The sequence below is a fragment of the Protopterus annectens genome, chromosome 1.part0 (assembly GCF_019279795.1).
Source record: "Protopterus annectens isolate FY-2018-M chromosome 1.part0, PAN1.0, whole genome shotgun sequence".
In the NCBI taxonomy this organism is placed as follows: domain Eukaryota; kingdom Metazoa; phylum Chordata; order Ceratodontiformes; family Protopteridae; genus Protopterus; species Protopterus annectens.
The window spans coordinates 195,213,332-195,285,420 of NC_056725.1; positions in this window are offsets into that span (position 1 = coordinate 195,213,332).

A 72,089-nucleotide genomic window follows, 5' to 3' on the forward strand; every position below is an offset into this window, starting at 1 on the left:
TTTGAAGAAAATTTACATTTTTTGGATGGATATAGTTACCATCCACCGCATCTAATGAAATCTCTACCATATGGTGAATTCATAAGAGTTAAGAGATTGTGTAATAATACAGATGAAGTGGATATAGAATTAGAGAAGTGGATATAGAATTAGAGAAAACTTCACAGTTATTTGTTAGAAGGGGTTATGATGCAAAGGAAGTAACATTGTCTTTAAATAAGGTTAAAAAAGTAATGTATGGAAGGTAAATAAGAAATGTAATAATAATTTTTATAGGAATCAAAAATTTAAAGGTTTAGAAAAAAATTTATATGGTAATAACCTATGATTTGTTATCAGAAGAAATCAGTCAGGCAATTCAAATTTACTGGAACTCACTATTCAAATATAAGGATTTGATAGAAATTTTTCCAAAATATATTGTTTTTTCTTATAAGAGAGGTAGGAACCTTAAGGACATGTTGGTCCATGCTGGATTTTTTACACCCAAAATTTATTTAGGTATAGATGTGAAGTTAATGGAAACTTATCCATGTGGGAAATGTATTTCTTGCCAGTATGTATGTAAAACATTTGACTGTATAAATGGAATGAACTTTCAGCCTTCTGGTAAATTCTCATGTAATACGGAAGTAGTTATATATGCATTGAGATGTCCGTGTGGATTATTTTATATAGGGGAGAGTAAAAGTGCTTTTAAAGTAAGGTTACAAGAGCACGTAAGAGATATTAGAAATAAAAAAAATAGAAAGCCCCCTTGCAATGCATTTTAAAGATTATCATAACAGTGACCCAAAGGGTATGTTTGCTACTATCTTGGAACACATTGTCTTAGATAAAAATGATGAAATAGTTAAAAGGAGACTTTTATATAAGGAAACAGTTTTTATATTAAAATTTGATACTATGACACCCAGATGCATTCATGTAGAATGCAACTGGAGAGTTTTTTTGTAATTAATTGATAAATTGTTTAATTAACATTTTATGGTATAAATATTTGTTGTAATGAATTTGATAGTATTCTCCTTGAAGGCGAAAGCCGAGGTGCTAGAGAGAGACTATCCAATAAATAAGTGTTGGATCCTGTTTTCTGTCGTTACATTTGAAGAATATTTATTTTTTATTTTGGTTGTTATACTACAACAGACCCTGACAAACCTGCCTGTGCCTCAACACACCTATCCTCATCATCACTGTCTGTCTCAGTGACATCAGGTTCCCTGCTGTACTGAACCAGCCCCACCTCACCACCAGTGAGAGGAAAACAGGAAACACACTTAAGACCTGAACATGACTTCAGACCACATGCACACATGCACACATTCACACACAAAAACTACACTCCTCCCGAAAGCAGACACACACAACACCAGCAATCACAGAACATGCAAAATAGCATGCATAGCATAGCATTTATCAAATTATTGTGGACACATTTTTAGCACATGCATGATGAGTATTCACACAACATCATCAGTGGTGCATGGATAATTGATGGAATACCATTCGGCCACATACCCAATGTACGGTACTTATGGTGAGTGTAGATCATATTGTGGACATGTCAGTCTCATACATGACATGGCATGCTAAACAAAACTGCATATTTAAATACTACACATACCCAATATGTGTCATATGACCTAGCCACTCAATAGCATCACAAGACATATATGTGTCAGTTGTGCAAATGGTGATTGGTATGCATACTGTTTAGAGGTGTATATGTGTGCACACATGCATCATTATGGTGTGTAGCAATGACAGCTATGTGTAGTACTGTGGTTACAATAACTGGATGGGGTATAGTACCATCGGCCATCATCATGAAGCATCAGGTGGTAACTCAAGGCTACAAATGTTTCACAAACCAGCACTAATCATTTTGTGCCGTAACTGTGCTACCTTGGCTAAATTCACCATTTCACAACCAGTTGTTACTTGAGTTTGTAAGGAGGCCAATAAGGAGTATTCCCTGACATGAATGTGTAGTGTGTTGCAGAGTGTTTAAATGCCCCAGGATAGGCCTCTACCCCCTCAGGTATATTATGTGTAATGTGTGGATGAGATTTTGGATACTGGAGTGTGTCTTTACAGAGGGTTTGGGAATCCTTTATGTGTAGCATGTTAAAATGCTCTGTGTATGACATAGATGTGTATGTTATGTGCATGTTGAGTATCAACTGTGTCTATCCAATGGTCACTACAGTCTAGCCACATTTGTTTGAGATGGTCTGGGTATTGCACGTGTTTGAGGCAGCTAATCACATTAGTGAGATGTGCGTGCTCTTATACCAAACATGCACAGCATGCATTATGGGTAGGTGTGTTACATGTGTACATGGCCTACACCTTAACTATGACATGCACTTTTTATTTAAATTAATAAATGTAGAACACACTCACCAGCATCTGTCTGCTGCCTTGATGTCACCCCAGAGGGACCTACATAGAGATGAGACAGTTTGTCAGTGGCCACAACTGTGGCATTGCTACTGTGTGTTTGCAATCTTACAGTACAACAACAGTTTACATTCACAGGGCTACAGATTATGTTCCAAATGATTGGTATTGCACAACAACAGGCTCCACATCTTTGAACGACACACTCCACATCTCACATATGCGTGATCTACCAATACAGATAACAGTAGTCTACAGATATGCCATGTTACCTGCATGCTCCATGTGTGCTTGTTGGGTAGCTCCAACTTTCATCATGGTGTATGTCTGCTGCTGTTGTTGCTGGGCAGGTGCTACCAGGCTCATGAGCAGCTTCTCCACTCTGGTGAGGGGGGATGGATATTAACACCACCTCCTGTTGCAAGCTGTTGTCTATGCACATCAGTGTCATGCTGACGGACATGTCTGACAAGATCACTGCAGTGGTGACGTACCTGCTCATATGTCCGGTTATGCAGGTCTACCTCACTGACCCTGCTGACAACATCTTGCCACATTGCAGAACGCTTCTGCTGGTCCTGGCTAGTTCATGAGAACATGAGACGGTAGTGCTGAATCATACTGCTAGTAATGATATCATCTTCAGCACTACTGTAACTCGGGTTCCTGTGGTGGGCCATGATCTCTGGAAGACATGAATAAAAAATATGTCTGAGCAAGTCATATGGCACATTTAACATTATACAGTACAGATATCACTGAACTGCCATATATAGCAACCTATAAGCTAACCGAGAGTGAAACACTGTAACTGACACTTATCACTGCTCACCCCACAACTGCTTGAAAGTGCCTTGCTCACTCTCTATTGCATGAACCATGTTCTGCACAGCAACAAAATAAAATCACTATATAAGACTATACAAGAGCAACTGGCACACTGTATGCAACATGATGCACCACCTAGCCACAGCAGATATACATCAAGCTGATGTGTAAAGAAATATATCATCCATCACAATCAGTGTAAGGTCCAGTAAATGTATTGCTATTATACCACACAACTTGTTAATGCCAAATCCATGGCCAAAATATGTGCACAACTGGAAATATAGGTCACATACCGCTGTATTATACTAAGAATGTTGCTATATGCAGTTATATGTATTACCACACATATGTCAAAGGACATGTTACAGACATACCCACACACACATCAGACATAATTACAGGACACAAAGGTATGACAACCCAGATAAGCTTTCAATGTGTACTATACAGTACTGTGTGTCAGTACTTACACAACCTTAATCTTGAGAAATGTGATCTGTGATGAATACAGGGACCACATAAAACAGTGGATGTAAGCAATGTGGACATACACTATACCTTGCTGTACAGGCCCAGTGCTTCAATTAATACTACAGTGCACACAGGATTTGCATTTAACATCAGTACCAATCAATAATCATAGATGTAGTGCTTTAGCCTACAATGACACACCATAGTTAAAACCAAGGGATTTAATCACGCTGTATGCAATAACACTTTTTCTGCCTATTAACAGAATACACACGTTTTGCTAGGATCAAAGCAAGGACCCATAATACCATAACATAAACAGTTTTCCACTAAGCTATCCCACAGATACATATCTTTGATGTATTCACAAACATATTGACCACCACTGTCAGTTAACAGTGCAGAGAATCGATTTCAACAAGTAGATGTAGGTGTGTATGAGTATATATATATATATATATATATATATATATATATATATACATATACACATTCATTTGCCTACATATACATATATATGTAGGCACATATACATTTCACCTTTCATAGTGAGAATATCAATTATACAAAGTATGCAAGGTGTAAAGTAATATAATAAAATCGCACAGTCTTGGGATAAATACATTGAAGGTGTTCATAGCCCAGGTAGCTTTAACAGGCCTTACTGGCTTCAACATTGCAAACTGAACAAACCACCCACAGTGTTTAACCACCACATGTCATATACCAGCACTGTATGCTGTCTTGTTTGTCACACACTAAAACCTACATAGAAATATGCGCATACTTACCTTCCCCAACATATATATCTCCCCCCTTCGCAAACAGTTGCAATATGTCCCCTGCTCTATGCACATATACAGATGTGAATATATATGACATATATTTCTCTGTATGTGTGTGGCATACACACACAAGGTCCACACTGTTGTAAGTCCCTGGACCTCACAGCTGAACTGTTGGGCCTTGCTGCAACACAAACAGGTGTCACATATGAACACAGACTAACATTGGGGGGGGGGTATATATGGCAACATATGCTAGATAAGCATACTAGACTGCTACAGCAGTTGCCACTGCTAAGCTACACTTTAATATGACTGTCATGCATGTGTTGTTCTGTCACACCCATGTTTATATAATGTCAGTGGTAATCGCCCCAACAGCCATTGGCCACACTACTGCATAGAACACAGATAACATGGATCAGATCTTTGACATTTAATGCTGAGCTACACATTTCACAGGTATGTCCCACTGCCCAAAGGTACACACAGTATTGTCCATACCAGTAGTTAAGCAGAACATCTGTGCATAAAGAAGTACTGCTGCCACATATGAATGGTTCACATTATGTAGACTATTCTTCAATAAGATCTACTACATGCCAGTAAATACATATGTGTCACACACCTTTCCTTTGTATAATTTGGTAATATTTATTTTTCCTTTTCTCTCTCTCTCTTTCTCTTTCTGTCTCTCTCTCTCTCTCTCTCTCTCTGTCAGTCTCTGCAATCGAGTGATTGAGTTTGTTGGCAGAGCTTGCAGCCTGCTTTTGTAGGAATTTGCATATGAGCATGTGATGGCGTCTTCACCAATTAGTGGCCACCATTTGCTAATTGCATGCAGCCTGCTGTGTAGTAATTGCAGTAATCACTGTCATAGCAACCTAGTACTATAAATTGTTGACTCATGTAGGCGTGGCCCTTTCAGCTTTCCAAGATGGAGATCATCCTTGTTTGGTGTGGACATCTTTGTTTAAGACAGAAGGTCAGTATAGTTCTTATAGCAGAAGCCAGGGGTGTAGCCAGAGATTTACATTTTGTACTCAGACCTAATGTTGCTGCTTCCAGTACCCACTTGTCACTGTAGAAATGTACTCACCCTTCAAAATGCTACCCCCAAGATACATGGAAAGATGGGCTTTATTTTCAACTGTTAGAATTAACTGCCATACAAAGCTAGTTATAGAGATGTATTCCTTTGGCACAAGTATTGTTTGTGAACTGCTATACTGTGAATATTCCTTTACTCAGTTCTAAACAGTTTGTGCTTTTTTAGAGTTGACATTAGCACAAGCTGCTCAGAAAAACTGGACACATTTCAGTACTGTGAGTATGCTTACCTACATCCTTGGTAGACCCTGCACACACAGGTATAGTCTACATTTGGGTAGGGTTGCAGAAGTACAGAGAGCGTAAGTAGTATTGTGTGGATTTTATCTTGCTGGACTTATAGGGTTGCTGTGTACATGTTAGTTTATCAAGGCAAGTAATCTGTCTGCGTAACTCCCAACTGTTGACCTATCCACATGATAGTCAGAGAATAGCCTGTTATTTTTTGTCTGTGCACCACACAGGTCTTTTCAGCAATTGAGCAATTGCATTCTTACAGTTGTTTGCTACCAGTACATGGCTACATCCATTTGTATTTCAGTGTTGTATTCCTACATAAGGGTATGCTTCTGAAACTCCTTCCAAAGCTATTTGCACAGTGTATAACAGCAGAAAGGCTAATATGCCTCTGTGTTTCTGCCTCTGCCAGACCTCTCAATCAATCAGGTACATATTTGAACAGACTCAGGGAAAAGTCAAGAAAAAGTCAGGGACAATCAGGGACACCTTTAAAATATTAGTACCATTAAGATGAGACATTGAGAGAATCAGAGCATATGAATTAATACACCTTTTCTGAAGTAAAAGAAGTGTCTAACTCTTAATTATTGTCATTATTCATTAAGTGCAATTCACCACCTTTCTGGCCAAAGTCAGTAGTTTTAGGAGGGATTCAGAGGGCAGAGCTAAAATTTCCATCAAAATCAGGGACATCCCTGAAAATTAGGGACAGTTGGGAGGTATGGCCTCTCCTCTAAACAGATATGCCAGTGTTTGTCCTGCTGTGATACTGTGTGGGGTTGTAAAGTGATGGTGTAACATTATTTCCTGCTAGAATGGCTGCTTCTCTTATCACCTTCATGTAATGTAATCCCACAACAACTGTTGGTCAACATCCACAGAACAAGTTGTGTGATATGGTATTCCTAAATTTCCTTTACACTCACTCATTCTGATGCATGATATAATTATTTAAGCACCAACTTGATGCATATCTACCGTGGCTTAGTGGCACTTCATGTTGTGTAGTGTGTGCAAGGTCCGGGGTTCGAGACTTACCGATGTGTTTTATTTTGCTCCTGAGCAGAACAAGGGCCCCTCACATACGGAGTGACTAAGGCACTTTTAAGCAATTGTGAGTGGGTTTGCACGGGTTTGCGCATTGCTACGCATTACTTAGCCAAGCGCAAACAAGCACAAACCTGCTAACTACTGCTTAATAGTGCTTACTCCCGCTCAACCCATGCGCTAATTTCTTTGAAAGAAAAGAAAATGGAGAGATAGGAAAGTGATGAAAAAGGGCCACAAAGAGGGAAAGACAGTATGGAAAATAGCTCGGGATGTGCAGGACGGGTGTAGGGAAGGTACATAGCTGCCCATTTCTTCAACAGGAACAGCTGTGCATATGCAATAAATTTGGAGGTAGATATGACCCCTTCAACCCCTGAGAGAGGGGTGAGGACAACAAAGTATGTTGTAATGCCAATTAAATAACATTTCATGTGTCCAGTGGATATGTGCAAAATGGGCAGCTATATATGGGGCGTAATTTTTTTTTGGGAGCAGATTGCCTGTTTTTTTTTGTTTTTCAGGTGAGAGTGGAATGTGGGGTAGGGGAAGTATGTATATTTGGGGAGGTAGGTTGGGGAGGTAAACAGACATGATGAACAAGATGCATACTGGGGTGGTATATGACACATATGGTGGGTGAACACCTTTGACGGGAGGAATGTTTGGAAATCACAAGCCCATGAGCCCCCAGATGGAAACAGTGGGACTGAGGTCCCCACCCATGGGCAGTCACCACTGCACCTTCATGGCCCAGAAGGTGGCTGTGCTGGGGGCTGTGTTGGAGGGGCAGGCTGACCCGGGAGTTGCACCACTCGGGCCTCAAGCTGGCGTAGAAGTTCTGCAACAGTACATTCAATCTCTCTACGCACCACAGCCCGGACCATTCAAAGGGTGATAGGTGCTCCTCCACCCACACTTGCATGGGGGGTGGAGCCCCATCCTCTGTAGTGCTTCCACCTGGAGGTGGCACAGGGCCAACGGAGGAGGAGGTCCCAGGCTGGGCACCAGATCTGCCATGGCCAGCTGAGGTGGGACAGGTAGGTCTGCTGGCACCGGCCTTCCCATACGAACTATGTTTTGGATAGTTTAATAAAGATATGGGTTAGTAACAGTCAACAGCTTTCCCAATTAGTTATAACAGTATGCAGAAGTATTCCCATTAAACCAACACACCAGGTTTTCAACAGTTGAAAAGCAAGCATAACACATGCATATATAGAACATTAGTGGACATTACAACAGCATGCAGGTTGTATTGATGGTAACAGGCCACCAATACTGTGGTATTTTAACAGGGCACATGCATAGAAATAAATGCAAATATTTATAAACCAATAGGACATATGTCCCAACAAATGTTTTGAGATTAGACATATTGATTGAGGTGTGGAATTGCATTTTTATGCACATACAGTAGGGTGGGAAATGATAGCTCAATTAACAACTTATATATCCTTCTAGTTTTCACTACATTCCTATTAACTGCAGTTATATGTCCCTTACATGTATTATTACACTGCCCAATGTCCTTATATTGTGCAATTAGATTTTGCTAGATCATTATATACATGAGCTGTATCTTACATACAAACTGTCCAAGATGCAGATGTTACTGTAACATATTTTGAGAGTTGCTCACACACACTACTGCTAAGATGGTACGCTGACAGATCTACATTCATATAATTATCTAGATATGCTCAGGTGAAAGTATCAGTTATAAGTTAACAGCTCCCTACATTTCTGGCAGCACACTGACATTTCTGGGGGAACACAATACCAAGCTACTCATGTGCCAGATTAACCTGTACATGCTGGCCATGAACTAACAGTTGAGGGCTGTACATATGCATACAAGATACTGGCACTCCCTTCATCCATGTTATATGGGCCTACCCATGTGTGGGTTGACACTGCTTAATACAACACTACTATTTGTAGAATGCAACAGTACAACAACATATCAAAGAAAATGACACAGATGCAGTCCATGAATCATACATTTATTAAAGGATTATTACACCTTTATTTATTGGGTTAAAAGACTTTTTCAAGGCTTTCTCATTTATTTTATATAACAGTACATGCAGAATAATTACTAACCTGCCTCATGATGCAGCCTTTGCAGCCTATCTTCATGGGCTTGCTGGTTCATAGCCTGGACACCTGCAGCTGTGAAGTAAATGCAGTGATATTGAGACATACCTATCCATAGTATAGACAAGCATACCAATTCTTAACTACTTAATACAATGGCTACTTACTCAGTACTGGGGCATTAGGCATCGCACGGGATTCCTGGATCCACTGGTCCAGTTAATCCTCCCTACGTCGCTTCAGGTCAGAATAATGGTGCCTGACCTGCTCACCAGTCCAAGGAACACCAGTGGCACTGGTGAGATCATGGGCAAGACTGCTCCAAGCCTCCGTTTTATATTGCGTACCCTGGTACTGGCCCTGCAGGAGTCTTTCCTCATGATTGTGAACAAGGAGCCAAACCACTACTTTGGACTCCTGGATGCCCCAGCGTTGCACTCTAAATTGAGTGCCTTCTCCAACACCAGCCATGCTGACTGCAGAAGGAAGCTACAACCAGTTATAGCAAGTATCCCCACCTCTGGAGCTTAAATATGACTCATTTCCTGCACTTATTTGTGATTGGCCAGTTTTGGAAAAACTCAGCTGTAGGCACACCTGCTTAGCTGATGTTGGCAATGTTTAAAATTCCTTTAATGGATATGTGTTTGTTGAAAGTGCATGTTTGTGAAATGCTGTCATGGCTTAGTGGTTAAGTACTGGAACTATAGTGCATAGTATCCTGAGTTCGAGCCCTGTCACTCCTTTTTATTTTTTTTGCTGGGCAGACCTGACTGGTTAAGGTACAGTAAAGGAGGTGTGAGCGTGTTTAACTGACTTTGCTCAACTTTTCTCGACTTTGCCCAACGTTACTCAATGTTGCTCGATGTTGCCTGACGTTGTCTGACGTTGCACTGGTTAGCGAGGTGTGCAGCTACGTGCAAATGCATTGTGGTTGTGCTGATTAGCATGGTGCGCAGCTTCATGCAATTGTATTTAAATATGCACAATAATGGTAAAATGTGCTTAGCAGTGCTTTATATTGCTTAAAATAGGGTACTCATGCCTCAGAATGCAAAACCATTTCACCTTCATATATATATATATATATATATATATATATATATATATATATATATATATATATAATTCATTCACTACTACATTTAACATTTCAATGCTTTTTACAACATTTATACATAAAAAATGTCAGGAAATATTTTTGTATACATATTTTCCACAGAAAATGGAACGTGCAGTAGTGGGACTTGAACTGGGAATGCCTCTTCTTTATGCGAAGGCTCTAAACACTATGCTATCGCTATTTTGCTTAATTCGCATATATTTTTCATATTATCCTCTTCTGGTGTCTAAGCTGCTAACTGTAGCTAAGCAATGGGCAAACCCACACAAACCCATGCAAATACAGGCAGCTATATTGGAAGAAAAAAAAAATCTATTTTTAGTTTTGTCAGTTGTTGAACATACAGGGGATTGTAGTGTTACATTGTGCACATGTGAGTGGACTCACTCATGTAACATGAAATTGCGGCATTTCTTCATTGCAGGGGCGTGGATTTTTGGACTGCTCGGCAGTCTGACATGCCCCCTACACTCATCCACGTTAAGTGTAAGCTTTAGAGTTGAGGCAGTGTGCCCTCATTAATATGCATAGCACGCTGCCATCATACTCTTACACTGGCGCTTCCATGTAAGACTAATCTAGTCTTACATGGAAGATTAGTAAATCCGGGGGGTAGTGTTTAAAAAATGCCTATCCCTGTATGCAAAGATGAAGGATAACGAGAAACTGGAGACATCATGGTATCATGCCAGGAATTATTGCCATGCTAAGAGTCTGAAATGTGATGGTGGCTATGTGTTATAATATCTCTCACAATACTACAGTCAGAAAAAGAATTGCGGTGACACAGCAGCAGAAGAAATCCATGCTTAGCGCTGATGATGTATGACAATGGAAACTTTATGTTTACCTTTGATCTTAGAGGTCATGATAAACAGGTGACAGAAAGGAAAACCTGTACTGTACTTGGTGGCAATGGTTTATAAGGGAAACAGTCTAAAAAAAAAACACACAATGCTCCCCATAGAGTTGCTCTCATTTCAGAAATCCAGGTCTGCACAGTATAGGCACATGAATAAAATGCTAATGATACTTTTAAAAGATAAGGACCACAGTTTGCCATTGGCTTTTTTTCTGGTCTTACTGCATTCCACTTCTGTTTACACTGAAATAAAATAAGTAGCTAGATGAATTACATGTAGATAGATAGATAGATAGATAGATAGATAGATAGATAGGCACATGTAAATAGATCACATGTTGAGACAAACAAAGTACAAGATGCTTAAATGAATATGGAATTGTGCATTGTGCATCGAGTGGAGTGCATATACAGAAATCTAGACCTTGCAAATAAGTTAACTTAAGAAGTGTGACAGACAAAAGAGATAGATTATAATAACCAGGCCATTATTAAGCTAAATTATACAGATAGATAGAAGTGCCACTTTTTCCAGTTGCTAAAACATTTTTTTGTTGAAACAAGTTATGTTCTTCAATTACTTGCAAACATAGCTGTATGATGTGGATCTTATACCTGTCATTTGCAATGCATTCTTGAGTCAGATATTTCTGTTAACAATAACAGAAAGAAAAAGTTCTGAGTCTATAAATGCAAAGGGTATTTCAAGCCCATGGTGATACTGGTAAAAACATTCACTTTCACAATGCCAAAATGCACTTCTAGGCACTGTGTGTTTGATGTATGTGTGTGTAAGTATGGACATATATGTGTGCATGTCAGTGTGTATCCACATATGCACAATCTCGTGTGTGTGTGTGTGTGTGTGTGTGTGTGTGTGTGTGTGTGTGTGTGTGTGTGTGTGTGTGTGTGTGTGTGTGTGTGTGTGTGTCTGTGTGTGAGTGTCTACATGGAGATTCAGTTCTGTACTGTGTTTGTAGTTTTGCTTATAGTTATTTTTTTCTTACTCTCCCCACAGCTGACAGTCATCTGCCACCCTCTCCTGTCCTAGCTTACCTGGTCTAGCTCACTCAATTCATCCTTCCCTGGGCTTTGGTTATCCCATGTTCAGAGATACTGTTACAGCATCACACTGTTATTGGGAAGTGTGCCCTAACCCACAACCACCCTGTGGCAGACCTATGAAAGCCGCCATCTCTACCTCTAGGAGGTGCATTTACCACAGTATACAACCTGCAGAGAGAACATCTCCAGAGTCTTCATGATGCTATTTCAGAATCCACCCCTCTCAATGATTGGAGAGCTTGTATCAGCCACTCATTACCACCCCCACCCCACACCTACCTGGTTGCTTCAGTGCCAGTGCTTCTACTTGAACAAGTGTCATCTGGGTTGCAGTAAGGGTCTTAGCCCTTTACACCACATTGACAGATTTTGCTTGTAGTTTTGTTGTCTGCATAATGCTAAGTAGTCCACCGATATCACAATATTGTCTCTGTAGATTGTTTATCTTTTACATTTATGAACTGCTTAGACCTGCATGAATTTGACACAGAGGCAGCATATACACCCAGAAGTGGCCTTAGGTCAACTGGTGCCCTAGGCAAAAGGGCTCCACGATGCCCCTCACCACACTACCTGGTGCCGCCATCCTTGTCTTCCTACACCAAATAAATACTGGAAAAGTGCCCCTGCTAGAGCGGCGCCCTAGGCGGCCCCCTAGTTGGCCTATGCCTAAGGCCAGCTATGTGTACACCTCTGTGTCTGCTGCTTGCTTTAAGCTATACTTGCATGTTATTCTACAGGTAGCACAACACTGGCTCATATCCCAACTGCTGCCACTGTGAAACTAGTGTTTCTTAGATGGGCACATGGTTATATTAACAATTATTATGTTTCTGCTGAAGTCATTCTATGCCCTAAAACCAAATGTCCTCTGTAGCTCGCATGTAAGTGTCTATCACATTTTTGCATACCTGCACCTAAGAGTACAGCACTGGGTACATCTCCAGACATGCATGAAATAACATCTGTGATTGTAGAGAGTGGTATTAACTCTGTAAACATCTTCATACATGTAGTCTGTTGTTTCAGGTGATGAGAGGAGATGTTTCAGGTGTACTCAGGAGATGCTTTGTTCTATGATTTAAAGGAGTCAGATAAGGACTTCATGTGGATCCTTCATGTTATAATTTTGGAGGCCACTGAGTGTTTGTATATTCATCAGTGGCTTCCAGCTGTAGATCATATCTTGCATTATCTTGGAGTCTGAAAAGATCAGACGGTTTAACTCAACTTTTGAAATATGCTTCATCACCATCTGTCAGTGTTTTCTTCTGCTGTTCTCTAAGTGTCTTTGCTATGCTGCCAGACATGAACTCCATAGTACTACATATCCTGACTACCTGGGTCAGTGCTGTATTGCATGCACCTGCATGTATGTGAACAAACCTGGCTGACATAAGACTGTCCCTGGGTTACAATTTAATGAAACCCTCCAGCATTGTGCAATGAGTATACAATCCCGAGTCTATAAAATGTGTCATATCCCTGAGTCTTTACTTACAATTCTGTTAACATACTAGCATCTTGTCTGCTCCTTAATGTCATCAAATGCTTTCTGGCTCTCATGGTATGCGTGTGATTTGTCATACATGGACCAGATAATATAGCTGCAATATTTCTCAGATTCATGAAGTAATGCACAGGTTTTAGTAAAAGAACACTTTTCAGTATATCATCACCTTTTCACTGATGTCTTCTTTCTAGCAATTTATTTAAAAGAATGCTTGCTTTCAAAGAGAGAACTTTCACCTTTTGAGACCCTTTATGTCCATTTGCCATGATGATGCTATTTTCTTAATGGATTTGCTGTGTTAGCTGTTTTATGTGTATACCACTTCTCCGTCACATCTTCTTCTACCTCCTTTCAGACGTTTTCCCTTTCTGTCTCTCTAACTCCTTCTTGCTCTATTTCTGTCTCATGTTTGTGATATATCTTGCATTATGGTACATTGCATTTTCTTGTAATACATTTCATCTGTTTCTTCAGTGCTCACATATTATTTCTTCAATGTAGGCGTCCTGGATAAATATATCTGATTTATTTTTGATTAGACACGTTCTCTCTGAATATGTAGCCAATATATTCCAGTGAGACAGGGAGAGATAAACAGAGAGACTGCCCATGGCTAAAAAGATGACTTTGTGTTCTCATTAGTAAATAGCCAAATGAATAAATAAATTAATTAATAAATACATAGACATACATTGTCAGCCTGGTACCTGCTATGGACAACATGCTAAAGGAAGTGTATTTTTTTCCACAGAATATAGCTTGCAATGTGTAATATTTTTTTGGTCCAGCATGTCTCTGCCATGTTCACAGAATCATAAATATTTGTAATGTGTTACTGCAAATTCAATGTCCTAACAGAGTGCTACACTAATTCCAAATATTTTTAGTGGTAAATCCTAGCCAAATTAATCTAAATTGTTCAGTGCAAATGAGCCTATTAAAAACAGACCAGGTAGCATATATTGTTATTTAGGTTGTATTGAAAAGGGCAATTGCTTTATAAATGGCATACTCCAAGATGTCATTCATATTTTATTGTCATTCTGCATTTGCAGGGGTGTGGCTAAAATGTTTTGTTTATTCAGAAAAAAATGCTACCAGACTATCAAACTGTTGATATTGCCCTTGCAGAAGATGTTTTGTAGTACTCATTTGATTCTTATGAGTGCCTCTCCTTAAACATGACAGTAAAGCTTTGATCACAGTGAAAGAGTCCATCTATTTGTGATGTGTTTGCCAAATTGATTTCTCTGATGGGCTGAATGAGTGACATCTATTTTTTAATCAGAGAAAAACACATTTCTGAAGGCAGTCAGTAACACTAGGAGTGCATTTCATATATTACTGAAATGATAGTCAAATGAAGCAAAGTCCCATTTATCTATGAATGTTAATGTCAACAAGTAACATTGATTCAAGAATTCAACACAACATAAGATGTGTGCTAAATAAAACTAGATGAAAATCCTGGACAGAACACAAACTGTGAGTTTTGCATTACGTTTCGCAGTGCAACAAAATAACAGCAGTAAAGCAAGAGGTATGATTCTAGTTATGCTTTAAACTTCATAGTGAAATGCACAGTTTTTTTCCTTTACCAGAAATAGAATGACTTCACTTAATGTTCCCAAAGTCATCATACATTATACATTGCTGAACAATAATAGCTTAGAAAATGAGGATATTGTAATATCTCATGAGTATGATGTGAAACTATTTTTTTTTCTTTTTAAATGGTGCAAAAAGCTTACAATTGGCAGTATTCTGATTACTGTATTTGGGATATGGAATAGCAGTTATTCCTTTTCTGGCTCATCTGATTAAACTTTGATAGAAGCAAAACAGAAGTTGAACTTATCACTCATGGAAGGTTAATGATGGAACATAAAAATCTATTAGTGAACTATATACATATCTGCATGGTTCAGCAATGCTATATCTTAAGAAGCTTTTGCAGTCCAGAGTACAGAAGAGAAGCCTTCCGCACCATACTATCACAACATGCATTTTTAGGTACCTAGCAATAATACATAGCAGTGAAAGAATGTCAAGAGACACCAGCATTTCAATCACATGGGCAATATTTATTTTTCACATAATGGAAGCTGTCTAGAAACTTCCGTCATCTCGAACAGACTGATTAAGGAGAGTATACAACACACTACAGTGCTCTAAAAATTGCTGAATTATGCAATTGTTTTAAAATGGCAATAGCTATGGTACACATTCACAATATATACATACTCTAGCAACTTCTTATTGTCATAGTAATGCTTTTTAATACCAGTTATGAGGTGCATACCAAAATGCAAATATCTGATTCCATTCCAAAGGGACTGCATTCCAACAGCCATCGCACGTCAGCTTTGAGATGTATTCATAGTCTGACATGATGTGTAAAAGACAAAAGTGCTTACTTCTTTCTGTACTTATTTTTTCATGCAAACTAATGGTATCAGAATTTTCTGTTGAGTATCAGCTCTGTTGATTGTCTGTTTATTTTTACATGAAAACAAATGTTATCAGAGTTTTCTACTGCATATCAGCCATGTTGATTTTATTTGATGTTGTTGATTTATACAGTCTTGTTTCTACACCATTTATGAGCCTTTTTCTGTTATATAATAGAGGACAGAGAGATAAAAACAAAGTTATTTATTTATTTACTTCTTGGTAATCAGGTTAGGTGGACAGATCCAGGGATCCATTTCAGCCATAACTTGGATTCAGAGGCAATCAACAGTTCAACCGAACTTAAGTTATACACTTGAAATATAGACTGACAAGTTTAAATAGCTGCAAACCTTTAGAAAGTTCATATACAGTTATTATAAAATGGAATGCTATGCAGTTTTTATACATGGGTTGCCAACTGTCTCACAAACCAGACACACACTATCAAAGTGGTTGACTCCACATCATCCAGCTGACTTGTTACTAGCTGAGTGCCAGAGGGGTCAGTGCTGGGCCCCCTACTGTTTGGTATATACTTCTCAGAGGTTCAGGTCAAAACTAAATGGTTGTGTCTGATGAAGATTGCAGATGACTGCAAACTAGGTGCAATCATTGAATTCCCAGATTATGTCAGAATACTCCAGGAGGGTCTCACACAGACCAACGACTGGTGTATTAGTCACAGTCTCAAAATGAATGCAAACAAATGCATCATCATTCCTTTCGGCACAAGCAATGTGCCATTACACTATCAAATCAAAAAAACAATACCCTAAGTACCCACGAAGTGGTAAGGGACCTGGGATCACAGGTTGACCATGACCATAACTTCGACCATCACATGACTACCATTGCAAAGAAAGGTTTCCTCATAGCTCACTTGATTAGTAAAGGCATAACCTTGAGAGTAAAAAAGTTATAACCCCCCCCATACTTGGCACTTATCCGGTCCATAATTGAGTATAACTCCCCATTCTGTATGTACCGTAATAAGCACCTGCAGCAATTAGAGAGACCTCAGAGGTTTCTAACAAAGAAGATCAAGGGTCTGCAGCATGTCCTATACACAGACAGATTAAAGTACTTGTCACTATACTCAGTGTCATATAGACTTCTTAGGGGAGACTTATGCCTGGCCTACAGAGAAACCCAAGACCCAAACTTAATGAACTTACTGCATATCCATAAATCAAATGGGTCTAGGGTTACCCATTCCAGGGACTTATATATGGCCTATGACTTAAATAGGACATGCTGGATGGACAGATTTATCTCCCAGTGACTGCCACAACTCTGGGACAGGCTACCAGTTCACGTGAAGCAGAGCACCTTTATGACACTGTTCAAGAGCAACCTGGATGGGTGGATGGGGCACTGTAAATTCTTACCAGGGATAGTGCCCACAACCCTCCTGGACATAAGCAGTCATTGTTAAATGCAATCTTGGGTATTAACTATTACTTCTATGGTAATACAGTGCATTGAAACAGCTAGGCTTAAAATGACCTCTGGGTTGATAGCCTAGTAATCTCCTATGATCCTATGATTTGTAATAAACTTGCAGGTTTATATAAGATTTTGTCAGTTTATATGAGTTGCAAATATCAGGCTCCATTTCTAACAGTCGTCATCATGGGATCCTGTAGACATGAATAAGGTATAATGCAAGAATATCTATACTAGGATGACCTTTCAGATGAATCATAACAACTCAGACTGTGAAGTGTGGGTGATTTTGGGATGCACCAGATCTGGTAGTAGATAGCTTCTCAGCATCCTGGTATAATTAAATACCTAGGGGATATGCAGTTGGCATAGGCTGGCCTTAATGATACTTTAACAGGCAACAACATACTGATAATGCAGTATTTTGGTGCTTAGATGTATTTTCATCAGCCCACCAAGCTATATATTAATAACATTAAACATCTGACCATTAGTGTGAAGTAATCTTATATAGACCTTACAGTGGCTCCTAGTGACTCATATGATGTGGAACAACAGAGATGAAAACATATGCTAGGTTTGACCATTCCATCCAAATGTAGTATGGAGTGTTGTCAGAACAGAAAAAAATGTACAAATCACAGGTTAAACTGGTTAAAAAACGGCAGCTGTCTCTGGGTCTCTGGTTAGGTTTAAAGAGAACGAAATTGCCCCATGTATAAAAGCTGGCAATGTCATGAAGCTAATGTTTTATATACAATATCATTGTGCCAAGCAGCCATGGACAAATAAAAAAAGCATACATCATGTCATTACATGTACTATGGGTACCTACCTTACCACCACTTAGAGGCACCACATTTTGAATCTTTGTAATTCACAGTAACGATAAGCCCCTTCAAGGCAACAATACTTTGCTGGGTATGATTGATATTTCTAAAACTATTTGCAATGATTTTCATTTTTTGGAGCTTAATAAGCTTTATTATCAAGCTTTTCTAACACCAGTTTAATAAGAATAATCAGAAAGAAAAAAATTAGGCATGTTTACACATGACTGTACCTAGTAAAAGTAAGGGGTCTACCTTAGCTGACATTCTTTTTTTTTTACATACACTGGTTTTCACATTACAAAAAGTACTATAGTATCTACAACTAATACAAGCACACAACAGATAAAAGCTACAGCAAGACTGCAACAGGAGAGAAAAATAAAATGTCCTCCATAAACATCAGTTGGCAGCTCATATCTGACATATATCCTCAATGTATATTTCAGGATGGAATACATCAAGCCTGTCAATAGTTTACAACAACATAGGTGACCTATAAAACAAAACTCCCATCAGCACCAACACCAAGCAAACATAAAAATAAAATACAGATAAATATTCCTGTAGCAATCTATGTGAAAACCTCACCAACTTCCCCAAATTGGTTGTTCATTGACTTCATCAAAAAAAGACCCTGATGCAATTTACTTGTCTTACACTCTAGGCAGAAAAGTAGAACATGAAATAAAATAACAAGACATAAAATCACATGTGAGGGAAGAAATTATAAAAGACAACATCAAATATAATGATGATTTGTAAAAGCTTCCTGTATAGCCAGAGAAAAATATTAAATGATCCTTCCAATACATGTAAAACTCAAGACCAGGGAATCAAGAACTTTTTTTTTACAAATAAGTATGAGAAGTTAATTTTAAAAAATCTTGAAGGTGAAAGACTTCTTAGATCACAAGTCAGTGGTCTTAAGTAGCCATACCTTTTTGAGGGGTCAAGCAACAACTGAAATAGGGACATCTGCCTGATACTTCTAAAAATCACTAGATAAGCAAAACTTATTATCAGTGAAAAAAAGCCATGCTTCTGGCCACCATTTATAATATGGTAATATTTTAGCTTCACAAACATCTCAGGCACTCACTAGAAATATACAGTTAGTCTCAGCTAATCCAAATCAGATGGGCTATTTATTCCCACACTGACACATTCTAAAACAAATAGATTCAGACCTTGACACGGCTGTCCTATGCACTTCCTGTCTCTTCACAGTCAAATGGGGATATCTGATTGTTGCTCCCACCTTGACATATTGAGCTTCACTGCAGTTGTATATAGTTGTCTATGTTTGACATATAAACTCCACCAATCATGCAGCTTGTAAGATCCAACAGTTTTTATCACTTTACATTTATAGAAACTGATGATGGTAGAATCTGTTCTGCAACACCCATAAATGAAGTGACAACAGCCAAGCATCTAGGTAACTGTTAAATGTAAACCATGCAGCTGACATAACTACTTCTGTTGACATCAAATTCCAAAGTCCCAAATAAACCCGTTATAATGTACTACCAATAAGTAACTATAACAAAGAACACAGGAAATAAAAACAGTACAAAGAAGGTGAGGAAGGACAGACAGTCATGAAAATGAGACAGCAACCTGAAATGTTTTATATAAATCGAGACATTTATAAATTCGCCAATATAAACTTCCTAGAGCTAATTCACACCCCAGCCAGGAGAGATAAAATCTTTGACTTGATCCTTACCAGTATGGACAGATTTATTCCTTACCAACTGTAACTTTCTTCTTGGTTTAATCAGATCACAAGTCAGTAACATTCACCGTAAGACTGAAACTTGAAGTGTCTTCCAATAGGTCTGCATTCACAGAATAAGCAAAGGCTAATCTACTAAAACTGAGTGACGAGCTGGCCAAATCCAAAAGTTCATTCCATCTTAATGACCACAGTGCTTAATGGAAATCCTTCACTGCTGAATTCTATCTATATGTAAATAGCAACATAGATGGATCTGCTCCCCTTAGAAATAAATGCAATGTCAAATTCAAAAATAAACCCCAGTGGTGAAACCTTAATATAAACAGGTTTTATGATAAAAGAAAAAAAAAACTCATTCATTGCAAAAAATTAATCCAACTCTGAAGATATCAAAAATGTTCTTATTACACCAAGAAATCTGGACTCTGATTGAATCAACCCAAGCAAGATAAGAGGTAAAAATATCTACCTAGGTAAAGGATAGCCAATGACTTTTTTAATTATGTTCAAAATCTCAGTGGCAATCCCCAACACTGTGCAAAACTAATAGAAAATGATATCATATACTCAGACCTAGACAGAATAGCCAGTCTACTAGCAAACAGATATACTCAGACCTAGACAGCATAGCCAATCTGCTAGCAAACAAATTTAGCTCAAACTTTACCCCCTGTCTCCCCCAGTATTCTCAAATCACATACCCACATCTATACTCTCCCTCAAATCCCCCAAGAACAAGTTCTTAAGGTACTATCTAAGGCCAAAAATACTCCATCTATTGGACCTGATAACATACCAGACTGTCTACTGGTAAGACTAAAATGACTTGTCTGATTCGGTACAAAAGCTATTCAAGATCAGCCTCAAAACAAGGTTGTACCAGATGAATGGATAACAGCTACAATCATTCTATTACACAAAGGCAAGGCTTCAATGGACTAAGATAATTACCAGACCCATAAGACTGACCAGTCTCATCTGTTAGACAATGCAAAAGATCATTATGGAATTAATAAGTAAGGATATAGGTAATGTAAAGACTCTCGACCCAACCTTCAGATTCATCAAGAGCAGGTCCTGCATACTTAACCTGATTTACTTCTTCAAGAAATTTACTGAAGCAATAGACAAGGCCAAAACAGTGCACAACACATATATATGGACCCTGCAAAGGCATTCCGTATCATCCCATATCATCACACACTTAGGTATAATAGGTAAACTTTCGGAGCTTAATGTCAATCTCTATATAACTCGTTGGGTAGCAAATTAGCTCACAAATAGAAACCAAGAAGTTAGGGTGGGCAGTTTTTCCTCCTCCAAAAGACATATCCCTAACAGTGAAACCTAGGGTTCAGTCTTTAGGCCACTCCACTTGGCATTTACTTCTTCAAGGTCAAAGCTAACATTAAGGGTTTGTGACTGACCAATTTTGCAGATGACTGCAAACTTGGTATTGTAATAAACTCCCCTGAGGACACCAACAGCCTTCAAGAGTGCCTTTCCCAAACAAATAGCTAGTGTCAAAACCAGGGACTAAAACTAAATGCAAAGAAGTGTATAATCATATCCTTTAGCAAACATAACAGCTTTTATAATTATCGCATTGAAAATACAATGATGAAAATAGACCCCAAACGTAGGGATCTTGGAATCTGAAAATACAGCCATGAAAATAGACCCCATAGTTAATGATCTTGGAATCTATGATGGCAATGAACTTTCCTTTGATCAAAGTCTATCCGCTGTTGTAAGTGTCTTTTGTCATTGCACAACTTATGGCTAAAGGTATTGTATACAGATCTAGGGATGTAATAATTCCACTGTACGTGGCACTCATTAGGCCGATCATTGAGTTTAATATCCCTTTCAGTAAGTACTTGTCCAAAACACTTGTCACAACTGGAATGACCACCACACTTTCTCACTAAGAAAACAAGGATGTAAATTGTAAAAACTATGCAGACCTCTCAAAGCTTTGGCCCTCTAATGAGAATTGACCTCTTCCTCATGCATGCAGCTTCAACAGTTTCACTTCTGTCAGACTTATTACACATTTAAAAGTCCATTGGTATCATAAACTCTCCATTGAAGGATCTTGATCTTTTTTGCAAAATAAATTGAACATGATGGAGGAATAGGGTTGTATCACAGGGCATACTGATTCTATAGAACAATCTTCCACTCCAACAAAATACTTTTCTTACTCTATATGAACATAACTTGGATCAATGGATGGTTAACTGCAAATTCCCTATTGGTTTAGCACCCCATCCCTCATGGATAGGAAAAGCATGCACGTCTCAACATAACCTTATTTAGACCATCTCTGGGTTATTCAAATACAAAACATAAAGGCTAAAAAGTACCATAGAATGTAAGGCTAGTTTATTTAAAATTCTCCACATCAATAGTCTAGTAAGGGTTATTTTGGGGATCCAAACCCTCCAGATGCACAGTAGCAAGCCCCAGCCAAACCCCACCTGACACATAGCATCACAGCCTCGTCTCTCAACCTCCCACCTAATTACTGATTCTGGTTGCTTGGCCACATGAATATTCATAGCATGCCAAAGCCGGAAAGTATCACAGTTGCGAACTATCCAAAATAATGAGGCTTGCTACATCGCAGATATAATTTCACTTTAGATTATTAAACTATGCATGGTTTAAAACAACAAAAGCAAGTGATAAAGCTGAAATAAATCCGAGCAGGATAGATAAAAACACAGATTTAATAAGCGATTTCGGCAAGGTCAATGCCTCACCTTCTTCAGACAAAGTAAATTTTAAAACACAACGCCTTTATACCAGAGTGCTCCATATTCAATTATTCAATCAAATAATTACTTGTATTAAAGGAGCACTACTAATAAAACCCACCATTTACAAAATACATACAAAAACCTAAACATACACCAATAAGCGGTTTACGAAAATTCTTTACCGCATAGGAAATAAACAAATAAACTCATTGCATATCATATTACCATTGTAATGCTATTAATAAATCAAACTTACTTTAACAAAGTTATTTACTTGGTGTGAGTTAAAATGCCCATCTTATACACTAACAGACTTGTTTTTGTACTGTGGCTTTTACTTTCTCTATATATGTCTTATCACTTATTCGATTTAAGGCATGCGATATTTATATATAAAAGCTAGATCCCATCAAACCTATGCTAAAACCGCCCATTAAGTCAAAACCCTAACTGACACAGGATTTCACAAATCAACTATCAATAATGTATAATATATATATTATATGTATATTTTAAAATTAAATTTATGCTCATGACATCTAATATTTAAAAACATTAAAAATTTTATTATCACACATCAACAACTTTTTGTCTAGTTTCACAACTTTAACTAAGTATGAATGTACACTATTCTCCAGCTTATGTGCAATAATTATACTTAATAAACAATTATTGTACTCTATATTTTCTATTTCCACCATAAGGTGTGTCTATTAAGCTAACCCAAGTTTAAGCACTATTCCATTAGCGACGTAATGCTATTAATTTCAAAATACTTTTTATTGACCCATATTCATTCAACCCTGGTGGAATATGGGCTATTGTCCTAATCTGCCACATAATTTCATTTACCTCAAGCTTTAATTGCCACGGACCACCTCTTAAATCATTTTGCTGTTGTTGAAGTATTGTGAATTGAAATCTATGGTTTGGGAAGTTCACAATATGTTTAGCCAAAGCATTTGTTGTATCTTTCCTATTGATACAGTGTAAATGTGCATATATTCTTTGCTTTATTTTTCTTTCTGTTTTCCCTATATAATATGAGGAACAAAATTCACAACATGCCTCATATATGACTCCTTTTGATTCACAATTAAATCTACCATTTACATAATAAGTTGTTTCTCTTATGGTCACTCTATTACCAATTTTTATATATTTACATTGTTGACATGATCCACATTTGTACATTCCACAAGTCTTATTCTGTTTAGTTCTCCTCTCGAGCAAAGATTTTAAATTTTGGCCTCTTCTATACGTTATTCTAGGCTTATTCCCCAAGATTTTATTTAGACAGTTATCTTCTGCAATTATAGACCAATTCTTGTTGAGAATCTCCCGTATTCTTATATAATCCAGAGAATATGTACATAAAAAATTAAGACTCAAATCTGGGCTTACATTGTGTACATCTATGTCTATATAATAAAAATTATTCTCTGAGCTATAAACATAGCCATTCTGTAACAATGGTTTGAAATGTCCTATAGTTCTTTTTGTACTAACTTTGTGTATAATATTATCCACATGTTCTTCTGGATATCCCCTTTTAATAAACATACATTTTAACTCTTCACGTTCTTTAATGTAGTCTGTTTCGTCAGAAACCATTCTCGCTGCCCTTACTATCTGCCCCTTAACCACTGCTCCTTTTTGATGGTAAGGGTGACTGCTGGTAAAATGCAAAAAGGCATTTGAGTGCGTTGGTTTTCTATAAATTGTGGTCTTGTATCTGTAATTTATTCTATCATTGGCTATGTTTATATCTAGGTAATTTATATTATTAAATTTGATACTATGAGTAAATTCTAAAAAACTGGTCATCCTAGAAATATCTACTATGAAGGGCTCAATAAGTTCTTTTTGTCCTTTCCAAATCAGGAACATGTCATCCTGGTATCTAGTAACAGCAGTTGTACCTCATCAACTTCAGTTATGTTTCCATTCTCTACTAGGCTATTCATTCCTTCAACATCGGTTTCGTCATGGGGATTGGAAATTCCTTGTGGGCTACCTATATTTTGCAAAGTTTTGAGTGGCCGTGGATAGGATTTATGATTAGCATATTCATGCAAATCTCTGCTAATCTTTTTCTTTTTTGTGAGCAGCAGTTTTGCCAAAGTGGCCTCAATGCTAGAAAAAATCCTAGCATATTCATACTTATACCTGGGAAATTCATTATCATAATTAATAGAATGTTCAAGTATTTCCAACTCACTCTTTAAGTTGTTAATTTAGAGGTTATAGAAGTTAATTAATGACTGTAAAAATTCCATGCCTTGCTTATCAAACAATGCCAAAAGTTCTAGATGAAACACAGAGTTCTCCACTAATCCTACAGGGTAACGCCACTGGCATAAACCCCTAGGAATAATTCTTTTTTCAATGCACTCTTGTAAATACGCCACTTCTAACTGTAATTTTCATCATTTAAAAAGTTTGTGATCAAAATCATTAAGCAAGGAATTAATAGTGCTTACCCCTGGGTTATATTCTTGTGCTGTTCCGTTTGTTGTTTTGTTCCTGAAAAAATTATTATGGCTTAAAAAATTTGCCATAGTGGGGATTGAAGCACTTTCCCCAGTGTGTACATTCATTTCTTGGCGGTTGCTAACCCGTTGGTGAACCTCAGAGTTGTTACAATTGTCGTCTTGGTTGTTATTGTTATTCCGCTGTAAAACTGCCAATTGTGACCATTCGGGTTCTGTCCTCCTACTCACATCAGTTAGAGCCGGGTTCCTTTGTGGGATAGTCTGGCTGTTATGCACTTGGGCATCCATCCTTTGAGTCAGGTTATCCACCCGACCAAGCAGTAATTGTACCAATGCTGTTAAGTTCCCAATGGCATTCGCCTACGAGGGACCTAAAGTTGTGTTTAGACCATTAGTATCCTGCTGTGTGAATAACACCTGCATGGTTTCCAAGTGCTGTGTGTCACTACTGTAGTGAATTGAGCTCTTTAAATAGATGTGTATAGCTGGCTACATTTTAAATATCTGAAGTACATATTAAATATTACTCACCTCTGCATTGTATACTTCTGATTAGGTTTACACATAAATAGCTGGCTGGTAGCTGGCTGGCTGGTAGCACCACTCTTAATTCTGGGCATAGGTATGAGTTTTGATCGGGCAGTATATAGCATTCCCTATTGCTGTCTACATCCAGTGTTTATATAACAGTCACTTTCAAGTAAATCTCCAGTGAGCTGTGACACAAAATGGAAACATGGAAACATTATTGTGCAGTTTAGTAGACACTGAGTTAATGCTAGAAGAGCTACCAGAGTGTATGTTTGTCTCCTTTTCTTTGTATTCCTTACAGGCTTTTCTGAAAGAAAGTGTGATTGTGCACTTTACCAAATGGGGGCAAGCCTGTACAGTGTCTGAGTGTCATTTGAGCCCATTTTGCTTGGTACTGCACTGAAGACTAGCAGATGGTAGTATCATAATCACTGACATCATAATTTTACTCTTTTTCCTTAACGTTTTAGCAAAATGTCCTACAAAACTGAACATGTTTTACTATAATTAGTGTCAGATATAGCCAGTATATTTAAATTGTATCTATATATCCAAATGTTGTCTATCTGGCAACTGAATTTCTTGCAAGAGTAGAAGTCATGATTTTTTTTGCTGTCTACTCAAACAAGTTGGTTATTTTGTTATGGGATGTCCATGTATCTGGCTGTTTGATAACCTCCAATATTTTAATCCTACAATTAAACTAGCAGATTTTGATCCAGAATATCTAGGAACTTTTTTGTGACAATTTAAATAGCTTTTCATGTAAGTGAGATATTTTGTGGTGAAATACTTCTTTTTGTAACTCTGTGTTGTCATAAAAACTATGGTATGCCTGTGTTGATGACTAACAACTGTTACATTTGTAAATGGTTGAGTTAACATCTCATTGAACTTACTACTCTATAGTCACATTTCCCAGTGTTTCACTGAGACAGCAGGATAACTATTTGTCCAGTAATTTTTTTAACCCTAAGCCGGTGTCTCTTTTTCTCATGTTTATTTATGACTGTGCAGCTGTACTCCTGGAGTCTTACTTTAGTTTGAAAGTTGGAAAGGATTAGCTGTATAATGTTTTTGAAGCCTCAGCAAGCTGTTCATTTGCTTTCTTGTAGAAGCAAGAAAGTTTAAGTTAAATTAGCTACTATTATGCTTCTATTTGACCATGTTTGTAGGATTTTAAATATTGTTTCTTGGGGCAAGTTTTTCGGATGCTGGAGGTGTGATATTTGCAGCTGGTTTACCCACCTATTATGGACGCTATTGGCCAGTCGGGTGAGCTTTCATTGCTTGAGGTATTCCTAGAAAGTATGGAGCTGTGTTAGTTATCCAGCCTGCTAGGGTGCTAGAGTTGTTTTTGGTACTGTTGGCATTGAGATGGCAGAGTTCTGGTCCTCTAGTGATGTGAAAAAAGCTGCTTCTGAACTGGAAGGCATTGATTATTTCATTTTCTTGAATGAAGCATGTTTTGCAGCTCTGAATACTACAGTACAATGTAAGCTGCTGTGGAATGTAATGTACGCATGATGCCATGGTCAAATTTGCATTTCGTGTCAATCATGGCACATTTGCATATTCAAACTCCAGCCTTCACCTTGTCAATCACACAGACCATGCCCACTCCTGCGCGAACCGAAAGGTGGGTTTGTTATCCTCAATATAACCCTAGTCAGTACATATGAGCATGTGCAGATATGAAAAGCTGCGTAAGTGTCACCATAAAAAAAGATCTCCTACACTGAGTGAGTTGTAATATTGCTTGTTATAACAAACGTATTATAGACTATCATTATATCATACTGGGTGAAAAAATTACTTTTTTCTTCCAAGTAATGGTTTTGATTGCTTCCAGAACTACAATTAAGCAAAAATCTATTACTTTGGCAATCCAGGAGATGAACTTACATCTAGTCCAGGTCCAAGTACATTTGTCAGGCAAGCATATATCAGCACTCTACTTGATGTCATGCCCAAATGTTAGATAAAACCAGGTGAGACTAAAACATTTAATTCAAATAACCCAATTCATTTATATTACACCTCAAGAAATATAAAGCACATTTGGAAATATTATAGTTATTTTTTCAGGCATCCGGAAAAGCCAGTTTAAGTATTTACAAAAGAAAATGCACCGTTTCTGCGTTGGCAAGAAGTGGTCCAGCAAATCAAAGCAGTGACCTCATCACTGTTGTGGTTACCTTTTCCTTTCCTTTCGGCACAAACCAACTATTCGTTTACCAGGAAAGTTTACTGGGCCTAGATGAGCCCATTTTCAGTGGAGGCCCAGGGAGAAAAGTTCAACATACATTAAAATATGTACATAGGAAATATCACACACAGTACAGAGTTTATATACAGCTGCAGTGCATGGAAATCGAGTTGATAACAACAGTGCAGATCTACATCTAGGTATGGATCACACTGGACATGAATGATCAGCGCATATGTCCTAGAGACACGTTTAGCTAAATCAACAGGTCCTGAATATGTGCTAGTAATATATTTCCACACAAATGACATGGTAGGCCTAATAGAGCTTATATGTATCCTTGAGAAAATATACAAGTTGCATGAAAAAGAAACAGTGAGCAGGTTCTAAAGCATACAGATGTTGAATCACCTCAAAAGATCAGAATTCTTGTTTTCAGATATATGATAAAAACAGTTTAGTATTCCTTCTCCATCAAACATTTACAGCAAATGTGTTTAACTGTGTTCATGAACAGCAAAATAAACAGTCTTAGTCTGGAATCGAAAATAAACATATGCTCTAAGGACATACTAGACAGTGTGAATATACAGAGGTTCTGTCCACTGTACGATCTTAATACAACTGGTTGGTAGCATATTTGATTAGTTGTAAAAGGACAAAACTGAGCATACAAGAGTGTTCAGAGGTCATAAACATGTAAAAATATAGCATGCTTGGTATCCTATAACCCTTCCGCCATGTTTTGAGGCATACTGGATGCATGGTTTCTTTGTCAGTTCACCCTGGGCTTAGATAAAAGATCTGCCAATCTCATTTTCCTATATCTCTGTAAGAAAATTGTAAGTGGAGTGTTCAAAGTGTACAAAGGATACTTAAAAAAATAATTTTGACCATGACCACCAGAAAATCAAATGGAAGGGAGCATGTTTTAACTTCGTATTTAAAATGGATTGCAAAATAGCCTGATTTAAATCTATACTATATAGCACATAAGCTCATTAGTCTATAGCATCTTACTAAGTGTAAGGCCAAGGAGACAATGAAAAAGCTCAGCTACATCAGCCAGTACTTATGGGAGCCTAAACATGTCCCATATTAAGTAGATTTTCCTCACATATTGCAGGGGGAAATTTGAATTACCCAATCAGTCATTCAGACTGATTTTAAGGTTGCTAGGCAGTTACTCTACTTAATATGTATGGGCAGCCTATTTCACAGTAAGAGGTCATCCACAAAGAAAGATAATTAGCCAAGTAGAAAGACACATAAAGAATGCACAGATGGAGAGAGAGTGTGTTTCTATGAACTTATCAGTCAAAATGTGTGCATGAAATTAATTCTGCCTAGCTACAGAGACGTGAGACAAGAGTTGATATGACAATTCTATCTACCTGACAACAGAGAGAGCACATGACAAGAGCTTTGGACTCTCTTCTGTGAAAAGGAACTGATACCACTGTGTTCTTTTATTTTTGTTTCACCAATATTCATATTATACATTTTAGTTCGCTGTAACATGTAGTAGGAGTAGGTTGTTTTATTTTATTGTATACATTGTTTTTTTCCCTACTTTAAGCTTAGACTTTGATCTATATTGTTTCCTATAACACCTAGTAACTATTTGTGATAATAGCTTTATGTAAATAAACCTTGACATGATTTCATCTGAAACCATCAAAGACTTAATTGTAATTTCCTTGCTGCAGTCAAACCACTTGGTCCATATGAACTAATGAGAACATATAAGAAGTTAAGTTAGCTGCCTGTACCTCTAACTCCATGTTTAAAAGGAATATAGATATTTTAAAGGGTTTCAGGACTGGGACTAGAAAAATACCTCAAAGAAAAAGACAGAAGAAAGTTCTGGAGTAATTGCAGGAGTACACTAAATCCCTCTGAAGGATTTTTTTTTTTACAGAGCAGGAGGTAACCCATCTTTATAATTTATCTTACTGTATTCAATTTTAAGAATAGATCTGAACAATCACTTGCTTTAATGACTTGGTTACCTTAGAAAGACAGAGAAAAGAAAGATTAAAAAATGTAATTGATTTAAAGTATGGCAGAGTTCCTTTCGATGTGATTGAATGGTAGATATGGTCTGAAAGTGGGACCTATAAATATGTATAATATCAGTTAATGTAAGGAACTGATCTCTGAGAAAAGGTGGGATAGAAAATTAAAAACCTGTAACTTTCAATGTATATGCCAAATGAGTATATACTTGCAGAGACAACCTGTACTATAAGAAAATATTATCTAAAGATATTCATGTCTTAATGTTAATAATGAACTGAATACTTCCTTTAATGTCCTTTAACTGAAACTTTGAAGATGGATAGTTAACGAGACTGAAAAAAATCTAAGCAAAGATAGATCAGAAGACTGTTTTTATCAATCTCAGCAAATTAAAAGATAAATAGCAATTGACATTTTTATTATTATAAAGTTTTGTATTCAAAATTTTACCCAAATGACACTTATATGGAGGGAAGGTACCAACATATTCTAATGGTGGACTTTTAAAAGTGGAAATAATTAGGTGATAGAAAAAGCTATAATAGAGTATTGAAGAAGAATTCAAATTGTATGAATTGAGAATTTAACAGAAATTTTGGCAAACAGAAGAAGAATCCAAAGCTCCCTAATCTTATAAAAATGATGGTCTAACTATGGCACCAGTCTAGTCAGTAAAGCAGAAGGCAATACATTATTTCTACAGTTATATTAAGAACTCCAAAAAGTTAACTGAGAATGAAACCATCTAAAAATAAACAAAACAATATTATTCAGCCCTAAAGAAATATCAACTATTTCAGCATACATATTTGTGACATTTTAAAATGACCAAAACATTAGAAGATATCCTATGAACTGAGGGACCATACCATCGTATGTTTCAGAGCAAATGAAACGGATGTATTCCAGAACATTGTCAGTGATCTGTAATGGCCCCAATACAAAAAAGGTGGAAAATAATGTTGCTTCAGACCCTGTTGGCCTAGAGGTCTCAAATTCATATTATGTGTAGGAACGTAATTTATCTACTAGTTGGAGATTTAAAAATAAGAGTTTGCAAAATAAAGATCATATCTAATGAATGTTGTATTATTTTTCAGACTATGCTGAAGCAGCAGTGGACAAATGTCTTAATATCTGGACTTGAATCTATATCCTGCAGAAACTGCAAATGAGCTTAATCTGCTAAATGGGATTATCTGCATTACTTGTTGCCTTGAACAGAGATAATATAATGGAATACAACAAATCTGTGTGGAACGCCTTCTACTGGACCATGTTCAAGTGCCCAGTAGTGTTCTGAACATATGTGTCATACGTCCATTACATTTTGTGGCTCTTTTTCTTGTATCAAGATATGGTCTGAATTGCTAAAGAAATAGATGGCTGCAAATTTGTCATACAATCACCCCCTTCATTGGCATAGGATTGCTATAAGAAGGTTTAGTTATAACACATTTCATGTATAAAAACACTAGCCTCTCAAAGTTTGGAAAAAAAGAACTGAATTTAACTACAAAACAGAGCGACAGTGACGCAAACTCATTACCATATCAGAGAATAAAAAATAAGAGTTGATGACAAAGTAAGTTCTGACTTCTGCTTGGTCACAATAATAGTCAAAAATATTATGGAGCCTTTCATATGATAACCAATGCTATATCCATCTAAAATATAACACTTATTGATTTGAGTTCAACTACAGCTAGTCGATATGCTAAGAGCTTGATTCTAAAATATTAAACACATGGTTGCAATTCAAAACATTTGCATAAATTCTCGGCAAAGAATATTTTTAGGTTAGCTGACAAGAACTATTCTGAAAGATTAAGGGAACTATTGTTAATCTTCGTAATATGTTGACTTCATATGCAGAAGTCTTTATCTGCTTTTCAGACCAAGGACCTTTGCTCTTCAATATATTTATTAACAATTTCCACCAAACTATTCCAGACTCATCTATAATCCAATATGTAGATGACTCAACAATCATCTGCTCTGCTTGCACCTTGTCCGACCTGCTTCTAAAAACTCAGTCAGCTTCTCTAAAACAGAATGCTGAATAAAAAATAGCCACCTTGCCCTTAATGCAAATAAAACTAAACTAATGATCTTCTCTCCCTCCAGAAAATCACAAACAGACATAAACTCCATTTCAATACTTAGTAGCAATAACATCCCAATCAAAGTAGTATCTAATACCAAGCTCCTTGGCATCATCATTGATGACCATCTAAAATTTGACACCCATATTCTATTCACCATTAAAAAACACCAAAAACTAGGTTTCCTTTACAGGCACAACCACTACCGCTTTCCCTCTACTAGAAAAACCCATGCTTCCTCCTACCTTCTTCCCTCTCTCATGTATGGTGCCACCCCGCTAAACAACCTCCAACTAGGCCTACAATCCAAACTCGAATATTGCTTTAATGAAATAAGCAAATTAGATACCAACTCAAGAAACTCCTCTCACCACTGCCACTCTCTCCATACTCTAGAGTGGCTCAAACTTCCCAGTTACTTGACCCTACTTAATCTCACTAACACCCACAAGCTCACCCACAAACCTACTAGCTGCCCTTCTCTCTCATCTGCTCTAAGTCCCTACATCCCCAACTGCTTACTCAGATCAGAAAATCAAAACCTCCTACAGATCTACAAACCTTCCCATCCCTCTGGTCACCTCCTACTTTCCTGCTCCATCTCTAAACAATGGAACTCTCTCCCTCCTACCCTTCACAACACCCCCAACCACACCAAATTCAAATCTCTCTTATTCTTCAATTTCTCAACTAAGTGGATCTGCCTACCCCACTCCCCCCACCTAACTTCCACCTCCAACCATCTACCTTTCCTCCTTCTGCTTAAACCTATTCCCTCAATCTCTCCACAATACTCCAATTGGGACAGTCATTCACTGCACTCAGTCCTCTCTCTCAAAAGAAAAATTATATAGGTTCATAGATTCATAGGTAGGTACTAGGCTATTGGCCCTAGGGCCTATATAAGCATAGCCAAAAAGGTATTCTGGCTTTTGACACCCAAGAAAATTATTTTCCTGTGCTTCTGTTAAGCAGAGCCACAGAGGTGATCCCCGGGGTGAATTTCCTATTTCCCATCCAATCATCAAGATTTTTCTTGAAGAGTGCTAATGAGGAGCTTTGTTTGACATAGTTAGTTTGTTCCAGAGTATGGGAAGTCTATGGGACAGGAATCTATCCCTCCAGCATGTTCTGTTTATTGCAGTGACAAGGTTTAGGTCCCTAGAGTGTGTAGCTCAGAGGGACTGGGATTTCTTTAAGTTGAGCATGTCCAGCAGCTCTGGGTTTGACATAGCTTTGCATGTTAGGCAAAGATCGCCTCTGAGTAGGCGAAATGCGATGGAGTAAAGCTGGAGGTTTTTGAGATGGTCTGCTTAGGGCATCTGTTTGAGGCTGGTAATCCTCTTTGTGAGGTATTTCTGTGGCCTTTCCAGTTGTTGTAGATGTCTTGTGAGGTACATACCAAAAGGGGCGCTGTACTCTATAATGGGTCTAATGAGTGATGAGTAGAGGGGGACAATGACATCTTTTTTCCTGCATGAGAAACCTTTTGTGATGAAGTGTGCCACATAGAAGGATTTCTTGACTACTGTGGCAATGTGATTATCAAAAGAGAGACTACTGTCCACCTGTGTCCCAAGGTCTCTTATCACACTTTCAGCATTAAGTACACTACCACCTATGTGGTAGTTCATGGGTACAGAGTTTTAACCAAAGGGGATGACAATGCACTTTTTGGCACTGAGCTTGAGGCCATGGCTTTGACACCAAGCATCTGTCTCCATGAGACCCTTTTGTAGGATGTCCACATCATTAGGAGTTTCGATTATGGCTCCTTAGTTTGCAGTCATCTGCGAACATCATTAGCCAAAGACCTTCTGTGTTAGCCTGTACTTCAGAGAAGTAGATACCAAACAGGAGAGGACCCAGGACTGAACCCTGTGGTACTCCACTTGTCATTGTTCTGAAGTCAGATTTGGAGTCTGCTACTTTCACGGTGTGGGTTCTGTCAGTGAGCCAGTTGGCAACCCATATTGTGACATAGAGATTTATACCTAGTTTACTGAGATTACCTTACTCTCGTCTACGGCTTTGGTGACTGCTTCAAAGAAGTCTATCAGGTTTAGGAGACATGATCTGCCTTTTACAAACCTGAAATGGGTGGGGTCCAATTTTTGAAGATTACCAATGTCTTTGTGTATAGGATCCATGATGATACATTTTATGGCCTTGCAGACCAGGCTTGTTAGGCTAATGGGGCAGTAGTTCCTGTGGTCCATGGTGGCTCCCCCTTTGTGGAGTGGGATAACTGTTGCTGTGTGCCATTCATTGGGCGCAAAGTCTGAGGTGAGGCTATGACTGAACATGGTGCTTAGGCGGGGTGCCAGTTCATTCTGCAGTTCATGTAGAACGCAGCCTGGGATGTTGTCAGGTCTCATGGGTGCTGTGTTCTTAGCTTTGGAGAGTGTGGTTTTTACCTGTGCAGCTGTGATTACAGGAACTTTGCATTCTTCCGGTATAGAGATAGGCCCTTTAAGGTGTGAGAGGGGGGGAAAGTTAGCACTGAACCAGTTTGCCAGGATGTTGGCAATATCAGTTGGTTCTGTATATTTAATGCCATTGTGCAGTAACTCAGAGCAGATCTGAGTATTGCCATTGAGATTCTTGATATAGCTATAGAATGCTTTATGGTTGTCTTTAGAATCAGTGGCGATTTTGTTTTCATAACTAGCTTTAGAGGATTTTATGAGGGATCTCAGCTTCTTACTGAAACTGACCAGGGAGTTCCTCCAATCATGGAATTTTACTCTTTTTTGCAACAGTTTCTTTCTTTTGTTGTAGAGTTTGTTTATGGCAGGGGACCACCAGATTGGCTTCCTTTTTTGGGAGGATAGCATCTTGGTTCTGTTAGGGATAGCACGATCCATGCACTCGTGTAAGTGCTTATAAAATGCATTTGTGTAGGATTCAGCAGTTGTATCTCTATTGTCCATCTGCATGAGTGTCGTGAAGTTTGCCACTTCTGTCTTAAGAAGCGTGAAGTTGGCTTTGGAGAATTTTTTTTTGGTGGTTTCCCTAATGGGGGGTCATGGCGGGATGTGGATGTCTAAGGTGATTAGCTTGTGGTCAGATCTGACCAACAAGGAATTGACCTCTGGTGTGGAACACCAGTCGCCCATGTTGACAATGACCAGGTCTAGGATATTGCTGCCCCTGGTGGGGGTGTGGATAAGTTGATCCAAGGCATTGGAATTTATGAATCCCAGAAACCGTTGAGCAAAGGAGTTGGTACATGAGTAGTTTTCCCAGTTAATGGTGGGGTAATTGAAATTGCCCATTATTAGGGTGTTGGGTATTGCTCATTATTAGGGTGTTGGGTTGTTGCCTAATATTTTCCAGTGTATCAAGAAATGAGGAGTAGGAATCCTGGGGCATGGTGGGGGATCTGTAGCAAGTTACAATTTGGATTGCGGTCTTGTCCAGAGTTAGTTGCACTTGGATAATTTCTGATGCATTATGCTAAGCAACTAGTCTGGAGGTGTGGATATCCTTAATGAATATGGACACACCTCCGCCTTTAGTGTTTCGGTCCAGGTTAGGTGAACGAAAGGTGTGGTATGAATTATAGCCTGGTAATGCAGGGGTGCTGTCTGGAGCCTTGAACCAGGTCTCTGTCACTGCATAGATGTCAGTGTTCTCCATTTTAAGGAGTGCCTCGAGTGAATAGATTTTCTTAGGTTTAGACTTCTAGCATTGAGTGGCATTACCCTCAGATTTTGCTTGCTTGTACCTGTTAAGGTGGTGAATTTGTCATTTGAACCTTGCCTAAAAAGGCACTATAGGGATGGCAAGAGCCTTAGCCAGTATCCGGAATCCCAAGGGAGACAGGTACAGGCCATCTCTGTCAAAGCATCGTGGTTTGTTGATCATGTCATCCCAGGCAGACAGATACTGGATCCTCTTAGAATGACACCAGAAGCTTAGCCTATTGTTAAAGTCAGTCATTTTGTCCTTGTACTGTAGTATTATTCTGGGTGATGGCAGGATGCTACTCAGGGCTAGGGTCATACCTGCCTGGGCTACAAGATCGGAGAGCTCTTCCATGTCTGTTTTCATGTAGTCCAGGGAGGTACATCTCAGGTCCTTCACACCAACATGGAAAATGACAGAGCCATATTTGTACTTGTTGTGGAGTGACCTGAGTGCATGCGTTATGTGGCGGATCCTGACACTCGACAGGGAGCTGACAGTAACTTTCTCCTTGTTTAGCATGATGAGTGGAACATCAGTGTGCCTGACTATAGAGTCACCTATGACTAGAGTGTTGGGTACGTTGTTATGCCTTATGGGCTGTGGTTGAGTGGCACACTGAGTTTGTGGGCAATGTGTCATTTGGGTTTTGTTGGGGGGGGTGGAGGTTGCTTGCGTTTCTGTTTTGCTTGAGCAGATTTTTATTGAGAGCCTCTGTGAATGTATGTGTGTGTTTTGGGTTTCTATGTGTGTGTATTGCTGGTGTAGGTTTTGAGGGACTATGTGATGAGTGTGCTGGGTGCAAGTGTCTACCTTCTCCTCTTGACTGTCTAGTCCAGTCTTGGTGAAGAGAGCTTTCCTTCCAGTTTGGCTATATAAGTGCATCTCTCACAGGTTGTAGTGTTGGGTGGTAGGAGGAGAGGGTTATCTGTGTACATGAGGCAATTATTGCATTGCCCCAAGATGCCCAGATTCATCAGGTAGACAGGAGAAAACACCGGGAGTTGACCCTTAGACATGCCTGAATAGGTGCTTATTTATTAAGTACTAGAAACTGTTTTCCTCTGGACAAGTGAGGAAAGTTAAGTGCTGTAGTAATTTGTAGCTTATTTAGTGCTTACACTGAGTCCTGAACAAGTGCTAAGCTCAAAGAAACAAACAGATTTTAGTGCTAAAACTAAATAACTGGCTCGTTCTAAGCAAAAATTTGAAGAGCAGACTTTATGATGCTGGGAATAGTTTAACTCTAGTTAAGTGGCGATTCATAAAGTGTATTTTTTTTAATAACAGTAGCAAATGAGCAAACTGATTTAAACAAATTAACCAATTAACCAGTAAAAAGCTAAAAATGGAGCCCCATTCCAGCAGCCTTCGATCAGACAAGTTCTAACTGTACACTCCTGCCACTAGGGTACAGGGGAAACTTCTCCAAAAAAGATGGTCTGGATTAGTGCTCAAGTTATACAAACAAAGCTAGATTCAGCACGTCTAAATTTAGTCTATGCTACAGCAAACAAGGCATACCAATTTCAGAAAGAAACAGTTCAAATAAATTTATTTTTTTTCAAAAGTAGTTCTCATTTACGATGTATTGAAAAAATAATATCTATCTCTCTGTGATTTTCCTGTAGTGCATACTCTGTGAACTTAATGCATTGTATGACCGCATGATGTATTGCTCTGTAAAATCAATTGTTTGTTTTCATATTTTGTTTCTCTGTAACTGTTTTGTAGCTTTGTTTCATATTGTGATTGTGTCTGGAGCTTTTCTCCCTGGGCCTCCACTGAAAACAGGCTTCTTGTAGCCCAGTTGGACTTCCCCGGTTATGAAACTGAAATAAATAAATAAATTAATAAAATTTACAGAAAGTCAGTGTCTACAGGACTGAGTTTATGTCATCTCATGCTATAAATCAACATTAGCAATACTACAACAAAATAATAATAATAATAATAATGTGTGCCATGACTGCCTAGATTTTAGAAAACAAATTCATAACATTTTACTTTACTTTAAACCTACTTAATGGTTACTTGTTTGTAATTAACTTTATGAAGATATTTAATTTTTACAAACCCATTACAGGATAATGTTCAAAAGCTCGTTATTTTTAATAAATACTAATAATAATGTTTTCTTGATAATTACCTCAGATATGAGTGCTGATATCTCTTAAAATATGTGATAAATATGGTTACAAAACAGGCTGGTGTTTAACTTCTCTTGGAAAAAAAATGAAAAACTTTTAGACATTTTACTTTGCCACAGTTTTGTTTTTAGTTGTTGCTTGCATAGTGGCACAAACTGAGTTATAAACTTTAAACAGTCAATAGATTTCTAATGCCATTCTGTGGTGACTAGTCTGTGCGGATCAGGTATAGGTTTTATTATATTTTAACACCTTAATGTAACAAGCTTGTTATAGTGAGGTGCCTCTGTATGGAATTTTCAAAAGCATGGACTTTCTCAGTTTTGGAGTGAAATGAATGCAGATATGTATTATATTTGTTGTAAAATTAAATCTGTAAGGATTTAAACCTTACAAAGCTCTGAAGAAGAATTAAATATGCATATGTGGGCTCCCTATTAATACATCAGGAATCTCAATGCCAAGATTCCAAAGCACAGAAAAAAAACTGAAAAAAAAAAACCCCAGGAAAGAGTAGAATGTTGACATCGCTCTTTTCCTTTAAACTTGTTGTTTTTTTATTTTGTTTTTTTTTTTTTTGCAGGAGAGCAAGCTGCCCTGCATACCCCAAACTTGTATGGATACCAGCACGGAGACTGACATGCCTCAGAGAAAAGGGAATATTCAGAGAAATGGCAATCTCGGACTTAATATATGTATGTCCAGGTTTTTGGTCTTTTTGTGTGTGTGTGTGTGTGTGTGTGTGTGTGTGTGTGTGTGTGTGTGTGTGTGTGTGTGTGTGTGTGTGTGTGTGTGTGTGTGTGTGTGTGTGTGTGTGTGTGTGTGTGTGTGTGTGTGTGTGTGTGTGTGTGTACCTGTATGTTAATGCTTAACTTCTTTACAAAATGAAAACTGTCAGCAACAACAGTGTGGAGTGAACATGACATTGAACATCAATTTATTGAAAATGAAAGCATGGAGTGCAGTGCAAGCACCTATCAAAGAATTGTGCTTATGTTAGTGAATAAGGCAAAGTTTGCTTTCTGCATCAAAGTCATAATATATTAACACATAATAACATCTCATTTTTTTTTAATTTCTCCAAGTCTTTTGGCTTTCTAATACTATGATGGGAATGGACCCCATTCCCAAGTTAAAGTATGATTGAAGTTCATGAAATCAGTATTGTTTCAATCTTTGATGTCAGCCAGAAATGCTTCTTGCAGCACCCGTAATGTGCCCAATAATGATTCCTGCAATTCATACGGGGTTATGTGTATTGGTAACATATCTAAATACAATTGTATATTCTTTTTTATAAGACCCATTGCTCCTACTACCATTGTGTGGGTATCTTTCTTCCACATTGCTCTCATATCTGCCTGCAGATCCTAATATTTTATGACTTTGTTTCTCTCTGTACACAAGACACTGTAGTCATTGAGTGTGGCAATTTTAATGACTGATGCTACTTTTATCTTCTTTTCATGGACCACTATATCCGGTTTTCTAGCATCTATCTTTTGAACTATTGCTAACGGATGATCCCATGTAATGTAGACTTCATCATTTTCTCTGATGCTTTGTGGCTCATGTTTCCAGTGTTTTTAGGCCAATTCGATACTATAATGTTTGAATAATCCCCAGTGCAACAGTCTTGCCACATTATTATGCCTTTCAGCATACAGTCCTTCTGCTAATAATAAATCCCAGTCAGCAATGATTTGGGCGAGTGATTCCAACTCTGTTTAAAAAACCTACATTTGTCTGTTTCTCCCACATGTTCAATGGACTTTGTAAACCAACGTGTATGTAGCCCACTATCTTGTGCCAACAAAATTAGCCTTTCATCTCTTGGTATGAATATGCCTCTCCTTCACCATTCCTGCCTTCTTTCCTGATCAACATGAGGTTCTTCCAGAAGTTTCCTTTACTTTCAACTATATTTATGCATTTTCCATATTTCTTGCCTTCTCATCTGGTCCTTCACCTTATATTCTTTCTTTTTTTTTGGCACATTCAGTTGCTGCCTGATTTTTATCTACTTCTGGTTTAATTTCCATTCCTGCTTGATGTTGATATGCTTCTGCTAGACTAAGCAGGGAAGTCATCTTAGATTTATTCTCCTCATGTTTCAAAACTTTCATTACGTTTGGATATTGTGAGGTCTCATGATTGCAGATCTATACATGTAATCAGTTTCAAGGAGGCCCATCCCTCCTTCAGATCGGGGAATATATAATCTTGGTATGCACTGATTTTTATAAATCATTTGGTGAGCATGAAATATCTTTCTTGTTTTCCTATCTAATCTATTCAAGACATTTTGGGGCCAGTCAGTCACTACAAAACTGTAAGTTAGGACATGAAGAACAAACTGGTTTATAGCTTGTATTTCGTTCCTAGATGTCAACACTGTTTTATTTGTATTTCTTCATGTTTTATTGTTGATCCTTCATCAATTCCCAGATATTTATACACTCTTTCTTGCTCAAATTCTTTTATATCATATCCATGTCCCAAACTGATGTTTTCCTGGTGTTGCAGTTTACCTGCTTTAATTGTTGCTTTTGCACATATATCAAGACCGAATGACATTCTTATATCATCTGAAAAAGCTTTGACAACTTGCAGTTGTGCTTTCAGTTCCTCATCTGATGAGTTATATAGTTTTAAATTAGCAACAAAGAGAAGATGAGTAGTTTTTACACTTTCTTGTTTTCTAGGAGCCAAATTATAGCCATGGCCTAAGCTGTTAAGTATACAGCTTAATGGGTTAAGGGCAAGGCATAATAGAAGGGATGACAGAGAGTCACCTTGGAATATCCACCTTTGCTTTTTTATCCCTGAAATAATAATTAGTCCTTTATCATGGCTTAATTGCAAAGTGGCCTGCCACTGTTTCATAGATTAACACTAGGCTAACTGCCCTTGTGGGCCATTTTAAGGCTAGCCAATTACCCAATGTGAGAATCAAACCCTACACCTTGTGTCTGTAAGGTAACCACCTTGACCATTATGCCAACCTCCCACCCTGGTCACTGTAATGTAGTTGATCAGTGTAGGGTGTGTCTTTTCCATTTTTAAGCACTCTTTTATTCATCAGTGTGGGATACTATCCAATACTTTTTTGTAGTCAATCCATGCCATACTTAAATTCTTCCCCTTTATACAGTTATGCACTATGACTTTATTTAACAGCAAATGATCCTTTGCTCCATATAACTTTCTTTTATTGCCCTTTTGTTCTACTGCCATAATTGAGTTTTATTCTAAATGACAATAAACTCTATTGGCATCAATGACAGTGTATAGTTTATATGTCATCAGAAGGCAAGTTATTGATCTTTAATTTTTAGGGCAGCTTGCAGGTTCACTCTTAAGTAAGAGCATTGTTTTTCCTGTTGTTATCCAGGTTGGTGTCTGTTCAGCTGTGCATAGAAATAGTTTTTACTCATGGCTAAATCTGCTTTCAAAGATGTTAATTGATTAATTCTCATTTTTTTATTTGATTTCTCCAAGTCTTTTGGGTTTCTAATACCATGACGGGAATGGACCCCATTCCTAAGTCAGAGTACGATTAAAGTTCATGAAATTAGTATTATTTCACTCTTTGATGTTAGACAAAAGTGCTCTTCGTAGTACCCGCAATGTGCCCAGCAATGACTCCTTCTGTAATTCATATGGTGTTGCATGAATTGGTAACATATCTAAATATGATTGTAAATTATTTTTTATATGACCAGTTGCTCCTATTACTATTGGAACTGCCTGGTTATCTTTCTTCCACATGGCTCTCATTTCTGCCTGCAGATCAAGGTATTTTATGATTTTGTGTCTCTCTGTATGCAAGACACTGTAGTCACTAGGTGTGGCAATTTCAATGATCAATACTACTTTTGTCTTCTTTTCTTGGATCACTATGTCCGGTTTTCTAGCATCTGTCTTTTGGACTGTTGGTATTGGGTGATCTCATGTGATGTAAACTTCATCATTTTCTATGATTCTCTGTGGCTCATGTTTCCAGTGTTTTTCAGCCACTTCGATACCATAATGTTTGCACAATCTCCAGTGTAACAATCTCACCACATCATTATGCCTTTCAGTATACAGTCCCCCTGCCATTAGAGCATCGCAACCAGGAATAAGGTGTGTAACTGTTTCCAACTTGGTTCTACAAAACCTACATATGTCTGTTTCTCCCACATGTTCAATGGACTTAGTAAACCAGCGTGTATGCAGCCCACTGTCTTGGGCTGCCAATATTGACCTTTCATTTCTTGTTGCAAATTTACCTCTCCTTAACCATTCCTGCATTCGTTCTTGATCAACATGAGGCTCTTCCAGAAGTTTTTTATACTTGCAATTACATTTATGTTTTTTCCACATTTGTTGCCTTCTCATCTGATCCTTCACCTTATATTCTTTCTTTTCTTTTTTAGCACATTCCGTTGCTGCCTGTTTTTTATCCTCTTCTGGTTTGATTCCATTCCTGCTTGACATCGATATGCTTCTGCTAAATTAAGCAGAGATGTCATCTTAGATTTATTCTCCTCATGTTTCAAAACTTTCGCATTTGGGTCTTGTGAGGTAAGTAGATATGTGTGGAGTCCCACGATTGCAGAACTATACATGTAATCAATTCCAAGGAGGCCCATCCCTCCTTCAGAACGGGGGATATATAATCTTGGTATACACTGATTTTTACAAGTCATTTGGTGAGAATGAAGCATCCTTCTTGTTTTGATATCCAATCTAGCCAACACTTTTTGGGGCCAGTGAATAACTCCAAAGCTATAAGTTAGGACAGGAAGAGCAAACTGATTTATAGCTTGGATCTTGTTCCTAGGTGTCAATGTTTTCAGGATTAAGTTTAGTCTTCTAAAGTACTCTTTACTAAGCCTTATTCGCATTTGTTCATGTTTTATTGCTGATCCTTCATCAATTCCTAAGTATTTATACACCCCCTCTTGCTCAAGTTCTTTTATATCTCATTCTTGTCCCAAACTGATGTTTTCCTGGTGCTGCAATTTTCCTTTTTGAAAGGTAGCTTTTGCACATTTATCAAGACCAAATGACATTCCGATATCATCTGAAAAAGTTTTGACAACCTCCAGCTGTGCTTTCAGTTCCTCTTCTGATGAGCTATATAATTTTAAATCATCAACAAAGAGAATATGAGAAGTCATTAGAGTTTGTTGTTTTATAGAAGCCAAACTGTAGCCATGGCCTAGACTGTTAAGTAATCAGTTTAATGGGTTAATGGCAAGGCAGAATAACAAGGGTGACAGAGAGTCGCCCTGGAATATCCCCCTTTGAATTTTTATCCCTGGGATAATAATCTGTCCTTTATCATGGCTTAATTGCAAAGTGGTCTACCACTGTTTCATGGTTACTGTAATGTAATCAATCAGTGCAGAGTGTATCTTAAACATTTTTAAGCACTCTTTTATCCATGAATGTGGGATACTATCAAATGCTTTTTTGTAGTCAATCCATGCCATACTTAGATTCTTCCCCTTCTTACAATTCTCCACTATAACTTTGTTTAACAACAAATGGTCCTTTTTTTCCATATGACTTTTTTTATTGCCCTTTTGTTCTACTGCCATAATTAAGTTTTCTTCTAAATTACTATAAACTCTGTCAGCGTCAATTCCCATGTATAGTTTGTATATTGTCGGAAGACAAGTTATTGGTCTATAATTTTTAGGGTAGCTTGCAGGTTCAATCTTAAGTAAGAGCATTGTTTTTCCTGTTGTTAACCAGTGTAGTGTGTGTTCGGGGTGCATTTATAAATAGTTCTTACTCATGGCTAAATCATCGTGCAAAGAAGTTAATACTTTAAGCCAAAAGTTAGGTACTGCATCTGGGCCTGGGGGTTCCCAGTTAGAGGCTTTTCAAAACTTTATTTCAATCTCTCTAGTTGTTATTTCATCCCATTTCATATCCTGTACCTTTAAACTTCTTATTCTCTCTTTAACTTCTTCTATCCATTTATCATCTCTGTTATGTTCCACAGGATCCTCATAGATACTTCTCCAAAATGTATCTACTTCCTCTTTTTTTGGCAGTCTATCGATTCCATTTACTTTATTTCCCAATTCTCTATAAAACTTTTTTGGGTCATCAAATAATTTGTTTATTTTGTTTTTATCCCTTATATTTATCTTTGTGTCTTCTAAGTCTTTCCGCCTGTTTTGTAATTTTTAGTTTGTTATCTCCAATAGTGCATAATAGATCTTGGTCTGTTCTAATACCACGCATTGCTTTTATCACATCTATCTTTCTTAATATTTTCATTGATCTGTTCCCACTTCTATAATTTTCTAACACTGATACTTCTTGTCTTAGCTGCTTTATAGTTTTCTCTGTTTGATATTTCCATAATGGTATTCGCTGTTGCCCCCTCTTTTCCCTCGCTACCCTATGTTCCTGTGATAGAACTTTATCAGTTATTAATTTAGCAGTATAGTAATATATTCTGTTTACTTCTGTTATATCGCATGGGTCTCTATGGACAGTGGTAATTACTGTGTTCATTTATTTTATCAAGCTTCTGACTTTTGGGGTTTTATTAACCTTCTGCAGTCTATTTCTCCCATTGATCTTGATATATCTTTCTTTGTCTATTAAATCAAGCAACTCTTCTCTTAACTCCTTTTCTTCCATACTGAAGGTACATCCCTTGTTTTCCATTTCCTGTGGGCATTCTGTAGAAAGTTCTATAGCATCTTCATGTAGCACATTCTCTTCAATTTCATCCTGTGTCTTCTGTTGCTCTATTATATGGGAACTCACTGGCCTATCTCTCCTCAACATTGACTGCATCACAGTTTCCACAGTTTTTTGTTCCTTTCCTTGCTGTCTATCTTCAAGTGAATGTTTATACTGATTTCTTGTGGAAGGCTCCAAAATATCGTGATATGGCACCTGACCAGTTACTTCCTGTTCCACTGGTTTCCCCTTAATTTGGATATCCATTGCTCTATCCTGTTGTGGTGCTTTCTGCATTTGGTTTTCTACACTGAATCCTTCTCATTGCAGCTGTTCTGTTACTTCAGTTTGTATTTCTTTGACTTCTCCATTGCTCATCTCTTTTTCTACTTTTCCTCTTAGCCTTCTTATTTTTTGTATTGTAAAGTTTTCCATATCCAGATTCCTTTGCCTATATTTTTCTTCAAATATTTTTGGTGCTGCTCTTTTTGTATTGGTTAGTCTTGCTTTCTCCTTTGCATAAATATTACACCATATTAAATCTCTTTTCCTTTCCCCTGTCCATATTTCTTCTTCACATGCCTCCTGGTCTTCTTGCTTTTCCTTATTCTGGGGTCATACTCCAGCATACTGTGATGTAGTCTGTCTTAGACCTCCTACATTAAATCCTTCACTTTGCAGGCACTCCATAACTTCAGCTTCTATTTCTTTAACCTTTACTTTACTAATCATCTTTTCTGCATTATGTTTTTGTGTTATTAATCTTTTTATTGTGAAATTTTCCATATCTGGGTGCCTTTGCCTGTATTTCTCTTCTAATACTTTTGAGACTGACTTCTCTATATTAGTTAACTTAGCTTTCTCCTTTGCATAAATATTGCACCATATCAAATCTCTCTTTCTTTCCCATGTCCATATCTCTAAGTTTTGTTGTTTATATTTTTCCACTTCCTCAAAGGCTTCTTTTCCCAACAAGATCAAAGTTTCTTGATCTATATACTGTTTTTCAAAAATGTGTTTGTATTAATGAACACAAATTTGTATCTGAAGCTTCTGATAGTTTTTCCTGCAAAAGTATTTTTCTTTCCCCTAATTTCTCTATTAATCATTTTGTATATCTTGGGTCTGGAAATTCTGGGCTTTTTGCATAATAGCAACAATACATAATTTCTTTCTTATCCTCAGTAGTCCACTGTATCATCTTTATGGCTCTTTTTTGGCCAAATGTCGCCCTTTTTGTGGACTGCTGCTTCCTTCTACAATAGGGGGGCCATCCTCCTCCTAAGCCTGGCCTGGCCCCATTGTAGGAATATTTCATTAGTGTGAGAAGAACAATGAGACATCAAACCACAGTAACATACTTCAAATTGTTAGCTACACTTGCTAAGAAGTCAATAGTGGTATACCTACCTCTATTAGACAGTATATTTTGGAGCCTGTTCTCATGTAGCACCACACATCTCTGTTTCTGAGATATCGGTATGCCAGATAATATCTTCCCCTTGAGCTCATCCACATGGTTCTGTTCATGAATTGAGACATCCATAACTGCAGACACATCCACTAATCATTTGCCAAGCAAACAATTCAACCACATATACCATGCTCCACGCCGTTTTGTGTTCGAGGTTTGAATGGGTCATTGAAATCACTGACATTCCAAAGCTCTAGTGGAAAAAAAGGGAGGAAAATTTGGTGCTGACTCTGCTGGAAATGTGTTTAATAATTCAATGTATCCATCCATAGCCTCATCAGCCTCATCTACATTTAGAAAACATAGTGCAAGTAAACACGTCGCACAGATCTGAAACTCCAGGTCACTTCTGAACTGAGCAGTTAATCCAAGTGACTGAATCTTTCTTCACAGTTTCTGTGAGAAGTGGAAGAAATATCCTTTGCTACACACAATCACAATATTACTCTGTACACTGTGAATTGCAGCTGGTTCAAAGTCACACAGAAGAAAATGGGAACTACTGGATAAATCATGGTCATGAAGTAATTCAAAGACAGCATTCCACATGAGCACATAAGCCTTCAGGGACTTCTTAGACATTAGAACATAAACTAGAGGGATCGTCTTAGTTATATCATTAAATGCGATATAATTATGTAGACTGTACAACTGCTGGCAAATCCTTCCCCTAGTTAGAAATGCCTCAACTAAGGACAACCATATGGCGTTCTTTAGTTACATCTACAACCTAAAAAGAAACGCCTAGATTTGTGCCAGACTGGTAGTTAATGATATTACATATACTGAGCCTGTGGACATAGCTAGCCTGTTAACTGACAGGTTCTGTAAAAACTTCACTTCCCTTTCCCCACCACATGCACCCCATGACATCCCTACCACCTGTCCTCTACCTTGTATCTCTAAACAGCAGATCATAAACACCCTCTCTAAGGTCAAAAACACAGCATCTATGGAACTTGACAACATCCCAGGTTGTGTCCTACATGGGTTCCATGAAGAATTAGCAACACCACTGGGTACTCTTTTCAATCATACTCTAAGCATTGGCTTCATCCCAGCTGAATGGAAAATGGGCACCGTTTCCCCTTGCACAAAAGTGGTGCTGCCACTGACCCTGGGAACTATACATTTATTAGCCTGACTAGCCTTATCTGCAAAGCCATGGAGTGAATCATCATGTACCTTACCAACAAAGATATAGCTAATCTCCAAACACTTGACCATTGTCAGTTTGGATTTGTCAAAGGGAGAACATGCCTGTTAAACCAGGTGGACTTCTTTGAGACAGTCACCAAGGCACTGGATGAGGTGAAATCTGTGCATACAGCCTACCTAGACATAGCCAAGGCTTTTGACACTATCTCTCACTAAGGCATGATTGAAAAACTCACCCAGCTAGGTATCAACCCTTATATCATTAGATTGGTCGCTAACTGGCTCGCTGATAAAACTCAAGTAGTCAGCATAGGGGAATCCACCTCCAACAGCAGACCTGTAATCAGTGGTGCTCCATTGGGATCAGTCCTGGAACCTCTACTGTTTGGAATCTATTTCTCCAAAGTATAAGCTAAAACTAAAAGTCTGTGGCTGACAAAGTTTGCTGATGACTGCAAACTAGGACCAGTCATAGAATCTCCAAACAATGTCAACATCCTACGAGAGGGTCTTACACAAACAAATGATTGGTGCCAAAGTCATGGCCTTAAACTCAATGCAAAAAATGTATTATCATCCCTGTGTGATGCTCCTGCTAACCAATACATCAGTAACAACACCCTAAGTATGCACTCAGTGGTGAGATACCTGGGCACACAGGTTTACAGTAACCTTACCTTTGATCACCATGTCTCCACAGTGGTAAGAAGGGCATTCTATGCTACTCATTTCATAACTAAGAGCATTGCATACAGAAAAAAAAAAGTTATAACCTCTCTGTACTCCTCCCTCATCAGGCCAGTAATTGAGTACAATGCCCCCTTTGGTATGTACCTTTCCAAGCACCTGCGGCAACTGGAGAGACCACAAAGGCTCCTCACAGGGAAAATTCATGGTCTTCAGCATCTGTCCTATGGGGATCATCCGAAATCACTGTCATTTTATTCTGTTTCATACGGGCTACTCAGAGGTGATCTATGCCTTGCATATAAGGCTATCTTTGACCCTGCATTATTGGAAATGCTATATATATCAGCAAGTCAAATGGTACGCAGGTTACTCACTCTAAAGACCTTAACCTGATATACGACATTAATAGAGCCTGCTGGAGGGATAGATTTGTCTACCAGAGGTTACCACACTTTTGGAATGGACTATCCCTTCATGTCAAACAGAGCAGCTCATTTGCCCTCTTCAAACACAATCTGGATGATTGGATGGGTATCTATAATTTCACCCTGTGTGTTCCACCTCTTAGACTGGAGCAATTGGTGCTGATCATGGAAATAAAGGTAGAACTTGGCTAGGCTTGTAAGGACCCTAGCGCTATTAGCCAAGTGGTTTCCTATGATCTATTAGCCTCACTGTAGCCCCTGCTAAGTCCTGTACGCTAAGCATTGTAGAGAATTCTATTACATGAATCTCACTTCTCATATCATATGAACACACTGTACTAAACATTTTCTGCTTAGAAATTTGACTGCCACAGTTGTAGAAGTTGATGTAAGCACATCATTAACAGCAATATATGATGGACCAAGGGAGCTTATTAATTTTTAATTCACTGATGGGCCTATACCATTAGTGGTTAATATGCTACATAATGTATTATGTCAGGCTTGTCCCTCTTAACTACTCTGTGCTACATTTTAGAATCAATAATGGGTGCCATCAATAATTTTATTTCTGAAAAACATTCCTGAGGTAATTGCATACTTTGTATTCCTTTTTTGATGACTACAATCTTCGATCAGTAGGCCACCAGTTTATAAAATATTGAATTTTTAATGAACTTAAGGAAAATGAGAAATACTGGTATAGACTCTTCCTGTACATACAAATGAAGTGAAAGCAATAAAATAAAGAATCTTTTCTGTCAGTCCCCCCACCTTCCTAAAAAAAACACGATCTCTCGCATTTTAATGCAGTCTAAAGGTATTTCCTTCTTTTCTGAGTTCCGAGTGGAATGTGTCAAGGATTCCTCAGTGTTATTCTGGAATGATTTTGCCATTGCTGCAGTATATTACCCAAAACCATTGTTCTTATAAAAAGTTCCCCTTATACCAACACATTGCTGAACTCTGCTATGGAACAGACTCCCCATCCACATAAAACAAAGTTCATCCCTGTCCACTTTCAAGCTCAACTTAGATCTATGGATGGGCAACAGAAAATATACCCCAAAATTGTCCCCTATGCTACTAATGAACAGAGGCAGCTTCTAAATGCTTTATCCCATGCATGTGTCCCCTCAAATTATGTACAGTATGATCCCAGTTATCCTCATTAAGGTAATTAAGGTATATATAATTATGAGCCATGGGATGGGGAAGGCCAGTCTATAACCATATGGGAGAGGTTACTGTGAGCACAAAAAGCACATGCTTAACAAAGCCTGCAAGAGCATCTAGCCTAGTACTTACCTATGAACCTCTGAACCTATGAATCAATTTATCTTTCTAATAGGGTCATAACCATCCTTTTATACATGATTTTAACAGAATAATTGCTCATTAACAACAATTCCTCTTGGCAAGTCTCTCTAGCTAGTACTAGAATTTAGCTGTCTATCTTAAAGAATCAATGAAATTTATATATACAGCAAGACTGTATTTACATCAGAGTTAATTAAATTACACCTCTTCAGTTTTACACCATTTTGATACATCACTGAGTGAGAAGATCACCATTATGCTAGGTTATAGTTGAACATCTTCTGCTTGTAACCCTTGGTACGAGGCACAACAGATGGGCTGTGAGCACTTGACTCTCCATCTGCATTATGGTAGGTATTTTCAGGTATTTTACAGTAAAATTAAATTGCTGTAAACAGAGTGCCCACATACAAAGTTTAGTACTCTCATTAAGTTGATTATGTATCTGTATTAGGAGGGTATGTTCTTTGACCAACGTATTGTCCCTGTCAAGGAGATAATGTTTTACTGATGAGAGAACTCATTTGATAACCAATCATTCTCTTACAAGAGTTCAATATCTGGTCAATGTTTTGCATAGCTTGAGACTTAAAAAGTATATAGGATATTCTAATGACTTAAAAGTCCAGTGGAAGCACTGCTTGTAGGCCTACATCTGCTGCATCAATATAAACTATATAGGTTCATAGGTTGTTACCAGGCTAATGCCCACTAGGGCCCTTGCAAGCCTAGCTGCACACCTTAAACATTCACAGGCTTCAATGGGGGTGGAGGTCATGTTAGTAGAGAGGTGTTAGTTAGGTCCTGCTACCTCTTACATGTCAAGCAATAAAAGGAGTTACTTAAATTTCGGGATGTTAACACAGGTTCTGAACTTAACACTTCTTTCCAGATCTTTAAAAGCATTATTTTCCTATAGAGTTATTTTTATTTTAAGGGGGCATCTTCTACTTTCTTAAATCTATAGGAAGGCATGTTATTGATGCAAAATAGGATATAAATATTTGGTAACAAAAAATATCCTCATTGGCTTCCATTTTCTTTGCTTTTTGGAACCTTACAATTCATCTTCCAATAACATATCTTTAATATTTTATTTATATTACACCTAACTTGCTGTTGAAGGCATCAAATGTCAACCTGACTTGTCTCAGAGAGATTGTAAATAGCCTCAGAGTGTGTTATGACATTCTGCAGGATTTACTAATCTTCCGTGTAAGACCAGATTAGTCTTACATGGAAGCGCCAGTCTATGAGTAAGATGGCAGCGCACCATGAATATTAATGTGGGCGCACTGCCTCAACTCTAAAGCTTACACCGAGCATGGATGAGTGTATGGGGCATGTCGGACTGCTGAGCAGTCCAAAAATCCACACCCCTGCAATGAAGAAATGCCACAATTTCAAGTTACATGAGCGAGTCCACTCACATGTGCACAATGTAACACTACACTCCCCTATATGTTAAACTGACAAAATTAAAAATAGAAAGATTTTCTTTTTTTTTTTTTATTTCATCCGATATAGCTGCCCATATTTGCGTGTGTTTGTACGGGTTTGCCCATTGCTTAGCTACAGTTAGCAGCTTAGACACCAGAAGAGGATAATAAGAAAAATATATGCAAATTAAGCAAAATAGCGATAGCGTAGTGGTTAGAGCTTTCGCACAAAGAGAAGGCATTCCCGTTTCGAGTCCCACTACTGCACATTCCATTTTATGTTGGAAATCTGTATACAAAAATATTCCCTGACATTTTTTATGTATAAGTTTTGTAAAAAGCATTGAAAAGTTGACTGTAGTAGTGAACGAATTATATATATATATATATATATATATATATATATGAAGGTGAAATGATTATGCATTCTGAGGCATGAGTACCCTATTTTAAGCAATATAAAGTACTGTTAAGCACATTTTACCAGTATTGAGCATATTTAAATCCAATTGCTCATAGATGCGCACCGTATTACCCAGCGCAATGTCTTTGCGTGAAGCTGCACACCGCGCTAACCAGCGCAATCACAACGTATTTGCACATAGCTGCGCACCGCGCTAACCAGCACAATCAAAATGTATTTGCACATAGCTGTGCACCGTGCTAACCAGCGCAATGTTGGGCAATGTCGAGCAACATTGAGCAACATCGAGCAATGTTGAGCAACATCGAGCAACACCGAGCAATGTTGAGCAACATCGAGCAACACTGAGCAACATTGGGCAAAGTTGAGCAAAGTTGAGCAAAGTCGGTTAAACATGGCCACAACTCCTTTACTGTACCTTAACCAGTCAGGTCTGTCCAGTAGGAAAATAAAAAGCAGTAACAGGGCTCAAACTCAGGATACTGTGCATTATAGTCACAGTACTTAACCACTAAGCCATGACAAGATTTCATAAACATGAACTTTCAACAGACACATATCTATCAAAGGAATTTTCAACATTGCCAACATCAGCTAAGCAGGCGTGCCTACAGCAGAGTTTTTCCAAAACTGGCCAATCACAAATAAGTGTGGGAAATGAGGCATATTTAAGCTCCACAGGCATGAATACTTGCTATAATTGGTTGTAGCTTCCTTTCGCAGTCAGCATGGCTGGTGTTGGAGAAGGCACTCGATTTAGAGTACAATGCTGGCGCAATGAGAAGTCCAAAGTAATGGTTTGGCTCCTTGTCCGCAATCATGAGGAAAGACTCTTGTGGGGCCAGTACCAGGGTACCCAATATAAAACGGAGGCCTGGAACAGTCTTGCCCATGATCTCACCAGTGCCACTGGTATTCTTCGGACTGGTGAACAGGTCAGGCACCATTATTCTGACCTGAAGTGACGTAGGGAGGATCAACTGGATTAGTGGATCCAGGAATCCCGTGCGATGCCTAATGCCCCAGTACTGAGTAAGTAGCCATTGTATTAAGTAGTTAAGAATTGCTATGCTTGTCTATACTATGGATAGGTATGTCTCAATATCACTGCATTTACTTCACAGCTGCAGGTGTTCGGGCTATGAACCAGCAGTCCCATGAAGATAGGATGCAAAGGCTGCGTCATCAGGCAGGTTAGTAATTATTCTGCATGTACTGTTATATAAAATAAATGAGAGAGCCTTCAAAAAGTGTTTTAACCCAATAAATAAAGGTGTAATAAACCTTTAATAAATGTAAAATTCCTGGAGTGCGTCTGTGTCATTTTCTTTGATATGTTGTTGTGCTGTTGCATTCTACAAATAGTAGTGTTGTATTAGGCAGTGTCAACCCACACTTGGGTAGGCCCATATAACATGGATGAAGGGAGTGCCAGTAGCTTTTATGCATATTTACAGCCCTCAACTGTTGGTTCATGCCCAGCATGTACAGGTTAATCTGGGACATGGGTAGCTTGGTATTGTGTTCCCCAGAAATGTCAGTGTGCTGCCAGAAATGTAGGGAGCTGTTAACATATAACTGATACTTTCACCTCAACATATCTAGATAATTATATGAAAGTAGAGCTGTCAGTGTACCATCTTAGCAGTAGTGTGTGAGCAACTCTCAAAATATGCTGCAGTAACATCTGCATCTTGGACAGTTTGTATATAAGATACAGCTCATGTATATAATGATCTAGCAAAATCTAATTGCACAATATAAGGACATTGGGTAGTGTAATAATACATGTAAGGGACATATAACTGCAGTTAATAGGAATGTAGTGAAAACTAGAAGGATATATAAGTTGTTAATTGAGCTATCTTTTTCCACCCTACTGTATGTGCATAAAAAATGCAATTCCACACCTCAATCAGTATGTCTAATCTCAAAACATTTGTTGGGACATATGTCCTATTGGTTTATAAATATTTGCATTTATTTCTATGCATGTGCCCTGTTAAAATACCACAGTACTGGTGGCCTGTTGCCATCAATTCAACCTGCATGCTGTTGTAATGTCCACTATTGTTCTATATATGCAAGTGTTATGCTTGCTTTTCAACTGTTGAAAATCTGGTGTGTTGGGTTAATGGAAATACTTCTGCATGCTGTTATAACTAATTGGGAATGCTGTTGACTGTTACTAACCCATATCTTTATTACACTCTCCAAAACATAGTTCGTATGGGAAGGCCGGTCCCAGCGGACCCACCTGTCCCACCTCAGCTGACCATGGCACCTGGCATAAGCAGATCTGGTGCCCAGCCTGGGACCTCCTCCTCCATTGGCCCTGTGCCACCTTCGGGTGGAAGCGCTGCAGGGGATGGGGCTTGGCCCCTCCGTGCAAGCATGGGCAGAGTAGTGCCACCTATCACCCTTTGAACGGTCCGGACTGTGGTGCGTAGAGAGATTGAACATTCTGTTGTAGAACATCTACGCCAGCTTGAGACCCGGGTGGCACAACTCCTGGGTCAGCCTGCCCCTCCTACACAGTCCCCAGTATAGCCACCCTCTGGGCTGTGAAGATGCAGTGGTGACTGCCCATGGGTGGGGACCTCAGTCCCACTGTTTCCATCTGGGGGCTCATGGGCTTGTGATTTCCAAACATCCCTCCCCTTCAAAGGTGTTCACCCCCCCACATGTGTCATATACCACTCCTATATGCATCTTGTTAGTCTTGCCTGTTTACCTCCCCAACCTACCTCCCCAAATATACCTACTTCCCCTACCCCACATTCCACTCTCACCTGAAAAAAAAAGGGCAATCTGCTCCCAAAAAAAAAAATTGCGCCCCATACATAGCTGCCCATTTTGCACACATGTCCACTGGAAACATGAAATGTTATTTAATTGGCATTACAACATACTTTGTTGTCCTCACCCCTCTCTCAGTGGTTGAAGGTTTCATATCTACCTCCAAATTTATTGCATATGCACAGCTGTTGCTGTTAAAGAAATGGGCAGCTATGGACCTTCCCTACACCCGTCCTGCACATCCTGAGCTATTTTCCATACTGTCTTTCCTTCTTTGTGCCCCTTTTTCACCACTTTCCTATCTCCCCATTTTTCTTTTCTTTCTAAGAAATGAACGAGGGGGCTAGTGGGAGTAAGCACTTTTAAGCAGTAGTTAGCGGGTTTGCGCGAGTTTGCACTTGTTTGCGCTTCACTAAGCAATGCGCAAGCCTGTGCAAACCCACTTACAACTTCTTAAAAGTGCCTTAGTCACTCTGTTTGTGAGGGCCCATGTTCTGCTCAGGAGCAAAATAAAACACCTCTGTAAGTCTCGAACCCCAGACCTTACATACACTACACAACATGAAGTACCACTAAGCCACGGTAGATAAACAGCTAGTTGGTGCTTAAATAAATATATCATGCATCAGAATGAGTGAATGTAAAGGAAAAACAGGAATACCATACCACGCAACTTGTTCTGTGGCTGTTGACCAACTGTTGTTGTGGGATTACATTACATGACTGTGATAAGAGAAGCAGCCATTAAAGCAAGAAATAATGTTACACCATCACTTTACAACCCCACACAGTATCACAGCAGGACAAACACTGGCATATATGTTTAGGGCAGATGCCATACCTCCCAACTGTCCCTAATTTGCAGGGATGTCCCTGATTTTGAAACAAATTTTAGCTCTGTCCTTCTGAATCCCTCCGAAAACTACTGACTTTGGCCAGAAAGGAGGTGAATTACACTTAATGAATAATGACAATAATTAAGAGTTAGACACTTATTTTACTTCAGAAAAGGTGTATTAATTCATATGCTCTGATTCTCCCAATGTCTCAACATAATGGCACTAATATTTTAAAGGTGTCCCTGATTGTCCATGAGTTTTTCTTGACTTTTTCCTGAGTCTGTTCAAATATGTACCTGAGTGGTTGAGAGGTCTGGCAGAGGCAGGAAAACAGAGTCATATCAGCCTTTCTGCTGTTACACACTGTGCAAATAGCTTTGGAAGGAGTTTCAGAAGCATACCCTTATGTAGGAATACAACACTGAAATACAAATGGATGTAGCCATGTACTGGTAGCAACCAACTGTAAGAATGCCATTGCTCTATTGCTGAAAAGACCTGTGTGGTGCACAGACAAAATATAACAGGCTATTCTCTGGCTATCATGTGGATAGGTCCACAGCTGGGAGTTAAGCAGACAGAGTACTTGCCTTGATAAACTAACATGTACACAGCAACCCTGTAAGTCCAGCAAGATAAAATCCACACAAAAGTACTTACGCTCTCTGTACTTCAGCAACCCTACCCAAATGTAGAATATACATGTGTGTGCAGGGTCTACCAAGGATGTAGGTAAGCATACTCACTGTACTGAAATGTGTCCAGTTTTTCTGAGCAGCTTGTGCTAATGTCAACACTAAAAAAGCACAAACTGTTTAGAACTGAGTAAATGAATATTCACAGTATAGCAGTTCACAAACAATTCTTCTGCCAAAGGAAAACATCTCAATAACTAGCTTTGTATGGCAGTTAATTGTAACAGCTGAAAAGAAAGTACATATTTCCATGTATGTTGGGGTAGCATTTTGAGGGGTGAGTACATTTCTGCACTGACAAGTGGGTACTAGAAGCAGCAACATTAGGTCTGAGTACAAAATGTAAATCTCTGGCTACACCCCTGGCTTCTGATATAACAACTATACCAGCCTTCTGTTTTAAACAATGATGTCCACAGCAAACAAGGATGATCTCCATCTTGGAAAGCTGAAAAGGCCACGCCTACATGAGTCAGCAATTTATAGTACTGGGTTGCTATGACAGTGATTACTGCAATTACTACACAGCAGGCTGCATGCAATTAGCAAATGGTGGCCACTAATTGGTGCAGAGGCCATCACATGCTCATGTGCAAATACCTACAAAAGCAGGCTGTAATCATTGCCAACAAACTCAATCACTCTATTGCAGAGACTGACAGAGAGAGAGAGAGAGACAGAGAAAAGAAAAAATAAATATTACCAAATCATACAAAGGAAAGGTATGTGACACATATGTATTTACTGGCATGTAGTAGATGTTATTGAAGAATAGTCTACATAATGTGAACCATTCATATGTTTCAGCAGTACTTCTTTATGCACAGATGTTCTGCTTAACTAATGCTATGGACAATACTGTGTGTACCTGTGGGCAGTGGGACATACCTGTGAAATGTGTAGCTCAGCATTAAATGTCAAAGATCTGATCCATGTTATCTGTGTTCTGTGCAGTAGTGTGGCCAATGGCTGTTGGGGGGATTAGCGCTGACATTATATAAACATGGGTGTGACAGAACAACACATGCATGATAGTCATATTAAAGTGTAGCTTAGCATTGGCAACTGCTGTATCAGTCTAGTATGCTTATCTAGCATCTGTTGCCATATATACCCCCCTAATGTTAGTGTGTGTTCATATGTGACACCTGTTTGTGTTGCTGCAAGGCCCAATGGTTCAGCTGTGAGGTCCAGGGACTTACAACAGTGTGGACCTTGTGTGTGTATGCCACACACATACGGAGAAATATATATGTGTCATATATATTCACATCTGTATATGTGCATATAGCAGGGGACATATTGCAACAGTTTGTGATGGGGGGAGATATATATGTTGGTGAAGTTTAGTATGCGCATATTTGTATGTAGGTTTTAGTGTGTGACAAACAAGACAGCATACAGTGCTGGTATATGACATGTGGTGGTTAAGCACTGTGGGTGGTTTGTTCAGTTTGCAATGTTGAAGCCAGTAAGGCCTGCTAAAGCTACTTGGGCTGTGAACACCTTCAATGCATTTATTCCAAGACTGTGCGATTTTATTACATTACTGTACACCTTACATCCTTTGTATAATTGATATTCTCACTATGAAAGGTGAAATGTATATGTGCCTACATATATATGTATACGTAGACCAATGGATGTGTATATGTATATATATATATATATATATATATATATATATATATATATATATATATATATATATATATATATATATATATATATATATACAGAGTTATATATACTCATACACACCAACATCTACTTGTTGCAATAGATTCTCCGTACTGTTGACTAACTGTGATGGTCAATATGTTTGTGAATACATCAAAGATATGTATCTGTAGGATAGCTTAGTGGGAAACTGTTTATGTGATGATATTTTGGGTCCTTGCTTTGATCCTAGCAAAAGTTGTATATTTTGCTGCTAGGCAGAACAAGTGCTATTGCATACAGTGTGATTAAGTCCTTTGGTTTTAACTAGGGTGTGCAATTGGAGGCTAAAGCACTGCATCTATGATTATTGATTGGTACCAATGTTGAATGCAAATCCTGTGTGTACTGTAGTACTACTTGAAGCTCTGGGCCTGTACAGCAAAGTATGGTGTATGTCCACATTGCTTGCATCCAATGTTTTGTGTGGTCCCTGTAATCATCAAAAATTACATTTCTCAAGATTAAGGTTGTGTAAGTACTGACACACAGTACTGTATAGTACACACTGAAAGCTTATCTGGGTTGTCATACCTCTGTGTCCTTTAATTATGTCTGATGTGTGTTTGGATATGTCTGTAACATGTCCTTTGTCATATGTGTGGTAAAACATATAACTGCGTATCTAGCAACATTCATAGTGTACTACAGCAGTATGTGACCTATATTCCCAATTGTGCACAAATTTTGGACACGGGTTTGCCATTAACATGTTGTGTGGTATAATAGTAATACATTTACTGGACCTTACACTGATTGTGATGGATGATATATTACTTTACACATCAGCTTGATGTATATCTGCTGTGGCTAGGTGGTGCATCCTGTTGCATACAGTGTGTCAGGTACTCTTGTATAGTCTTATATAGTGATTTTATTTTGTTGCTGTGCAGAACATGGTTCATTGGATAGAGAGTGAGCAAGGCACTTTCAAGCAGTTGTAGGGTGAGCAGTGATAAGTGTCAGTTACAGTGTTTCCCTCTCGGTTAGCTTATAGGTTGCTATATATAGCAGTTCAGTGATATCTGTACTGTATAATGTTAAATTTGCCATATGACTTGCTCAGACATATTTTTGTATTTATGTCTTCCAGGGATCATGACCCATTACAGGAACGCCAGTTACAGTAGTGCTCTATACAGGTTGCATACTTGTGGAATGACTCATGGTAATGGTGTTCACAGTCCACAAGGGTTGAGCTACAACGTCTTCTGGAAACAGATGATCTACTGTGGTGACTCCTAATGGGAGAATCTAAAAGTTTCCATTTCTTCCTGCCCTCTGCATCTTGCTCTGTCACACCATCCACCTGCATGTTCTCTCTCACTACAGCCATAAACCTTATCTTAGGCATTCCTCTTTTCCTGTTATCTGGTGGCTTCATCTTTAGCATCTATTTCACAATATACTCTGCATCCCTCCTCAGCACATGTACAAACCAATTTAATCCTGCCTATCTGGCTTGGTCTACTAACCTTCAAACCTGGGCTGGCCCTCTAATATACTTATTCCTAAACCTGTCCACCCTTGTCACACCCAGTGCAAATGTTAACATAAATTGATTAAGGGTAGAACTACAACAGATCCTGGAAACTCTCACCCTAAAAGCCAGACAAATGTTGTCGGGAAGGCTATGGAGCACAGCAGTATGGAACTCATTAACAGAGACATTATGAACCTGCAAACACTGCACCGTACCCACTTAGGTTCTCTAAAGGCCATATCATTGCTCCTACACCTAGTAGACTTCAAGCCAGTTAACAAGGCTATAGGTGAGGGAGGGGAGGTCCACACAGCCAGGCTATAGTTCACCAGCAATTCATACCCATCTCACATTCTGGTATTATACATATCCTCAACAGACTGACCGTAAATGATTGTTAGATGATGGATTGACAACTGACGCAAAGATGTTGGACACACAGTAACATTTGCAGCCTCCATGTACAATTCTACGCCAGTAACAAGTGGTATTCACCTGCACTAAGTCCTGGGACCACTCTTGTTTGGCATATAGCTTTCTTAGGTACAAGAAAACATAGTAGGGATATGTCTGCCCACGTTTTATGAAAATGCATACTGTGGGTTATACTTATTCTCCAGATGACACACACATCCACCAAAAGGGTATCATAGAGACAGATACCTGGTGTCAAACTAATGCTGTAAAGCTATAAGCCAAAGAAAGCATAGTTATCCACACTTAGAAAACAAAGTATCCCCAGAGTACAACAAAGGTAGTAGCCCCCAAAATGTGGAACAGGTACTAATGTATACATTGAGCCATGTGTTTAGTCATCTCTCCTTTGATAATCACATTACCAAAGGGTTTTGGAAATCCCTCTGTGGAGCACATAAGCAATAAAGGGTTTGTATGCAGATCCACAGAGGTTGTTGCACACCTATAATGATTAGTCATATTTTCCAGGCTTTGCTTGCTTTGGAACAGGATTCAAATATATCTCAAGCATAAACCCTCACTCACACTCTTCAATAGAAACCATGATGAGTGGATGTGAAACAGAAGATGTAGCCCAGGGATCACTGCAGTGGCTTAGCTTGTCACTAGCATACAGAAGTGACCTAAGGTCTGGAAAGTGCCAGCATGCTCTGGCAAAGAAACAGATGTGTTCATGGAGAAAGCAGAGTACCCACCTATGAAATAATTGAGGTCACATGTATGTATATGGATTTGCCCCACAGCTACCTTACATGTGTAATGCACATACAGTTGTCACTGTGATATGTCATACACTAGAAAAATCAAAACCCACTCCACATTGACCAACGTTGTCACACACACCTGAAACACACACACACAGTCAGCAAGTGCAAGATTCAAACTCCTTCCTAAATACATTATGATACTACAGCAGTATGCAGTTACACGATGCACTATACGCATTATGAAGATTTCACCTTTCCACAGGTATACTTGTAGGATGGTGACATCATCAGAGTTGTTAAAGATGAGTATACCACTTTTAAGGGGTGTGAGTGTTCCCCAAAATGATTGCATCTCCCCTGGGGGGCACACACACACAGTTGGTAAGTGCAGGATTCAACCCCCTACCTAACTACATTATGATACTACAGTAGTAAACATTTACACAATGTGCTATACACATTACTAGGATTTCACTTTTTCACAGGTATATTTGTAGGATGGTGACATCATCAGACTTGACAAATATGAGTATACCACTTTTAAGGGGTGTGAGTAGTCTCCAAAAAGGTTGCTCCTCCTCAGAGAGGGGCAAGTGCAGGATTCAAACCCCTACTTAATTACATTATAATACTACAGCAGTATACACTTACATGACACGCTATACACATTACTGTGGTTTCACCTTTCCACAGGTATATTTGTAGGATGGTGACATGGTCTCCGAAATGGTTGCTCTCTCCCCAGGGAGAGACAGACACACACACACACACACACACACACACACACACACACACACACACACACACACACACACACACACACACAGTTAGCAAGTGCGGGGTTCTTAATCCAAATTAAGTACGTCTTTACACTTCAGCAAGCAATATGGAGTTACAGGGTGCAATACAGACATTACTTGCTGACAGTTTGCCCAAAGGTTTTTTTCACATTTGCTAACCTCAGCAGGCTTATCATACTAGGTGTATTGTGAGTGTATTGTATGCGTAGGCTATGACCATATCATATATGGGTTGATGCACCACATGCTGGCACACACAGGGTCAAACCGGTGGCTAAGCTCTGTCAACCCAATACTGGACAATACAGTCAGGAGGAGTAGGGTCATACAACCACAACACCAACTGTCTCACATAGACCTACAATATAAGCACCAGCAAAACACACACATAAATACACATTACCATACTCGGAGACTACAAATATTAATCTGAAAAAGAAAGAGTGCCCTCCTAAGCCGACAAGCAAGCAACAAGCACCTCCAAGCACATGCCAGAAAACACATAATACACCAAAGCAGTGTGCCTCACAACAGGCCATAAGGCAAAACAACATAGCCAACACACTAGTAATAGGTGACGCCATAATCAGGCACACAGATGTTCCACTCACTCGGCTGGACAAGGGGAAGGTTACTGTCAGTTGTCTGTCAGGTGCTATGATCCGCAACATAACACAAGCACTTACATCACTCCAGAACAGGTACATATATGGCATGTTCTTTGTACATGTCAGTGTGAATGATCTGAGACATACCTCCCAGGACAACATGACAAGAGATATATAGTAGCTCTATGATCATGTAGCCAAGGTTGGTATGACCCTGACCTTGAGTAGCATCTTACCTTCACCTACATGATACTGCAATATAACAGAAAGATGATAAATTTCAACAATTGGCTGAGATTCTGGTGACATTCAAAGGAGATCCAGTCTCTGTCTGTCTGTGATGACATGATAGACAAGCCTCATTGCTTTGCTACAGATGGTTTGCATTTGTCACCCCTATGCTTCTGAATACTGGCCAAGGCTCTTGCTGTCCCCATATTACCTTTTTTAGGCAAGGCTCAAAGGTTTATAGGTAGGTACTAGGCTATCAGCCCCGGGGCCTATACAAGCCCAGCCAAAAAGGTACTCTGGCTTTTGCCACCCAAGAAATGTATTTTCCTGTGCCACTGTCGAGCAGAGACACAGAAGTGAAGAAGTGATCCCCAGGGAGAATTTCCTATTTCCCATCCAATCTTCAAGATTTTTCTTGAAGAGTGCTAATGAGGAGCTTTGTTTGATATAGATAGGTAGTTTATTCCGGAGTATGAGAAGTCTCTGGGAAAGGAATCTATCCCTCCGGCATGTTCTGTTTATTGTGGTGACAAGGTTTAGGTCCCTAGAGAGTGTAGGTTCATAGGTTCATAGGTAAGTACTAGGCTATCTGCCCAAGGGCATTTATAAGCCTAGCCAGAATGTGTTGGCTTTCGCCTCCCTTTTAAATTAGTTTCCTGGGCCTCTGTCTAGCAGGGCCACTGGAGTCATCCCAGGGGTAAATTTACGATTTCCCATCCACTCGTCAAGATTCCTCTTGAAGAGAGTCAGCAAGGGACTCTGCCTAACACAAACTGGGATTCTATTCCAGAGCGAGGGAAGTCTCTGGGACAGGAATCTATCCCTCCAGCATGTCCTGTTTATTGCTGTGCTGAGGTTTAATTCACTGGAGCATGTGGCTCGAAGAGATTTGGTTTTGTTGAGGTGGAGCATGTTCATTAATTCCGGGTTGGACATGGCCTTATACGTCAGGTATAGATCACCTCTGAGCAGGCAGTAAGCAACCGAGTAGAGCTGGAGTTTCTTTAGTCGAGCTGCATAGGGCATCTATTTGAGGCCCATGATCCTCTTGGTGAGGTACTTATGTGGTCTTTCCAGCTGTTGCATGTGCCGATTAAGGTACATACCAAATGGCGCATTGTACTCTATTATGGGCCTAATGAGTGATGAGTAGAGGGGCACAATGACCTCTCTTTATCTAGAGGTGAACCCTTTCATGATTAGGTTGGCTACATAGAAGGAATTTCTAACCACTTTGGCAATGTGATTATCAAAAGAGAGGTTACTATCTACATGGGTCCTCAGGTCTCTAATTACATTTTCCATACCTAGTGGATTACCACCTATGTGGTAATTCATGGGCACTTTGTTTTTTTCCAAAGGGGATGACTATGCATTTTTTGGCATTCAGCTTGAAGCCATGGTTTTGACACCAGGTACCTGTCTCTGTAAGACCCTTCGGGAGTATGTCTGTGACAGCTGGAGAGTCGATTATGGCCCCCAGTTTGCAGTCATCTGCGAACTTGGTCAGCCATAGTCCTCCCGTGCTTGCCTGTACCTCAGAGAAGTATATACCAAACAGGAGGGGTCCCTGGACCGAGCCCTGTGGGACGCCACTTCTGATTGGTTTAGAGTCAGACATGGCACGCACAACTCTGACCATGTGTGTTCTATCCGTGAGCCTGTTAGCCACCCATCTCGTGACATACGAAAAATAAATTTCCCCACTGCTGCGGTGAACTGCCTAATAAAAAATAGCAGCAAAACAGCGACAATAAATTCACCAAAGCTAATGTCCTGTTTGGATGCAAATAACTCTCAAGAAGAATCCATAAAACAAAAAAACTCTTGAAACTAATTTAATGAAAGCAAATTAAAAGCAAAACAAGAATTAAAGTCCCTTTCTTTCAACATACGATAAGCGCTTTCGAATTATTCTTCCTCAGATTGTAACATAGGGGTTAATGTTCAAGCTGGTAAGCTTGTCTATGATGCTAGAGTGGGGAATGGTGTCCAAGGCCTTAGCGAGGTCCAGGTAGGCTGTGTGGACTACCTTCCCTTCATCTATGGCCTTGGTAACTGTTTCAAAGAAGGCAACTATGTTTAGGAAGCAGGATCTGCCTTTAACAAAGCCGAATTGGTAGGGTCCAATGTCTGGAGGTTCCCAATGTCTCTGTTTATGAGTTCCATGATAATTCTCTCCATAGCTTTGCAGACCAGGCTGGTCAGGCTTATAGGGCGATAGTTCCCAGGTTCTGTTGTGGCACCACCTTTGTGGAGTGGGATGACTGTTGCTGTATGCCATTCTTTGGGTACATAGCCTGTGGTAAGGCTGAGTCTGAACAGTGAATTTAGGTGAGGGTTTAGTTCCTTTTGGAGCTTGTGTAAGATGCAGCCTGGGACACCATCCGGTCCCATTGATGCTGTGTTCTTAGCTTTGGAGAGGGCTGTTTTTACCTGCATGTCCGTGATGTCTGGGGCTCTGCATTCTTCTGGGATGGACATGGGCCCTTTTGGGGGTGGGGGGGGGTGAAGTTTGCACTGAACTTGTCCACCAGGATGTTGGCAATGTCAGTTGGTTCAGTGTATTTTTGCTATTTTGTAGTAGCTCAGAGCATATCTGAGAGTTGCCACCTACATTTTTGATATAGCTAAAGAAGGCTTTGTGGTTATCTTTAGATTCCTTGGCAATTTTTCTTTCGAAACTGGCCTTGGATGATTTTATGAGCGATCGTAGTTTCTTGCTAATATATTAATCAGTGATGCCTTTCCTTTTTGGAATTTTGCTCTATCATGTAGTAGTTTCCTCTTTCTGTTGTATAGCTTATTTATGGCCAGGGACCACCAGACTGGTTTTCTCTTTTTGGAGGAGTGAGTCTTGGTTTTACTTGGGATGGCTCGATCCATGCATCCCTGTATATGCTCATAGAATGCACTTGTAAAGGATTCTGTGGATTGGATAGCATTATCCTTTAGCAAGGGGGCTTTGAAACTTTCCACTTTGGTCTTGAGAAGTGTGAAGTTTGCTTTTGAAAAGTTTTTCACAGTGGTTTCCTTGACTGGGGATGGGGTTGGGATGTGGATGTCCAGTGTGATTACTTTATGATCTGATCTTACCAGCAAGGGGTTTACCTCTGGTGTGGAACACTGATCCCCCATGTTGGTGATGATCAGGTCCAGTATGTTGTCACCTCTAGTGGGTGTGGTGACCAGCTGTTCCAAGGCATTTGAGTTTATAAACTCTAGGAAGCATTGGGCAAAGGAGTTTGTACTTGAGTAATTCTCCAAGTCAATGTTTGGGTAGTTGAAATTTCCTAATATCATGGTGTTTGGTAGGACCTTTATATTTTCCAGTGTTCTCAGGTAATGCTGAGTGAGATTCCTGAGACAAGGTAGGTGATCTGTAGCAGGCTACAATCTGATAAGCAGCTTTGCCCACTGTTAGTTGCACTTGGATGGTCTCCGAGGCCAAGTGCTGTGCCACTAACCTGGAGGTGTTGGTATCCTTTATGAAAATGGATACACCCCCTCCTTTTGTATTTCGGTCCCCATTTTGGGGCCGAAGCTTGGAGGGATTGGGATTTCTTTAAGTGGAGCATGTCCAACAGCTCTGAGTTTGACATAGCGTGTATGTTAGGCAGAGATCCCCTCTGAGTAGGCGATATGCGACAGAGTAAAGCTAGAGTGTTTTGAGATGGTCTGTGTAGGGCATGTATTTGAGGCCAGTAACCCTCTTTGTGAGGTATTTCTGCAGCCTTTCCAGTTGTTGTAGATGTCTTCTGAGGTACATACCAAAAGGGGCATTGTACTCTATAATGGATCTAATGAGTGATGAGTAGAGGGGAACAATGACCTCCTTTTTTCTGCATGAGAAACCTTTTGTGATGAGATGTGCCATGTAGAAGGATTTCCTGACTACTGTGGTGATGTGATTATCAAAGAAGAGACTACTGTCCACTTGTGTCCCAAGGTCTCTCATCACACATTCAGTGTTATGTATACTACCACCTATGTTGTAGTTCATAGGTACAGAGTTTTTACCAAAGGAGATGACAATGCACTTTTTGGCATTGAGCTTTAGGCCATTGCTTTGACACCAGGCATCTGTCTCAGTGAGGCCCTTTTGTAAGATGTCCACATCTTTAGTAGTTTTGATTATGGCTCCTAGTTTGCAGTCATCTGTGAAATTCATTAGCCAAAGACCTTCTGTGTTAGGCTGTACTTCTGGGAAGTAGATACCAAACAGGACAGGACACAGGACTGAACCCTGTGGTACTCCACTTGTCACTGGTCTGAAGATGGATTTGGAGTCTGCTACATTCACAGTGTGGGTTCTCTCAGTGAGACAGTTGGCAACCCATCTTGTGACATAGGGATTAATACCTAGTTTAGTGAGTTTATCAATAATTCCAGAGTGGGGATGGTGTTGAAATCCTTGGCAAGATCTAGATAGGCTGTGTGAACCACCTTACCCTTGTCTACGGCTTTGGTGACTGCTTCAAAGAAGTCTATCAGGTTTAGGAGACATGATCTACCTTTTACAAACTGGAACTGGTTGTGGTCCAGAGTTTGGAGATTACCAATGTCTTTGTTTATAAGTTCCATGATGATAAGTTCCATGGCCTTGCAGACCAGGCACATCAAGGTAATGGTGCGCTAGTTCCCGGGGTCCATGGTGGCTCCCCCTTGTGTAGTGGGATAACCGTTGCTGTGCGCCATTCAGCAGGCACAAAGCCTGAGGTGAGGTTATGATTGAACATGGTACTTAGGTGTGGTGCCAGTTCGTTCTGTAGTTCATGTAGAACGCAGCCTGGGATGTTGTCTGGTCCCATGGATGCTGTGTTCCTGGCTTTGGAGAGTGTGGTTTTTACCTGTGCAGCCGTGATGACAGCAAAATTGCATTCTTCCGGTATAGAGATGGGCTCTTTCATGGGTGAGAGGGGGGTAAAGTTAGCACTGATTCTATCTGCCAGGATGTTGGCAATATCAGTTGGGGCTGTATATTTAGTGCCATTGTGCTGTAACTCAGAGCAGATCTGAGTGTTGCCATTGAGATTCTTGACATAGCTATAGAATGCTTTGTGGTTGTCTTTAGAATCAGTGGCGATTTTGTTTTAATAACTAGCTTTGGAGGATTTTATCAGGGAGCGCAGCTTCTTACTGAGGCTGACCAGGGAGCTCCTCCACTCATGGGATTTTACCATCTTTTGCAACAGTTTCTTCCTTCTGTTGTACAGTTTGTTTATGGCACGGGACCACCAGATTGGCTTCATTTTCTTGGGGGATAGCATCTTTGTTCTGTTTGGGATAGCACGATCCATGCACTCATGTAAGTGCTTATAAGGTGCAATTGTGTAGGATTCAGTAGTCATAACTGTATTGTCCATCTGCATGGATGTCCTAAAGTTCACCACTTCTGTCTTAAGAAGCATGAAGTTGGCTTTGGAGAAATTTTTTAACATGGTTTCCTTAATGGGGGCTGGGGACAGAATGTGGATATGTAGGGTAATTAGCTTATGGTCAGATCGGACCAATGAGGCATTGACTTCAGGTGTGGAACACCAGTCACTCAGGACAAACCAAACCCCATAACCAACACAAATAACCACAAAGTGAGCTAAATGCTACTCATTGCCAGAAGTCTCAGCCTCCAAATGCACACACTCAAGGCACTTCTCAGTATGGAGAATATTGATATCTGTGCAGTAACAGAAACCTAGTTCAAGGCTCCAGAGAGCACACCAGCACTACCAGGATACTACTCATCCTATACCTTCCAGCATCAGAACCTGGATCATAGAACATAGGGTAGGGGTGTATCCATATTCATCAAGGATACCTACACCTCTCTCTGCATCCTTTCTACAGGATATGTAGCCATAGAATGTTGCACAGCAATGTTCTTCCCACTCCACAGGGGTGGGGCCACAAAAGACCCTTGGTATTCATGCTCTATGAGCCTGACGAGTCTGATCTGAAAGGCAATGGAGCCAATCATAATGGAAGTCAACAATAAAGACATTGGGAACCTTCACACTGTTGAGCACATCCAGTTTGGCTTTGTCAAATGCAGATCACACCTCCTGAACTGGATGTATTTCTTTGAGACAGTTACCTAGGCTACAGATGATTGAAATGAGCTCTACACAGCCTACCTATACCTCGCTAAGACCTTTGACACCATTCCCCAGTCAGGTATCATAGATGAACTCACCAACCTGGGCATGAATCCATACATCACAAGATGGATTGCATACTGGCTCACAGATAGATCCCACAAATTAAAAGTTGCTGGCTACATGTCAGACTATACATCTGTAACAACTGGTGTCCCCCAGGGTTCTGTCCTGGGGTCCCTCCTGTTTGATATAGACTTCTCAAAAGTACATGCCAACACAGGAGGGTTGTGGTTGACTAAGTTTGCTGGGAACTGTAAAGTATTTGCCATAATAGATTCCCCGGATGACACAAATATTCTCCAGAAGGGACTCTATGAGACAGATGTGTGGTGTCAGAATCATGGCCTCAAGCTCAACGTGGAAGAATGCATAGTAATCCCCTTTGGTGAAAACAAAGTACCCACAGAATACCACATAGGTGTTACCCCCTAAAAACTGACAAGGTAATAAGGGATCTGAGGACATAAGTAGATAGTCATCTTTCCTTTGACAACCATGTTGCCAAAGTTATTAGGAAATCCTTTGTGGCCCATATAATCAACAAAGGGTTTGCATCAGGATCAAAAGAGGTAGTGGTGGCCCTCTACTCTTAAGTCATCAGACCCATCATTGAGTACAATGCACCATTTTGGATGTACTCGACTAAGCATATCCAGCAGCTGTAGAGACCACAGAGGTACCTCACCTTGAGGATTACTGGCCTCAAAGAGTTGTGTTATGCAACACAACTGGTAAAACTAAATCTGTTCTCCATTGCGTATCGCCTACTCAGAGGCACTCTCTGCCTAACATACAGAGCTATGTCCAACACATAACTGTTGAACATGCTCAATCTACAGATAACAAAATTGAGTCACACTACACAGTCCAGGATATGAACCTCATCACAGCAATGAATAACTCATGCTGGTGGGATACAGTACCATCCCAGACACTTGCCTTACTGTGGAACAGAGTCCTAATGTACATCAGACAGAGACCCTCACTGACACTCTTCATTAGGAACCTTGATGAGTGCATGGGAAATAGACAATTCAAGCCAGACATCACATCAGCAGCCCCACTAGAAAGGGGCTTAGGGTACTAACTATTAGAACTAGGCCTTAGGAGACTACCCAATGGGGTGGTGAAAGTTGCACAACTTCCCTTATCTAATATATGCCTCCGGGAAGATAGTCTACTACATACCTATGTGACAGGTACATTTCTACAGATAGTAGATGTGTACTTCATTGTACAGTCATGTTGTCAAGCAGGCACATGGACCACATACACTGTAATGCTTACAGATACTGATGGCTGTTATGTACAGTGGGTGAAATGTGCACCTCATGTCTTTTGTGCCATTGGGATGTGTGCTGGGTGTGACAGTCCTGGATGGCTCCCTGTCATGGTCACCCTCTTACACACATCTCTGCCCATCCATATATGGCTTATTATACTGTGTTCCCCCTACATATATATAGGTACATAGGTAGGTAATAGGCTAACTGCCTGAAGGCATATATTAGTATGGCCAGAGTGTGCAGCTATCACCACACATGTGGTTAGTTCCCTAGGCCTCTGTGTAGTAGAGCTGATGAAGTGATCCATGGTGTGACAGTTCAGTTTCACATACACTCATCAAGGCTCCTCTGGAAGAGTGTCATTTAGTGACTCAGCTTAATGTAGGTTGGGAGCCTGTTCCAAAGCAAGGGACGTCTGTGAGTTAGTAATGTAGCCCTCCAATATGTTCTATTTATTGCTGTGATGATGATATCCCTAGAGCATGTGGCACAGTGAGCTTGGGTTTACTTCAGATAGCGCATGTACATCAGCTCTGCATTGGACATGGACCTGTCTGTTGGGCAGAGATCGCCTGAGTAGACAGTATGCAACAGAGTACAGATTGAGTTAAATTCAGTCTTGTTGCATGGGGAAACTGTTTGAGGCCAGTAATCCTCTTGTTGAGGTACTTCAGTGGTCTTTCCAGCTGCTGATGCTGCCTAGTCAGATTCATCGCAAGTGTGCCGTGATACTCTCTGATGGGTCTGATGACTGATGAGTAGAGGGAACCTCCTTTGACCTACATGCAAAGACCTTGGCAGTTTGTGGGAACACATAGCATGAAGTAGAGATGACTATCCACATGTGTCCATAGATTCCTTATTATTACCTCCATATTTAGGGTGTTGGCACCTATGTGTTATTTGTATGACTGTAACCCGAGGCCATAATTTTGACACATCTGTCTGACTGAGACTCTTTTTAAGGATGTCTCTGTTGTCCCAAACATGGATTATGACAACCTTTTTGCAGTCATCCACAAACTTTACTAACCATAGCCCTCGTGTGTTTGACTATATTTCTGAAAAGTATACACCAGACAGGAGGGATCCCAGGACTAAGCCATGGGGGACAGCAGTTGTTACCAGCTTACAGTCCAACAGGGAGACCACAATTCTTACCTTGTGGGATCTATCTGTGCCCCAGTTGGCAATCTCTCAGATGACGTACGTGTTTATGCACAGGTTGTTGATTTTGTGGATAAGACATGTGTGTGGGATGTTGGAAAAGGGCTTTTCAATGTCTATGTAGGCCGTGTATAGCTCATTTCATTGCTGTATGTCCTGGGTAACTGCCTTGAAAACTGTCTAGCAGGTTTAGGAACCATGAACTGTCCCTGACCAAACCAAAATGGGTAGGGTTGGGTGTTTGTAGGCTCCCAATACCTCTCTTTATGAGTTCCATAATGATGGACTCCATGGCCTTGCAGATCAGGCTTATTAGGCTTATAAGACAATAGTTCCCATGGTCTGTTGTGCACTAACACTTGTGGAGTGTGCCAAACATTGCAGTAACCCATTCAACAGTTTCATATGCTGTACAAAGGGTGAGTCTCAATAGACTGTTCAGGTGCAGGGTCTGTTTGTTTTGGAGTTCACATATGACACAGCCAGGGAAACAATGTCATCCCATAGATGCCGTGTTTTTAGGTTTGGATAGAGCTGTTTAACCATTGTATATGTGATTTCTGGGTTTTCACAATCTCCAGGTATGGTAATGGGCCCTTTTGTCAGTGAGAGGGGGGTAAATATGTATGAACCTGCCTGACAAGATGTTGGCAATGTCAGTCATGTACATGTATTCATTTACACTTTGCACTGATTCAGAACATATAAGAGTTTACACTGATATTTATGACATAGCGAAAGAAAGCTTCATTGTTCTCTATGGACTCTTTGGCAATATTTTTGCCAGAACATGGCTTGGATAATGTTAGGAGTGCTGATTGTTTCTTGATGATACTAATCGGGGATTTATTGATCTTCTTTGGACTTTCACATTCTTTGAACAACTTAAGTACTGGTAGTACATAGTTTGATTATGACAGGGGTCCAATATATTATATGGGTCTGTTTTCATATCCCTGTGTGCACAAGGCAGGATTGGTGAATAGTGACAAATGTCTGGAGTAAGAACTGCAACTGCCAGATATGTGTGGCTCACTGCTGTACTCAGACATAGCCTAAGTGTGTGAGCATGCCTAGTATGACTTTTCAGTATGTTGTTGATTGACATTTGATTTGTTTGTTTAAGTGTGTGAGCATGCCCAGTATGACCTTTCCGTATGTTGCTGACTGAAATTTGCTAAATTTGTTTTAAATGTGTTAACATGTCCACTATGGGCATATATACTATATGTATGTGAAAAATCAAGTTGGTTTTTACTTCAGGGCTCACCTTTGTGTTTTACATTGACAGGAAGCACGCTGTGCCTGCAGGGCTTCCATGAGTCAATTTGCATAGAATTATCAACATTTCTACATACCGGGGGGACAGCTATTATCTGTACATTTCTACCTGGGAGGGCACACCTGATTGTTACTGTGGGTGTACATAGGATGAGGGGTACACCTGACACTTATACACATTTGCTAGGCCTTCACTGCTATGTCAGGTACTCCATTACA